Source organism: Phocoena sinus, chromosome 18 (genome assembly GCF_008692025.1).
Source record: "Phocoena sinus isolate mPhoSin1 chromosome 18, mPhoSin1.pri, whole genome shotgun sequence".
Taxonomy (NCBI): domain Eukaryota; kingdom Metazoa; phylum Chordata; class Mammalia; order Artiodactyla; family Phocoenidae; genus Phocoena; species Phocoena sinus.
In genome coordinates, this window is record NC_045780.1 from 76,924,298 (window position 1) to 76,996,386 (window position 72,089).

The 72,089-nt window shown below is 48.1% G+C and overlaps 1 protein-coding gene across 1 annotated transcript; it reads right to left on the reverse strand.

Annotated features, from left to right (window-relative positions):
- Positions 1-19,517: 19,517 nt before the first annotated feature.
- Positions 19,518-47,499, reverse strand: IRS2 (insulin receptor substrate 2). The gene is made up of 2 exons (XM_032611112.1): positions 43,316-47,499; positions 19,518-20,231 (listed from the first exon to the last, which is right to left on the reverse strand). The coding sequence occupies exons 1-2, from the start codon at positions 47,352-47,354 to the stop codon at positions 20,227-20,229; spliced, it is 4,044 nt and encodes a 1,347-aa protein (XP_032467003.1). The 5' UTR covers positions 47,355-47,499; the 3' UTR covers positions 19,518-20,226.
- Between the last annotated feature and the right edge of the window lie 24,590 nt (positions 47,500-72,089).

Consider the following 72,089-nt stretch of genomic DNA (forward strand, 5'->3'; position numbering starts at 1 on the left):
GGCCTCCCAAACAAGGGAGCACCCTAATTGCCCCAATATAAGCCTCACAGAGATGCTCTCCGTGTGGAAGCTCAGAGGAGAGACCTGCAAGAAAGAGGTACAGAGCTGACATTATCAGCTCCAAGAGGAGGGAAAATTCAACCTCACAGCCTTCTTGCAGACCTGTGAATATCTGAAGTCTTTGAGAAAACTTCAACAAGGAAGAAATAGCAAAGCCACAACAAATGAACTTTAGCAGCAGGAAGGAGCCCTTTTGGGCCCCAGCATCTCTGACCAAATGGGAGCAGACCTTGACGGGTGCTAATCAGTTGAGTGCTTCTGAAACATATGCCTCATTTTCCAGTGGAGACCCTCAGCCCTCACATGAATGGATGGAGGGCTGCAGTCACTGGTCAAGGAGCAAGAGATGGGTGGGGATGAATGATGGGGGAGGTTATCCTCAACGGGGCTGCACCCTGTCAGTCCCCAGGCATCTAAGGAATCACCTTTACTGGGAGAGGTAGGGGTCCAGGACAAAGCAATCGTCCCTTAGTAACTAACTATCTTTTATTCTACATATTTTATGTGGCAGGCAGTGCGGTGGCTATTTGAAGCAGGTGATATTTCTAATCCCCTCAATGGTCCTGGAATGTAATATTATTGAAGCAGTTAGCTGGATAAGTGAAATGAGGCTCTGTGAGACTGAGTACCTTGCCCAGCTCAATACACATCGATACATATAACATTCTGTCCACCCTAACGTCCTTCCTTTCACTAGGATTCTGAACGCGGGTGGGCAGGAGAGCTGTCACATAGGGTGGACGCTGACCCAGGCTGCGGAATCAGGCTACCCCACAGGGTCCCCCGGTGACTGGTCTAGGAGTGAGCATGTGACCCATACAGAACCAGAACCATCTGGAGGAAACTTTGTATGATGTTGGGAAAATCTCTTTTTGAAATTGCTAACTCTGAGGGGAATGTAGGCCTGGGGCTGCCGGGAGCTTACTGTGTCAGGACTTCAACCCATAGGGATACAACACGGAGAGGTGAGGAGAGAAACAGACTCCTAGGAATTTCGTCCCTGAGATCCAGCAGTGACGGGATCTCCGGGACAACGGTTCTCAGAGTGGGATACCCAGGGAAGCAGCAGCAACATCCCTTTGGACCTTGTTGGAAGTGCAAATTTCAGCCACCCCAGACTCAGTGAATTGGAAACTCTGAAGGTGGGGTCCTCCAGGTGAGGCTGATGCAAGTTCCCCTAGAAAACCACGGCTCTAGGTCAACCACGGAGTCTTTACTTTCATGAGCTAATAAATGCCCTTTCTTTGCCTAGACTTTGATTAAAATAAAAGAAACAAAACCAAGATAGTTTTGAATTATTTTCATGAAAAAGTTAAAGTCTTTCCGTACATCCCAAGCAAACAATTATTTTCTAATGAGAAGCTTTTCACTACAGAGGTGCCTTGGGGGGTGTTTTCGTTTTGTTTTGTGTTCGTTAGTATCTGCCTGATGCTTACAAGAAAGAGGAAATTTGAAGCTCCACAGACAGAAGTTGTATTTGACGCCACGAGTGCTGAACAGTGGAAAGCACTGCTGGGGATATGGAATCTGAGTGGCTGTCATTTACACAGGAAGCAGTTAGCAATAGGAGTCCAGGCCACAGAGAAAGGAGGGGGCTGGAAGCGTAGATGTGGCCACTGGAGAACACCGCAATTCAAACAACACAAAACTCTAGTAAAGAGGAGAAAAATGACAGACGATGAAATCTTTGAAGAGAAATTTGAAGACTTGGAAATGACATGCGTCCTTACCTTTGCTAAATGCATGGAGAAAGAATGGCCGAAAAAGATATCACAGGAGATCAGAGCAAAGGAGAGCAGTGAATGCGGGGACAGTTCTCACGGGCAGTGGTCCACTGCATGCGGTGCTCCTAGAAAAGCAGGATGTGGCCAGTGGCTTAAAACTCCTCCCAGAGGTCCAGGGCTGTGGGCTTAGGGGCATCCTTTGGATCTGCCCATGGAGAAGACTGGTGAGCTGTTTCAGCAGGGGATGGAGACGGGAGGGAAACTAAGCTGGAAAAGGAATGAGTAGATTCTACAGGCAGTTGTCCTGGGGGTGGGGTACAGGTTGTGGATGGCAGGTGGCTGACGTGGAGCCTGGAGGAGGGCGTGTCCTAGGAGGATGGATGGCCGCACGCTTATAAACTGAGTGGAGGGGTGAGTAGGAAGCAATGGAAAAGAGAGGAGGTGTGAGGTATCCCATGAGGCAACCCTCTTGTAAAAGTGGGGAGGCTCATGGCTGCAGAGGTGTGAGAGAGAGAGAGAGACAGAGGCATCACAGGGCTCTCGGGCAGAGCTGGGCTGGAACCCCTACCTTCTGGCTCCTGGGCTCCGTGCTTTCCACCCATAGGTCTGCCCTCTGTCCCTCCAGAGTCACCCATCTATTCATCCAACAAATGTTCAACGAGCACCTTCTACGCCAGGCGATGTGACCGTGCACAGAGATATAGCAACTCCCAAGGCGAGAGTCGTGTGACCAAGGCTGTCGCCCCGGAATCATACCCCTGCCCCTCCCTTGAATAGAAAACAATTACTGTTATCCAAGTTTCAGGAGGAAGCTACAAAGAGAAAAAAAACAAGAACTGGTTCAAACCACTGTGACCCAAGATGGCAGAAGATTCGACTTCCGGTGGACCTGGAGCCTCATTACAGGCTCACTGTGATGCATTAGCTAAATGACACACCAACCAGCGGCACACAGTTGCCGGTTGCCATGACAACAACCGGGAAAAGCCAAAACAAGGACTGAAAAGGCCGGTTGCATCAATTCTGGGCCCAAGCCACAACCCTGTTTCCAGGTAACTCACGTATTCCTCTCACTCTTTTCCAAATCCCTCCCTTTTACCTCGACCTTCCTATATACTTGGTGTCTCCACCCGAACTGTGCTGAGAAGTTGATTCGCAGACTAGGTTCCCACTTCCCCATCCTTTGGCCACTGAATAAACCTGGTGCTGTTCCAGTCTCAGCGTCAGTTTTGCTATTGGCTGCGTGAATCTGATCGGAAAAAGAGCCTCCCCAACCGAGACAGGTCGTCTCCACCCGGGCTACGACCCCAGCATGGGTCTGGTCAACAAATCTGGTAACAGTTGCAGGGTAGGGTTTGGGGCCTTAGCTCCTGCCCTGTGTAATCTCCAAGCCCTCAAGCCCCCTCAAATAGATGCTGGATAGAAGTTAGAAAATAGCATTTGCCATGAAACTCAGCTTCCAAACAAGTGCCCTCCTCAGATCACCACCTCCCCACAGGTCCTCCCTGTAGAAATCCGGGGCTGCCCCTGCCCTGGGAGGTTTAGAGATGAGGACACCAACGACAGAAACTGTGACTGCAGAAACCCAAGGTCAAGGGAAGGAGGTAGTGACGATGCTGAACTGCGGAGAGCACAGAGGTCGACCCCGGGTGCTCCTGGGAGGCTCACGAGTCCATCAGAGCATGGAATTCCCGGAGGAAGCGAGAAGGGCCTGCGCCTTAGACCAATAGGAGCTACCCAGTTGGAGGAGGCGACTCACAAAGAGGCGACAGGATGTGGCAGGAGGAGAAGCAGGAGGGCAGAATGACCAAGTGCAGGAAAACCCGGGCCGTTTGGCATCCCCAGAGCAAGGGAGGAACTCCTGGGACCGTGAGTCCAAGCTGGTGATTGGGCTTCATCGTGAAGGCCATCGGGAAGCCCCGGGCACACGGCAAGACACCTGCCAGCACCGCGGATGGAAAAGAAACCAGTGCCAAGGCTGGAGGGTGAGAGTCACAATCCAGGCGAGAGGCAGGTGGTGGGTGGAGTTGCCAAAGGCAGCAGTAACAGTGGAAATGGGACAGCGGGGCAGAATGTGCAGGAGACAGCGTAACTGGGTTAGAAGGGGGCCTGTGAAAAGCTGTGACAACGGGGGCAGATTCTGCATACGTGTGCAAGTCTGCCTTTCTTCCTGGGGACAGTTTTCATTCTTAAAGATGTCCGCGACCCAAGAAGACGTCCTTATCTAATTTTGGAGATGCATGCTGTCCATTGGGCGGGATTGGGTGTTTTACTGGTTAATGACGGGTAGGAATGGGGCATCACTCTTAAGGCTTGTGGCTTCTCTCCAGGGAGCCTAGGGGGAGGGTAGCCTGCAGACACGCCAGGGAGAGGGCAGAGTCAGAGGGCACACGCGTTCACAGGTCGGCAAGTCTTAGGTGCACATGTTCTTTTGTGTGTTTTTTGATGTATCTATTTATTTCTTTATTTTTAAACATCTGTATTGGAGTATAATTGCTTTACAATGCTGTAAACATTTAGTTTCTGCTATTCGTATACATATATCCCCATATCCCTTCCCTCCCACGTCTCCCTCTCACCCTCCCTACCCCACCCCTCTAGATGCGGCTATATATACAATGGAACATTACTCAGCCATAAAAAGAAACAAAATTGAGTTATTTGTAGTGAGGTGGATGGACCTAGAGTCTGTCATGCAGAGTGAAGTAAGTCAGAAAGAGAAAAACAAATACCGTTATGCTAACGCGTATATATGGAATCTAAGAAACAAACCAAAAAATGGTCATGAAGAACCTAGGGGCAGGAAAGGAATAAAGACACAGACGTAGAGAATGGACTTGAGGACACGGGGAAGGGGAAGGGTGAGCTGGGACAAAGTGAGAGAATGGCATGGACACATATACACTACCAAATGTAAAATAGGCGGCTAGTGGGAAGCAGCCGCATAGCACACGGAGATCTGCTCCGTGCTTTGCACGTGTTCTTTAATTGGGTTAATCGGTCCAGCACGGAAGGAAGCTGTTTCGGTTCAACCCAGGGAAGACTCGTCAGCTCTGCTTCTCCAGGCACCTCACCTTGGAGGGACAACGTGCTACTCAGTACAGTGAGGTCGTGATACACTCTGCCCAGGTCGGGGTTGGAGACCTCAGCCCAGGAAAGAAGCTACAGTCTCACCCCAGGCAAGCAGGGTCTCCTGAGCCCAGAAAGACGACCTGCTTCACACGTTCCAAAGGTAGCCAGCAGCAGCGAAAAGGAAGCAGCGGGAAAGAGAAAGAAAGGCAGCCGCTCTCCCCCCCATCGACGCTGCTGTCAGGCCGGTCCCAAACAATCGCCCAGAGCCACTGGGAGGCCCTCTGACGGCCTCACCGAGGGGAGGGTGCATCGCAGATTAAAAACAACAGCCTGCCGGTCAGAGGCAACGCTGTTAAGCGTAAGAAGAGGAATGCCACGGCGGGGAGCAGATCAAAGGGCTCTGAGCACCACAGAAGCGGCTCACAGACTCACAAAAGCAGCTCTGTGCCTTTAACAGCAACCCCTGGAAGGGTCCCCGGGTTGCACAACCTGAATGCCGCCCAGAGTGATGTGGTTTGGAAATTAACCTGGCTTTTCTTCTCACCGCTGTTTTACATATTAATTAAAGTGTTTTCCCTGGATCTGGAATGCCTGCAGGCTGGCTGGGCTCTGCAAAGGCCCTTCACTCCTCCGGCTCTGCCCTGGCCCCAGGCTCCGTCGTGCAGGGTTCCCCGGGATTAAATCTCTCTGAGCCTGCAAGGGACCCTGTCCTCCCTGGCCGGTACCGTGCTAGAGAACACACACTCCAATAAGGCCTTTAAAAAGTCACCCGTCACTTCCCCCAAAGATGACTGCAATTTAAAGGAGCTGGGCTGTAGGAGAAATTGCTGGAAGGGCCTCCATCTCTCTCCTCCCCATCAGCCCATTCCTTTCTTTTCTTTTCACGAGCCTATTCCTTTCTTTTCCTTGTTTCCTATTCCAGCAGTGTTTGGAAAAACGTGCAAACAACTCACATTTTAAGAATAAGCTGACTTGTTTTAGATCATATATTTTGAGGGAATCACAGTGGCTCAACGTTTAAAACCACGGGAACCTGAACCCTCAACATGCAGAATTGTTCCGCAGGGCTCAGCTTCTACCCGCCTGCTCCAATCTCAGGCTCTGCGTCCCGACGTGCACCTTCGAATATCTTTTTTTTTTTTAAATTGAAGATTCACAGTGCTGCTTCAGATATACGGTAATGCCAGGATTTTCTAGTTAGATACATGTGGTTCATATATCTGTCACCAGGATAATAAAATTAAGTCATAGTACTGCCTTAGGTTTTAGCTAGCTCAGCCTAATACATCCTTTTCAGTTCTGAATTATAATTTGGACTGTATCCATGAACTTCTTGGCTTATGTTAAGCTTACGTATTTCTTTGTGATTTTAGAGAACTTTGTTCCCTATAAAATCAAGCGTCAGGTGATTTAAACTCAACAAAGCAAAATGTAGGACTAATTGGTCATCTGTCACAGAGGCAACTCTGTTTCTATGGCAAAGAGAAGATTATTCCAAAATGTATCTAACACGTGGAAGTAGATAGCAGTACACATAAGGAAATCCAGTTGATTTACTGAAAATAAAATAAAGCTACTCTCTCTATTTCCCTACTTAGCGTTCATTTATAAAATTCAAAAGGGATCAGAGAAGGTCAGGATTCATCGCAATGAGGGTTTAGGGGTGCCGCGGAAAGGTGGCCTCCACACCAAACGTGAGCTGCAGCAGCAGAAATTCCATCACCGTTGACGTATTCCTTGGAAGTTTGTCTACAGTATATACCACACGCTCGCCTCCACCCCGCCCCTGCGTAGTAAGAGGGCACCAGTTAGGGTGGCAGAAATCCTGTACCAAACTGGTTTAATTAATAAGGAAATGTAGCGGCTCCTCCGGACCACCAGTCCAGAGGCAGGGCCTGCTTCAGGGCTGGAGGGGCTGGGAGTCCTGTGTTGCCCCCTCCCCTGCCATCAGCCTAGGTCTCCATTCTTCTGCTTGTTCATCCCGCATTAGCTCCGTCCCGGGCTGGTACCTCTTGGAGTCCTGGGCTGATTGCCTGGGAACTTACCTACATTCACTGAGTGAGCTGCTTCCAGAAGGTTCTCAGCAGTGCTGGGGAAACCCTTCCATGAGCCCTAAGCCTCCCTCACATGCCATCTGGGGTCCCAAACCACCCAGCAACGAGAAGACAGCCCCCCTGGAGCTGCAGGGGGACCAGCCTCCTTCCGGCATAAGGTCCGTCGGGGCCTCAACGTTCTCTTAGAAATGTCTGTGGGATGAAGCAGGGGATCTCTAGCAGAGGAACAGCGGTGCGAAGTTGCAAGTCCCCATGCCAAGAATAACTCAAGGGGACGGAAGTGATGGATTACCAGTCGGGAAGTTCATCCCAGGGTTTCCGTACTGAGAGCTAGGACTCAAGCCCATCTGAGGCTTCTTCCAACTCCAAGAGCCTGTAACGTTACACCTGTTTGAAATGTCCCACTTTGTCAGGACAGAAGATTCACAAAGGATTTATCGAATGCCTACTGTGTGGAGGGGACTCTTCTTATAGGGTCTGGATAGCAGGAGTGAGCAAAGCAGACCTCACCGCCCAGGTCACTTACATTCTGGCAGGAAAGTCGGACAACACACAGGGTCAGCAAATGGAACGACAGAGGGACAAGCGTGAAAAAGCAACAGATGGGAAAGCAGATAGGAAGTATGGAGGCAACGCTGGAGTTTTCATTTTAAATAGTAGCCAGGGAAGTACTGACTGTGAAAATAACCAGCCCCCGCAAGGATTTGGGTTCAATTCCTTTATCTGGGAGGCAACTCCAGGAAGCCCAGCGGGGAAGTAGGAGGTGAGCAGGGAGCCTGGAGAGTGAGCTGTACTGGGGCAGCTGGGACTCAGGGCGGCTGAGGACCAGAGGTAACATGGGGAACACAGCTCAGGACGCCCCTCAGACAGAGGGCCAGGGGGGACAGAAGGTTCTGGAGCACAGGGGGCTGCCCGTTGTGGTGAGCACGGGGGCACTCGCTGGGCACCAGGCCCTGCCTGGTGACTTTGGGAGATGCCGTGTGGCATGGCCTGGGGAAGCAGAGCTGGGAACGGAGCCAGGAAGGTTTTCAGGACACAGACTTTTCCCCCGAGTCAAGTGGGGACACATCTGACCTATTTTCTTAACAGGGTCACAGTGCTTCCTAATGAGGAATGAACTGAAAGGCGGCGAGAGCGAAGCTGGGGGGGTCAGTCCGGAAGGAAACCAGGGCCCAGGTTGGGGAGTGGGCTCTTCTGAGGACCACGTGGAGAGCTGTCGGCCAGGCAAGAGTTGGGTCAGGGGGTCCCAGGCAGCATTAGGTCAAGTCTGCATGATTGGAATGTCTGCAGGAAGAGAGAGAGCTGGAAACTGGAGAGAGGGAGAGAGAGAGAGGAGAGAGAAAGATGGATGGAGAGACGGAGAGAGAGACGGAGAGAAAGATGGAGAGAGAGAGGAGAGAGATGGAGAGAAAGATGGAGAGAGAGATGGAGAGAAAGATGGAGGGAGAGAGACGGAGAGAAAGATGGAGAGAGAGAGAGTTGGGGCAAAAGTACAAGGAAGTTGGAGGCAGAGGGAGGAAGTGTGAATTAAAACAAATCTCCTTGTGTCGCCTTGTTTGTGTGTTTGCCTTTCTGACGCCAAGTCGGGATTTCAAACTTTAAATATAGCATAAAAGTGTGAAACATGCAGCTCACTGGAGTAAGGAAATCTTTGTATTTGCTGCTGATGGGGTAAGAAATGTGGGTCTGGGGGATGATGTCCTTTTCCATTAAGATACCTTGGCCTCAGGGAGGGAAAGCTGGACTCCGCTACCCGCCACCTCACACCCCCGCCACGACTCAAATTGTTATTTTATTCCTCGTCATGTCTCCACATCATAAAAAAATGACTGTGCAGGGCTTCCCTGGTGGCGCAGTGGTTGAGGGTCCGCCTGCTGATGCAGGGGACGCGGGTTCGTGCCCCGGTCTGGGAGGATCCCACGTGCCGCGGAGCGGCTGGGCCCGTGAGCCGTGGCCGCTGAGCCTGTGCGTCCGGAGCCTGTGCTCTGCGGCGGGAGAGGCCACAGCAGTGAGAGGCCCGCGTACTGAAAAAAAAAAAAAAAAAAAAAAAAAGACTGTGCATATTATGGGGTTTAACATAATTTTCAATGAATGAAAGAATTTGGGGAGAGGGTTTCTCAAAATGCCAATACCAATTGGTTAGATCTTCTAAAGATACAGCTAGGATTCTTCTTTGAATAGATTTATTTAATCTGAGAGTCCAAATAAAAGAAGCGATACACATTTATGATATGTTTGTCCGAGTTACACATAATCCTATCATTCAGGAACAGACCTGTCAAAATATAGAGAGCAGAGTGTAGCTGGCTAAGCTGACCTGACCACAAAAGTCATTTATCAAAATCCAAAGGTAGCTCCCTACAGAACGGCCTTTTCACACCAACCCGCAAGTCCGCAAATGATTTTGAAGACCCAAACTTTGACATTCTTTGAGATCCAGTAGCACTGGGGCGAACACTTTGACCAGGGAGAGGCCAGCCCCTTGCTAGGGTTAATCCCCCATCAAGCCGTTCGCGCCTCAGCACCTGCGGAGCTTACCTCCCCCGTCCACTCTTCCGGAGTATGTTCATGCCTCTAAAAGGACTATCCCTGAGTTATAAAACCACAGTTACCACCATACTCTCATTTTGAGTCAGTGTTCTAAACATTTACATCCGTGAAAGTCCAGGTTCGGGGTAGGCTGGACATTCGTCCATCCCTAATCTTGGAGAACATACACTTTACTAGAGGGGTGACCAGGTACCTCAATTCAGGGGCAAGCATGAGCCGCCGCAGCCACCCCCGTGCTATGGGTCCGTCGTACGTTTGAGGGAATCAGGGAAGTCTTCCGGGAGGAGGTAACAGTGGCGAAAGGCCTCCGAGCATGGCTTTTACCAGGCCAACTTAGGGGACAGAAGGACAAAGACAGGGGGGCGTAAATGTGTAGGGAGGGCTCCTGATTCCTTCCCGCCGCCCCTGGACCACACGGCACCGGGGATGCCCAGATGAGTCGCTGGAGATGGGGCTGAGTCGTAAGGGCCCGGAACCCTGAAGACCAGAGTTTAGACCTTGCTGGGTAACAGGAGAGAGATCTGTCGAGGTTCTGTGCGCTGAGCAGTGATGTGACCTTAGCTGAGCGTCAGAACGCTGAATCTGTGACGCCACAGAGGCGGGCTGGACGGGAGTCCAGAGGAGCTGGCGCAAGAAGCAGCGTCCTATCAGCGGGGACGTTGAAGCAGGGGCGGAGCTGAGTGAGGCCCCGAAGACAGAAACTGGCTGGATGTGGGGAGGGCCCAGGGGGCTGTCGGAAGTAAGTTTCAGCCTCACTGACTCAGAGAACGCGGTCAGGAAGTGGAACTGGTTTTCAGGGAAGACAATGATCCGTTTTTGGACCTGCTGGATTGACGATGCCATCAGGAAAACCAGGTGAAGGCATCCTGCAGGCCACTGTCAATGCGAGACCGTGGCTTCTGGGACTGAGAGGTGGGAGCAGACACCAAGAAGGAGGTCGCGGAGGAAGGAAACGCCGAGCCGGGAGGTTATGGAAGCAAAGCGGGGCTCGATGAGGGTCAGAGGGCAGAGGACGCAGGAAGGGCTGGAGGAGAAGGACAGCTGGGCGACCAGAGACCCGGGGCAGGGTGGGCGCCGTGCGGAGGCGTGAAGCCAGACAGACTGGGCGTGAGCCCTTGGCCCCCCCACTGAGGCCACAGTACGCGAGGCTCCCCCTGCCAGCATCCCCTCGTGTTCCAGGGGGAGGTGCTCTGAGGATGAAATGAGACCACAGGGTCTGGCCCACGACCGCCCCGCGGAGGCCTCTCGGAGGAGCCGTGACGTACGGCTCTGGTGGCCGGGAGGTTGTCAGCACCCGTGGCACCTGCTGGCAGGGGGCGCCGGAGCCACTGCGGGTCGTCCCTTCTCTACCTGGAAAACATGGAGACTGTCTGTCTCCCTGCCTTCCTTCGAAGCTATAACTGACAGTTTCTCCCTCGAACGCTTTCCTCAACTCTTCAAAGCAGAACTGGGATCTCAGCGACTGGCGTCTGCTGGTCTTTGTTCTTCATATGAGGCCCAAGGGGGGGCCGCTGAGTTTCTCACCGGCTGGTTTGGCACCAGCCCGCCCACATGGATTAGACAGACAGAGACTCAAGCAGGAATGATGCCCACGTCCTAGAGCAGGATGGGATCAAGTGCTGGTTGTACAGTTGGCTGAGAATGAGGCAGAAGGAGGGGAGGGAGGGGGCTTTGCGTGGTAGACACTCTGTCGCCCCCCCCCCCCCCCCATGCAGAACCAGGATCCCTGGGGTTGGCTGGACGGGGGAAAGGGAGGGAGAAACCCAGGCAGCCAGCATCCTGGAGAGCGGGAGGGGTGGGGAGCTGTCAGTTACAGACCCGAGCCGGGATTAGAAAGTGCAGATTTGACGTGGGGTGTCCTCGTGGCCCGAGGTCGGGAAGGCCCTGACCACAGGGTCCTCTGGGCCAGGAAGGTGAAAACTGTCGGGCCTTTCTGGACTGATCTCCTGACTCTATTTATGCTTGCCCACCTGCTTCAGGATAAATGTGTACCTGAGACCACAGGGTGGCAGGGAGGATGGGCTGGGGACGTAGAGAAAAGCGAGGGGCAGTGTCGTAACCATGGACAGCACGGGGGGAAGGGGGGCACATTCAAGAGGAGATCTTCCTGTCATCAAACAAGCAGGGAAGCCCAGTGGCAGACAGACCTTCCCCTTCGCTCCGAAGGGGGGGCTGGGAATCTTTGAGTCAGCTGGGTGACTTCTCCTCTAGCCTGGGCTCTCAGAAGGCTTTGGGACAACCGGCCTGACGGGTATCTGCTGTGTGTGGTCCCCCGTCAGCCAACAGACCAGCCTGGGCTTGCTCCACGGCGAGCCCCAGGCTCCAGGGGGGCAAGCGGAAGCTGCCAACCTTGGGGACGACCAGGTTCGGTCCCTGTCACTTGTGCCAGCATCCTCCTGGACACAGCAGGTCACGGCCGGCCTGACTCAGGAGCCGAGAAACAGACTCCTTTTCCTGATGAGACGGGGGTCACATCTCAGGGGCGAGATGCAGGGCGGGACCGGAGAGGGACATACGTGGGAGCGTTTTTGCAGTAAATTTATGCCTGAAGCTTGGGGAAGAGGAAGGAGACAAAGAAAAACGGCGCTACGGTGGCGTCTGTCGTCAGCCAGGGAACTTCGGAGCGTGAAGTCTTGGCAATGGGTCATTTTCAACTCCTGATAAGGCCGAATGAGTTGCCACTTGATACGATGGTCTGTCGTGTAGAATGTCGTTTAGGGAATGGGGGGAAGGATCTTCAGAGTTTCTTATATGATTTATTTTCGTGCTTGTCACTTATTATAAAATTAATGAACTTTTATGAAGGACCTGTGCCTGACAGGTAGGTGATTAGTAGAGGTATTTGCTGAATGAACCTAATTCAGTCCCCGTTGAGATAATTCACGTGTAAGGAAAACGAGGCCCAGAGAGGCAGAAGAGTTTGCTCAGTGTCACACAGGAGAATCTCTTTCCCCGAATCCTAGTTAATCCCGCCTCCTTTTCATTCTCTGTTAATTGTGGGTTTTTTTATACGTGATAAGAAAAGAGAAAATGATTGGAGACACTGTAACATTAAGTCACGTAATATGTTTTATCATTTTTAATTCATTTAACCTAGCTTTGCTCAAAAGTTTTGTGGCTACGGTGGTATATTACACGATATGAAATAGATTATCTTGTAATATAAGGAACCAGTTTCTCTGCCGACTACCTAACACCACGCCTTGGGACATCAAACCCAAGAATGGTGTTCAATTATTTTATCAAACGGTACTTATTTTAGCCTCAGATTTTTCCAGGACAGCTGATTCCATATTCACTCCGGATCCTCTCTTTAGGTCTGGAGAAGTCGTTTCTTGAATAACTCAGCAAAGACTTCAGTACAAGAGGATCCTCTGCTTTTTATACTCAATCTGCTGGTCAGTGTTTCCCTTTGTCAAAAGCAAGTGGGGATTCCATCCTCAAACTGCAGGAGGGCCCTTGGCTAAGAGCAGCCCTGGACCGCAGAGCAATGATACTACGGAAGAAAGCCCAGGGGAAGTAGTCACAGACGAGGTTCCAGAAGAAGCACGTGCCACGGGCAGTAACTGGGGGGCACGTGGTCTGGCTGGGAAACATCTGTAGCAGCAAAAAAGACGTGATCAGCAAAGGATAGCTGTGTGTCCTGGGAGTGGATTTATGGGCGTCACGTTATGAAGGAAATCATGGGATCCTGTTTTTCCTATAAAGGATTCTATCCTTATCCGCTGATTATATAAATCAAAACAAAGTGGGATTAGTTAAAATAGGTAACCAACAAGGACCTATTGTATAACACAGGGAACTCTGCTCAATCCTCTGTAATAACCTAAATGGGAAAAGAATTTGAAAAAGGATAGATACATGTATATGTATAACTGAATCACTTTGCTGTACGCCTGAAACTAACACAGCATTGTTAAACAAGTATACTCCAGTATAAAAGAAAAATTAAAAAAATACAAAACCAAAGCAAAGCAGGGCAGGTGGCTGGTGTCACAGGAGTGGCCCATGTGGCTTTAACACTTCCTGACCCGAGGCTTCACTCACTCTCTGGAGAGCCTTCATGCTTGTTCACCGTGTTGAGGGCACAGCAGGGCTGGGAGGTCTCCCCTCTACCCGTGGCTGCCGAAGGGCTCCAAGCCATTCGTCCAATGCCGAGCGAGACTCGGACCCAGGCTTTGGTCTACTATCCTGGGCCCCGAGACAGCTCCCTGCGATGTCCAAGTGCCAGAGACTGAGAAAAGCAAGTGCATCATTCTTTGCCGTCTCCTGGCTTTGACTTTGAATTGTATAGCATCCTTTTAGCCATTTTCACATCCTAGGTGGGTGGGTACTTTGCAAAAGTCTCAGTCCGTTTGGGCTACTGTAACAAAAGTACCGTAAACTGAGCCGCTTAAACACAGGAGAAACCTATTTTGCATAGTTTTGGAAGCTGGAATTCCGAGGTCCACGTGCCAGCCTGGGCAGGGTCTGGTGAGGGCCTCTTCCCTAAGGGCCCTAATCCCACCCATGACCCCTCACCTCCCAAAGGCCCCGCTTCCCAACACCATCACCCAGGGACGTAGGTTTCAACAAAGGAATCTGGAAGAGACACACACATCCCGTCTATAGCAGCAAACAAAGATGAGAAGTTATTTTCTAGAAAATGACACAGAAACCATTTCAACCTATGTTTTCAACTTCCTTACATGTTCATTTTGGTGCCTTTCAATCACTACAAGTCTCACCTTTCTAGCAGGTCTTGAATGCAAAGGAATGTAATGAAAAGTCTTATTTTCTTCCCCAAGATACGAGCTTAGCGAGCAGGGTAATGAACCCGTGAAGTCCAGAAAGAATGAGGACGTGTGAAACCCTCTTTCCAGAGAACTTAGGGAATCAGCACCCCGGCATCCTTTGCAACAAGCCAGCCACCTGGCCCCTGCATCCCTCCTGAGTCACCAGGTAAATAGCTCAGGTTACTGTGAGCATCGGTGCCCTGCCCAGCTGTCTTGCACAGCTGTTCACTGCCCTCAGGTGTAGATATTTACTCCGGGATTGAGCATATTTTCAGCCACACCTGGATGCCTCCAGGTAGTCAGGAGAAAACGTTTAGTGGAAGGGAAACAACATCCCTTTGGCTGATGGGAGTCTGTGCAGAGGAAGGCTAAGCGGAGGGAGGGGTTTACTCACTATCCTTGCAGTGGAACAGCTTCGCTTCCTCCTGGAAAAGTATGTGATGAAAAGCTTCCTGCCGTGTTCAGTTACCCTTTGGAGGAGGCCAGAAAGGGGCCGTTAGCAGCACGACTCCAGAATTTAGGCAGGCACTGGAGGACCACCCCGGGGGCTGCCATCTGGCAAAAATCAAGGTGGCTGAGGGCATGGCTGAGCCGGAGACAGATGTATTATCAACTTTACATCCCGTGGCCCAAGTTGGATACACCCCCCTTCACGTGAGTCTTCAAAGGTCAGCTTGGTAAGTAACTCGGAGGGGAGTGAGAAGAAGAGGATTCCCCTCTGTGTTTCTGCAGGACCAGTGGTCCTGACCTTGGAGGGCTGCTCTGGCCACTGGCCGGACGTCCTTGGTTCAGGCCCAGCAGATGAAAGCAGGAAGCGATGTCTGTGAGCCAAGAGCTGAGTGTTTTCAAAAAATAGACCGGACGGGAGGAAGCAGCACGGGGTTTGCTTTGAGAGCAGTAAACAAAACTTTGGCTGCCTGCCAGGGAGGAGCTGACATCTCCAGCAGATCCTGGAAAGCTTGGCGGCTGCTGGGGCCTCCTTAGGGCTGGGAATGGGCAGCAGGAGGGCTGCTGGGCAGGGGCGGTGGTGGGGGGGGCGGGCGGCGAGGTGGGGGGCGGGGGTCGTCCCTTCTCCTCCCTCCCTTCCCAGGGAGGGCCATGGTCCAGAGGAAGAGGAAGAGCCCGGGCTGGCTTTGGTGTTTGGGATAAACGCCACCAGGGCTCAGCTCCCTGATGGGAAAAGAGGATGGAGGGAAACAGCCAGGTGGCATCTCCCGAACTCTGCCAGCAGGTGCTTCTTGCGGGACAGGAGCTCGTTCACGAGAGGGTCCTGTTACCACGGGGTCCTGCAGGGAGGGCCCGTGTGGGTCTTAGCCCAGGGCTTCCTTTCCTCCCTCACAAGGAGTCTGAGAGGGGCATGACCACATCCACAAGGATTAAAGAACTTCGCAAAGACAGACCCTTCCCTGGGGTTTGTCGTCCGGTGCCCTCGCAAATTAACTGGCCTCCCTCGCTTTTTTAGGGGAAAACCTGTTTCTGCACACCCCGCAGGACACAGTTATGAACCGAATCTCTAATCTTGCAAAGTCGCCGTGGGCATGACCACTTCTGGGCATCCTCTGGCCTCGCTGGGTGGTGAAGGTAGATGGCCTGTGAAGAACACTGCCAGAGAGACGGCAACTTCATTAAAACCTCACCTTCGATTATTGTAACAGGAGGTGCCCATCTCCCTTCCTCAGCACACCCGGAAGCGTTCATTCCGTGTGAGGACAAAAGGACCGTGACTCTTGTGTGTTTCGCTTTTTTTGGACACAGCGTGGCCGTGCATAGCAGACATCACTGATGGTCATACTAACCAAGATCACAGTAACGTGCTAACAGCAGTTATATCAGCGGATGAAGAAAATACACGGCCCGGCAATTCTGAATCACCCTGACTCGTCACATGCGCTATCTTAAATGTAGGGCAGCGGAAACAGTGTCATCAAGATCTAAAGAAGCAACGACCCCCTTTGTCTTTCAACTGGCGGCACTGAAGAGCGGAAATGACAAAGAAGTCGAACACTGGTGTATAGCTCAGGGTTTGGACACAAAGAGGAATGAACCGCCTGCCCAAGTAGCCTGCAAACTTGCCAAGTGATCTTTAACCTGGGAGTCAGGGGCTTCAAGACGGACTAGCTATGATCCTGCCGGACCCTTGAAGATGGTAACAGCATCACTAGATCACCAGGAGTCAATGTGCATCTTCCAAGCTGACCACTAATGGGTCAGAGTCAAACTCTCCCAAAACAGTGCAGGGGGGCCCTTGAGCCTTCAGTGCGGGATGCCCTGGAACCTAGCATTCTCCTCCAAGTTTATAAGTTGGTTTCTGGTGAATAGTTCCAGCATCTACGAGGAGTTGTTTGAAACAACTCCTCGCTTCTTTATTTACAATCAACTTTTCTGGGTAAATACACTCGCCAATTCCTGCCTTGTACGACTCCCTTAGAATGACAGCCCTCTCGTCACTAAAATAGCAGATTTCAGGGATTTGAAACCCTGCAGAGCATGCCTTATTCCCGGTGCCGAACAGGAGCCCCCAGGAACAATCAGTCAGGGCACCAACGGGCCCGCACGTCACCGACAAGTTCCCAGATGCCACACAATGCACGCCAGTCTGTGACTTAAACTCCATCATTTAAAAATCACCTTCCCGGGGCTTCCCTGGTGGCGCAGTGGTTGAGAGTCCGCCTGCCGATGCAGGGGACACGGGTTCGTGCCCCCGTCCGGGAAGATCCCACATGCCGCGGAGCGGCTGGGCCCGTGGGCCATGGCCGCTGAGCCTGCGCGTCCGGAGCCTGTGCTCCGCAACGGGAGAGGCCACAGCAGTGAGAGGCCCGCGTACCGCAAAAAAAAAAAAAATCACCTTCCCCATCGCTCTGATTTTATTTGTTCAAAAGAAACGACACCCATGTTATTACATTACTATAACGCCCAGGTAAAGCGGAGGTACAGAAAAACGACTTCTAACAAGGAGGTGAAACCGTCCTTGATGAAAACCAACAGACACCATTTTCGTATCTTCCACCTCCCGAACTGCACCTCTTGGCTCTGCTGACCTGACTGCCACATGCCCTGGATGTCATCTGTCCCGTGCCTGTGTCTCGGAAGCAGGATGGCAGCAAGCACACGGGCACAGGTTCCGGGGCTGTGCTTCTGCGTCTGAGTCCTGGTTCCGCTGCTAGTGAACCCTGTGCCCTCGGACGAGTCCTTTAACCATTGTGTGCCTCAGTCTCCTCATCTACAAAATGGGATGGCGAATGCCACCACCGAAGGGTGTGAGGGACGATGAAGGAGTGAGTATCTGTACAGGGCTGAGAACAGCATCCAGCACACAGGCAATGATTCTACGTTTGCTGAAGTGAGTAAAATATTCTTTTTTTAATGAACACATCGACTTTTCATAAACGTTGTGATGTGTGGGGTATTTTCTGGTTTCCAGAATACAAATATTAAGTGAAGAGGTCACACAGTCACAAAGTGTTTTTAAAGAACCAAATATTTACTTAACGACCCCAAACACCAGAAGAGTGGCTTGATGTCAAATTCATTATCCACACAGGAAAAAGCATTCTCCAGGCTTTCTTCATTTCATAAATAATGTATTTTATTGTATTGCATATGGCTATTAAGGAGAGCATCCATGATCATTACAGACTAAATACAATGCACTAGTCTAGTTCCATTGAGTCTGGTTTCCAGCAGTGCCATATAGGCCCTTATATACAGCAAGGACAGTGGAAGACAGCAAGAGAAGGTCAGTCTTTTGTCATATCACAATAGCAAGAAATATATTTAACATCTTGATCTCCAGAAACAATACGTACCCCAAAAGAAAACACTGTTTAATAACTGTTAAAGTTTATATAGCAAAAAATATTTTAAATTTAAGGTAAGTCAGGCAAAATGTACAAAGACCCAATATACATTGTGAAGTTTTAACAAACATAACATTTATACATTTTGGTTCCATTCTGTAAACTAAATTAAAAATGTAAATATTGCATATGCCTTTTTTTTGAAATGTACAGAAGAAAATTTAGTATATTATCAACTTTTTACTTCGCTTGTTTAAAGTTGCAGGAGGAACATGAACCATGGGAAGGGTGGCAGGACCACGTGAAGAATGGGGAGAGCTACTTAAATACGAGTCAGACACTGCGATCGGCAGCGCCCACGTTCAGTCCTATCTACGGGGGTGTGTGTGTGTGTGGGGGGGGTGGTTTCCATAGCAACTCCATCCATCCCGAGTCCCAAAACTAAACCAAAACTTTAGGACATTTTATACATTTTAATAAAGTCTCTCTATATTACACACTGAAAATGACCATCAAACTAACGTGGTATAGTTTACGCACTGTCGTGCTGTGTGATTCTCTAGAAAAGTGAAACTTGGAAAATGCTCAGGGCAATCACTTTACATTCAACTTTGTCTTGGGTACAATCCTCTGTTCTAAAAGGTCAGCATGGCAGGAGAAAGACTTTTGCATTGCGATTAAATACATGTTTAAGACATTGAATTTTTTGGTCTTCCTCTAGAAAAGCCTCATTTTATGAATGCATTATTCTATAGTGATATCTATCTATATATTTATATATATTTTTCTCCCACCCCCCCCAAAAAAAAAACCCCAACTCGTATCTCCAATGAATTCGTGTAACCTCTACAGGACTCTCAGAGAAGAGGCACTGGGGACCCAGACACGGGAGGGGGGCTCTAGATCTCCCCCGACGTGTCAAGGCAGCAGAGAGATGCCGTGACATCCTGCAGGTCAAGGGCAGCGGTTCTCCCCCACACCTGCGGTAACTACCACCACACCGATACTTTCAGCACACTGAAAACATGTGCAATAGGGGTAGCCTTGTCGGGAACTTTTTTCACAAGTGACATGTACTGTAAGATTGTTTTTCTTCTTCCTGGTCTATTAATAACATAGGGGCCAGAATGCCTCTTTTATCAGTTCCTGTGTGTGTGTGTGTGTGTGTGGCTGTTGTTGAGGGCAGCCTCGTTGCCAGACACAATAGCATCATAGTAAAGATAATACATTTTAAAAGAAATCTGCCAAACCCTTGACCAGCCTTGAACCGCTAGCATGCCTACGTGAATTTTTGGTTAGAGAAATGCAAGCTCAGGATTAAGGATAGCAGAGACGTTTGAGCTTGTAAATAGGATCAAAGGTGTTTGCAATTTGAAGTACCTACATAAACATCTACAGAGAGAAGATTAAACAAGTCTGTCAAAGGTAAAAAGAGATACTCACCCCCTTCCCAGAACCCGCCCCTCCCACCCCCCCATCCCCCAGTACAGCTGATGGTTTTCCAAAGTAGGTTGCTTCAGTTACATATAATAATTATCATTTATCCATCCACCTTCAAAGTCCAATCTCAAATTTCATCTCCGTTGGGAAACGTCAGTCCCACGCTGGGCTCTGTCTGTGAGTAAACACGCAGGTACCTGGGTTGGAGTCTGACAAGCAGCTGTGTACCGGGCCTGTTCCATGAGGCAGATGACCGCGCTGGGACTCTAGGTACCCAGACGTCCTGCCGGCCCCTGACCACGCCGATCTGGCTTCACCTGGAACTGAGGTAGGACGGTGGTAGTTTTGAGAGGATGCCAGTAAATACCAGATTTTACCACTTTAATGCGAATTGGTAGAATCTCCTAGCATGCTGAGGGATATATCTGCTTTGCCAAAATGAAAATTAAGGAGAAATTAAGACACTGGCCACAACGGAAAAGGCTGATGAAAACGTCCAATTTTCTCGTGAATCACTCCTTCCGCTAATTTTGTCGAAAAACAAAACACAACACGACCAGCACAAGGATGAATGCCCCCTGTGGGAACGAGGGATAGAGATGGTTCCACGTCTAATCCAGAGGCGTCCACACGCGGTAATCACTCAGATTCAAAAGGAAACTGAGCAGCTTCAGATTTTAAAAAAATGCTGAGCATCTTCTGTTCACGTTTTTCTCTGATGTGTGTCGTCACGGGGATAAAGCCAGGCAGATCTTCACTCTGAAAGAGGAAGAAAAGAAGTCAGCGGCACCGCTGTGCACACAGAGCCATCCTACTGCGGGAGACGAGGTCCCTCTCAACCCTCCTTTACCATCTGTGTCACTTTCAGGAAATGATCCACTTTGGGAAACAAACTTTTCCTCATTCCGTTTTCCAGAGACAAGTTCAATGGGTAAACTCCCCTTCGGTTTCCCCAGGAGCAGGGCGACTGGGTTTACAGTGAGTTGTGAGATCCATAAAGTGAGGTTCACATTTTCAATGCAAGAAAACCATTCATGATTCTACCCTTGGGAGAGGGGCTGAGCGACCTGGCAACGGCCCCTTAAATGCCCAGGTCTCAGTTCTCCGTGTGGACAGAGGGGGAGAAACCACTGCTTTCCTCACAGGGCTGCGGAGAGGATGAAAACCACGCCACGTGTCACCGCGTGTTCTCAGCTACACGGATAATGCCAATGTGGGTCGTGGTAAGAAAGTGGGAGAAGTAATATGTTCACACTTCTGCCCTCGGAAAACCCTTCCCACTGGGTACTCTATCCTGTTGCTAAAACGACCCAAGATTCAAAAATAAGCCCCCGTTACACACCCGCTTCCTCTGCCCTTGGGCGGAGCCAGCAGGACCCTCACCAGCTTCAAGTGCTCCCCTCTTTCTGGGCTGAAAGATCCAACTTCCTTAACTTTTTCCCAGTCCCCAATGTTTTCAGCATATTTTTACTGGATGTGTTTGTCCCTTTAGAGGACACACCAACTGGAGAGACTGACTGACATTTCACAGCATACTGCCTTTTTTTTCTTTTTAAGCCTCTTGGCTTTTAAACAAAAATGCCAAGTGGTTCATCACTCCCCATGCTGGTAACTACTTGGTCACATGCGTGCCCGGTGGGTCACGCCCCACCGTAAACAGAGCAGTGTCTTCCTTTGCTTAACCGGCACCTCTGAATATTCCTCTAAAATCACTCAGAATTCTGCGCTCGGCGCTCACCACACTCCTGGATTTGCTTTTTTTGTGTGTCTACTTCTTTTCTGTCCATCTTGAGTTCAGAGGACTAATCCCAGCAAGAGAGAAACTTCCAGTATCCCACAGCCAAGAGGAAGCACCTGCTCTGTAGCCCAGCAGAACCCAAACAAGAGCCTGTGTAGACACGTGCTGTCTACACGCAACATAAATACTGTATCTTTTCATGACGTTTTCAGGAGTTGCCTACAATGTGACATTTTGAGGCAGTGCCACTTCAATATTTTTAAAAAAGCTTACGTCCTTTCAGAAACGTAACAAGTAAACTGTTCAGCACGTGAAACTTAATGGAGAACAGGGTCCCAAAGTTCCTCCGAAGGGAAGATGTGTCTCCAGCTATTTTATTCATTATTGTGTTTTCTACGGCCCTAAGAGACTCTGGTGAGAACCTGCAGGTTAGCGTCCCTTAATAAATACAGCATTTGCTAAAATCCACCCGGACTTGAGTCTCACCCTAAATGAGTTTGCACTTTGTCACTCAGGCCCTGACTGTGAAAAGAACCTGACGGCCACCCTAGAGGTAGTACTACCCTGTGGGTCCACTTTCAGGTTTCTATTCAGAGTTTATTTTATTTTTAGCTAAATGTACCTAATGGTCTCCTGTTAACGCTAAAACCCCATTACCTTGAAAACAGCTAAGCAAGTAAATTCTTTAATCCCTCAAACTCAAACACACAGAGTTAATTATTGCTGAAAAACTTACGTTCCTTTACTGCAAACTCATAGGGCCACGGACATTTTTGCTCTGTGTTTAAGGATGCTTTATTGCTAGACCGTCATGAGCTCTAATCAAGTTGAATGTGTAACTCCATTTCTTTGAAGCACAAACAACACAACTGTCAAAACCTTAATTTCTAAGCACTAGCATTATGAAAGAAAAGAAGCAAGGAAATAATTCATGCATTTATTCACACAATGACCTTTCAACGTTACTTCCAATTCTGCTCCGGTGCAGGGCCTCTGGGAGGCACATGGGAGAACGATGAGGTAGAGAATGGGAGTCACGTGACAGCTGTTTTCTGGGCAGGGAAGGAAGCAACTCTTTCAAAGGTGTGCTGCCCTCTGCAAACACCTGCATTCTGAAGGATGCTCGGCTGCAGTTACCAGCAAAGGGAGAAGAAAGCTCTTCCAAGGGCACAAGAGAGATTCGGGCTGTCGGCCACCCAGTGAGTCAACTCGATGTGGGGACAGTAAGGAACATGGTCCCCTAAGATGCTGAGCCGTGGGCCAAGCAGCCCCAGGCTTCCACAGAAGGGAAGGGCCAGGGATGTGGTCCCACACATGGCCAGGGAGAGCCACGGATGACTGGGGAGGGAGGCTGAGCGTGCACGCACACACAGGTACCATCACAGGGAGGGGGATTCGTTCACGGCACGTGGGAAGGACGTGAGCAGCCTCAGGCCAAGGAGACCAGAAAGAGGACGGCCACCAGCTCAGAGACAGATGTCTGGGCGAGAGCTGTGCCGTGCTTCACATTATCTAAGCGTATAGATGTGCCCTGGAGCCAACACATCGACCCAACGTGGATGCAATCTGTCTCCTACTGGGTCAGATAACAGTGGCCTTGGACGGACACCGCGAGGCAGAGAGCCTCCGAACTTCAGTCCATGCCACCCAAGTCACCTGGCACTGAAACCTCTTGGGTTCACCCCCAACTCATGGGGAGATCCTCCTGCACGCACCCCAGCAAGAATCCCGACCTAGGATCACAGGGAGGGGGCCACTCGGGGAAGATGCCTGGGATTCGGGGCTCAAGTGCGTCAAGCAAGCAGACTCTCTGCGGCCAGGCGAGCAGCCAGCCAGCAAAGCCAGACCCGCCTGCCACGAGCCGCCTCTCACTACTGTCGCTCCATCCCGCATCCCAGGAAGAAGGGGACGGAGGCAGGAGCGGGGACCTGGGAATGTGAGCCCACTTTTGCCTTTTATTTAGTTACTTCTAAAGTAAGTTAAATTACCCCTCCCACTGAAAATTAGTCTGCTTCAGCCAACTAGAAAAAAAAATCTTCCAACACTGCTAGCCCATCACACTCAACTGTTAAATATGTGTGCTTCGTAACGATGAGATTCCAGCAAAATTTTATTTATTTTATGACCTATGTTAATTCTACTAGAGGCAAAGAACCAGAGATTAATTTCACAATTCCTCCACGGTGAATATCATTAAGATGGGAGACGTTCTCTGAACTGTGAGGGTACAGGGGCGACACAAAGAAGAAATAAAGGCCAGAACCATGTGTTGCTGGTGAAAATTACAGAGTAACATGCACCAGTTCTGAATCTGCTCCTAGATGTAATGCTTCTAAAATAATTTAAATTTATTGATACACATTGCATTTGTGGTATAATTACACACCGTACTGTTCTGTAGCCTAGACATTGCTTCATAAAGAAACTCATTCATGGAACGCATCAATCTAGAGTTATTTGATTGAAAAAAAAAAAAAAACTTTCAGCACAAAGATTGACGTTGTTCCATATGCCGTGTCACGCAGCCCAGCTATCCTCTTCCTTTTCACTCTTGTGACATATGACAAATGACGTTCATATGAGGGATACAGTCCCTTATGCAGTTACCCTAACTCCCTAGGGACCAGCGCTAATTCTGCCCTTTCTCTTCCATTTAAAAGACCAATCAGAATGCAAATGAGCACGGGTGTTGCCAACAAAGGCCCCACCTCCAATTTGCTCTATTTTACAAAAAAAAAAAAAAAGGAAAGAAAAAGAAAACAATCACTGGAAAAACTCTGTCCTTGAGCCCAGTGGGGAAGCTCCCTAGCCACGGAAGGCTCGGATGTCAGAACACGGCCACATCACACCACCGCCGAGCTGGCCTCCAAGAACGCAAACGCTTCAGTGGAAAATGCAGTGAGTGTCGGGTCGAGAAGGTTTTAGAAATAAATCGGGTAAATGTGCTCTGGCAAATAAACTCAAGCAGCATTCTGGGAGCATGTTCTGGCTCACGGCTCTTTTTTTTAATGATTTCTTATGATTACTTGGGTTTGGATGCAGACGGAGTCCCACGTGGGGCTCCATGACACAGCAGGAGGGAACGAGGCCTGGTCTCATGGGCCTTGGGTGAGCAGCAGTGGACAAAACAGACAGCAAACCCATGTAGCAGGTACCAGTGACTTACTACTTTCAGGCAGATCTGAACGAGGACCAGTGCAGACACTTACGTGCGTGACAAAAACGAAACATTATACTTCTTAAGATTAAAATTTATATTTCTAGTAGCAACTATGATTGGAAAAAAAAAACCAACCCTATGGTGAGCCCAAACATGTCCTTCAGGTCCATTGAGACTTTTTATGTTAAACACAGAATGACGGGAGAAAATAAACTTTTCTGTCACATGAGAAATTCCTAGAAAAGTCAACCTGATAATTCAGTATCTCCTCACTTTACTAGAAGCAAAAACACTCTTAGAATATACCAAAAAAAAAGTAAGGTCGGGTGTGATAACAAGCCAGGGATTCTAAGGAAAACGGTTACTTGAACTTCGCAAGTGGAAAAAAAAAATAACTTGAAAGGAAAATATGGAAGCACAGGTTTCCCAGGACAAGCAGGCTCAGTAACTGACTTCACCAACCCGACTCGTGAAAGATTCAGAAGCTTCTTGGAGTTGAGCTCATCATTTCCACTGACAATTAAAATCATTTCATCCGGAATGCTTGTTATTGAAGACATTTCCCAGCATCAAGTTGCAACTTGACGCTAATGACACAACGTGAAACAGGATGAGACAACCAAGTTCTCACGTGAGGCTGGGGTTAATGAAAGGCATCTTTCTTCAGCTCTTGTTTAATCCTTCACATAAGACCCTGTCTTAATCACCAAAGACTAGAGCAATCAGGTGTCCTAGACTGTTATCGCACTTCAAATTTCCCCCCATTGTCCAAGTTTCACCCACAGCAACCAGCATAAACTTTATAGTGAATAGCCTACACCAACTTTATGTTGTAATACTTAAGTATCCATTCCTTTTCTGTTTGTTATTGAAAAGCCTGGTGTGTGGATCCTGGAAGCTACCCTTTTAAGAGTTTTCTAGCATCGTCGGAGAACTATTATCATGCCCTAACGCAAACACCAGAGAGGCAAAAATGTCCTTAAATTGCTGATGGACCCTTCTCTTAAATTATGAAACGTTAGACCTTTTCTAGGTAAAAACCGGATGAGGGAGCCTTGGTGACTTGCCCGCTGCCTTGGAGCTGGTCAGCAGGAAAGGACGATCCTTAACTTCTCCCAGAACTTTCCTCACTGCTGCCCTGGGGGCCGACAATGCAGCCCCCATTTTTGCAAATAAAAGACAGGAGGACTCGGGAAGGAGTGAGAGGAGGTCTGGAACTTCCGTTTGGGTCCTGAGTTTAAACCTTTACACGGTACCATCAGCTGTTTATCAACTCCCCAAAGACACCGAACCCTGCAAACTGTGCGTTTCTGCTTCGTGCACCTATCTCTCCTGCTGGTCAAGGGCCTGGACCACCTCGGTCCCCAGCATACAGCACATGCCTGTTAGGTCCTTCACGAAGCTCTGACGAGCTAAAGAGAAAGAAAAACCCATGTGGTTCATGCCATGTCTCATAGGCAGAAAAGCAGAATAAAATCTTCTAAAGGAGCACAGAACTTTAGGACTGTCTGAGGCCCAAGAAAAAAGAAAACCTTTGTCGTCTCACACGAGAGTGGCCTTCTAAGAGAGAGGTCAGCAGAGTACGGCCAAATCGGGTCCTTGCCTGTTTCTGGAAATAAAGTTTTATTGGAACACAGCCACGTTCATTCACTCACTTGGACACGGCTGTTTCTCACTTTAACAGTGGAGGTGAGTGATGGTGACAGAGACATTGTGTCCCAGGACACGAGGAAGACAAGGAGGAGAAATAAGGGTAAATTTGTGAAAGTTACAACACACATTTCCATCTGCGGGTTACACCTGGAGACTAATTGATACCCCCTCTGAAAATTATCGGCAGGCTTACGTGCTTCAGAGATGCAATCCCATTGACTTAAAAGCCTGCTATCCTGTTACAGACCCTACGGAGGAGGAAGCAAGTCATAAAATCATTTATGAAGCTAGCACACACTTTAGGAATTAGTTTCCCTTACTCTTCCACTTGATATTCCATGCATAATACCATAGTACCGAATAAATCTCATTATTACTAAATATATCCTACAGTACTACTCTTTCAACTTGAACATAATAAGTAAATTTATATATGATAGATCCGCAACTCAGAAAGGGCCCAAATCTCTTCTCTTGTTTGAGTCATTTGAGAATGTGACCATAAGCATTATGTTCCTACCCCTTGGAACAACATTTGGGCCAAGTGATGGAACTTGCGTTAGAATTGCAAATATCCTATGAACGGTATAATTCTCCCTCAGGGGTATATTTTTGTACACTATAAAAATGTCTATATTGTGTCTGTCTGAGGTTCTCAAACCTAAATATTAAAGTTTTGCTATAAATTTAAGGGAACAGTTTGTTCAAAATATATCCAACCCCAGATATCCTGTTAGGTATCGTTTCAAATGAACCGTTCTTTCCTTCGAATATTTAAATATTTAAGAGTTGCTACTGGGTTTTCTTCGTTTTATAATTTGATACCTTTTTTGTTTTTATCATTGAGACTGAAATAAGCATTTTCTGGAAGCCTGAAATTACGCCAAATGTAACTCAAATTACCTCTATAACGTCACTAATAGGAAACGTACTTGTGAGGACAGTTAAAAAGGCACACCTTCAGGAATCTGAAATTTACTCTGATTTATACATAATGATAATGCAATAATTTGGAAATGTTCTGAAAACGGGATTTGTGAAGTGCTTGTCTGTCATCACAGAAAAAGAAGAAAAAAGCAAGGATTAGAAAAAATGGGGGGAAACATATTGTGACCCACCACCAGCCCAGCCAGTGCCCCGAGCTGTCTTGCTGGGCACAGACCCACAGGGCCTGAGCAGCCCCCACCTCCAGACTGCGAGTACATTCCCTCCCATGGATGACACCTCACTGATACGGACGCCAGCGTCCTGGCTCGGGGGAAAGAACACACCTCGTGCAGACGTACACCTGGCCTTTACATTGAGATGCAGGATCTCCCAGCAATGAGGAGGCTGAGGGCCGTGTCCTTTGCCCTGGCACAGGTGGACACCCATTCCTACCACCGGTCACCTCAGGAGCCTTGCTGGGAGCTCAGGAGGGACTCAGGGCAACCGTCCCCACGGCTCAAGGACATGCGAGTGTGGAGAGCCACTGGCCTCACCAGAGTCGGGGTCCCCAGGCCCAGCAGGCAGCACCCACCAGGCTGTTCCCTGTTAGGAAAATGGGGACATTATTCTTCTGCCCTAGGTTTCTCACTGGGCATGGGGAAACTACCAAAAGAGGTTTTATGCATACAGTATAGGACTAAGTAGTACAAAGAGGAAAAGCATATATACACACACAAATATTGTTTTTTCCACACACGGTAAGCAGGTGCTGCTGGCAGGATGTGCACCTTGGGGCCGGGTCCTTCTGCCTTCTTCCCGCCCCTTTCAACGATGTACACGGGTAACCACACACTGCACTGTGAATGACAAAGCCCCAGGCCTGGCAGCCCCGTGCACTGGGAATCTCTGAGTACATCCATCTGCCGTCACGGCGTCTCCTCCATTCAAAACTACACCCGTGAATGACGTCACCAGCAACTGCAACTTCAAGCAGTAAGTAAACAAGCCACGGATGCACAAACACCAGGGCGAAGAGCTCTCGGGGGGGAAAAAGTGAATAAACTTGTTTTCATTGGCTAGAAGCGGAACAGAAGCAGAATTGTGTTTTTTTGGGGGGGGGTAACTCAGGGCCATTTAAAGCTAACAGTTCTCAGACCCTGCCCAGAGCACCCTGCCTGGATGCTTTCTGCATGCCTCGTGCACAGGCAGCACGTGTCTCTGCATCACCGGTGAACGCACACATCCCTCTCCGCATCGCAGGGCCCGCGAGCAAGATGCCAGCGGCCGGCGGGGCCCCAGCTAGGCGGGGCCACGGAGCACAGGACCTCTATTCCTATTCTCTCGGGGGGGGGGGGGGGGGGGGTCACACACAGCGGTGTCCCATAATGCAGACAGACATTTAAATTCCTCTGTAAATTCCTCTGTGCCCGAAGAGAGCGATTTACATCCAAATGGAGTACCCGATTGAAATTTCAGGAATGAAGAGTGGAACGTGCGAAGTTACAGACCATCTTTATGAAGTGCATTTGCTAAAAAGTAAAGTAAGACAGCAGCCGCCGACAGCCACGCCTTCCCAGGAAAGCGGGGCCAGGGGGTCCCAGGCCCCGGTGCCCCAGGCTGCAGACCACCCCCCCAGCTTCCCCGGCAGGCAGTGCCCGGACCAGCCAGGTGAAGCCGCCCTGCACGCTCGTTCCGCCCAAATGCTGAAATGTTTTTAATGTCCTTCACAACTTGAGCCTCAGCTGGGTACACCTGCTGAAGAGAACTTGTGCAGACTTGTCAGAGCCCAACCTAGACATTCTACTTGCTCGTTTGCTGGGAGGGACCCTGCACACCAGGGGCCTCAGACCCGGGACTTTCATCGTGGCATCGGGAGATCCGCAGAAACCTGTGGTTGGAAACTTTGGCCCCCAGCCCCCTCCTGGAGTGCCCAGGGCCACCAGCTGTCAGACACGGAGCAGGGAGGTGCCTGCCGCTGCCCCCAGGTGGGAGGCCTTCATGCCCAGGGCTGGAGGGCACCCAGTCCTGTCCACACGGTGACACACAGGGGGACGCTGCTGGGACACCCCTGATCACAAACCCGTCTCATCCTTCCCTCTTTTCCAGGGAGAAGGCAGAGGGCAGGACCAAAATACCCAGCGACATAAAGTCAGCTTCCCGAACTGCTGAAGGCTTGGAAAGGTGGGAAACGATCCATCCATCCGGTGTAAAGACGGCATTTCTTACTGATTGACACGAAAACCTTCCCGGGCTCCAAAAGCTGGGCAGGGTTTGTCTATGGCTTTTTTTTTTCTTTTTTTGCGGCACACGGGCCTCTCACTGTTGTGGCCTCTCCCGTTGCGGAGCACAGGCTCCGGACGCGCAGGCTCAGCGGCCATGGCTCACGGGCCCAGCTGCTCTGCGGCATGTGGGATCCTCCCGGAACAGGGCACGAACCCGTGTCCCCTGCATCGGCAGGCGGACTCTCAACCACTGCGCCACCAGGGAAGCCCTCTCTATGACTTTTAAGAATGGATTTAAAGAAGACATGCCTTCCCAACCACCTCTTTAGGAATCAAAAACACAAACTCCAGACTGAGCAGACGACCACTTGATAGACCACAGTGACGCCCAATACATCACACACAGAGGCCCCTCCCCTCCAGAGAAGCATCACGCAGACAGGGATGTCCTGTCCGGAGAGATCACTTCCGCCTTTTCACATTTAGCAGCGCTATGATTCTGTGACACTCGGCCTCTATGAATTAACATAAAATAACTTATTTTCTCCATTCTCCTTAGAGGGCAGCTGGCCATTCTGCAAAATCTACTCGTTGTATCGAACTGAACACGAATGGGGCGTAGGCTTCAAAGTGACCGAAACAGAAGAAGCAGAATAAACTTGCCCATTCATTGTAACTTTTACTATATTTACAAATTGGTTGTTTCAATAGGCTCACATAAAGAAATATTAATATTTAGCCATTGTCATTCTTTGGAGATAAGCTTGAATTGGAGCCTTATTTGACTTGCCCGTACTTCACACATTTTGCACAGATCTGACAAGACTACACGTGAATCAAGTTATTTACAAGTCTATGCTAGCAATCTGCTTGTAGGGCGAGAGTGGCAGACACAAAGGGGGAAGCACAGCCCCCCCGGCCGTGTGTCCCCGCTGAGACTCTGGGTGTTGGTCACAGACCTCCCCCCAACGTGAACACGCAGCCTCCCGCCATCCACCCCTTCCTGCTCTGACTCCTTACACATCAAATTCTGAAGAATGACTTTAAGAGACCCACGAGCATAAGCGTGTTTCCTAAAATACACACTGGACAGAGAAAATGCAAATTTCACACTTCCGGTCTGGACAAAGTAATAGCAACCCCTACAAGGAGGAACGACTACTAATACAGTAGAAATAAATAATTAGGATGGGATCGTCATTTTTCTCGTTTGAATGGATGAGCTTCTTTAAGACACTTCATGCAGGCCATCCCTTTTTTACGTATCTCAGAAAAATTAAGTAAAACGGAGCTTATGTTCTGAAGGTAGACCTAAACCCATGTCAAGTCCTTAAAGTGACATAAGCTACAAATAGCCACAAAGTCCACGTACTAAGGGTGCGGTTTCTCCACAGAAAGGCTAGAAGAAGGGGAGGGTCTTTATCCACACGCGGTACTAGCTTTTCTGGACGTCTTACCCCCCTTAACTCCAAGCTCACCCCCATCGGTGCTTCCACGTTGAGGCCCAATCTCCATGAAATACATGGAATAATGACTTTTCTATCATTTTAGTTTCCCAATCAGCTGATGAAGAAAATCAATTTGTTGCAGAGCCTGAATTTCACGCTCCTTACCGGAAAGCACACTGTGTGGATGGGTGCCCTGGGGAGGGGGAGTTGGGAGTAACTGACCCAGTTTTTCAAAGGAAGCCACTGGGGGTTCTGAGAAGACACAGAACCAGGAAGCAGCGAGCGGACCAGAGCATCGTTCCCTACAGCCCGGCAGAAGCTCCCCTGAGGTCCACTGCTGGACCCCCTTCACCCTCGGGTGGTTCCTTTAAAAAATAAGGGTAAGGGCACGAACGTTCCCTCCTTGGAGGTTCTGAGGATGAAACACCATCTAAACATGTTATAAGGTGCTTTACAAATAACGTCTGTGGAACCGAGCATGTAATTCCACGACCAGACACTTGTGCTTTGATGGCACTGTTTATCTTGTGACAATTTCCCTCTGCCTTCCCCAGTGCAATAACATCTCAGCATATTCCTTCCCCCAGAAACTTTCAGGTCTTTTCACCTTTTACATCATGTTTTTGAGAAAGAAAGTCAGGAGTTGACATATACCACACTAAGTGGAAAAAGATGCTATGGCGAAATGATATGAAAAGTTTTTAAACACTTCACATACTGTTCCAAAGAAACTATATTTTCCATCTTCACTGTTGAACAAAGTCTTTACACTGGTTGACCAGGCTCTACACGTCACGGTTCATTGTTAGTTCCTTCTCATCACCTGCTACTCTCTCCCTGCTCCCTCTTGGTCAGCTACACGGGTCTCCTTCTGATCCTGGGACACACCAGAAACTTTCTGCCCCAGGGCCTTTGCACAGTTAGTCACTCCCTTTGCTCATATGACTCTCCCCCTAAATATCTATAGGACTTGCTTCCTCTCCACCTTCTCCCCCTCTCTTCCCTGCTTTGTTTTCTGGAGCACTTGTTACTACCTACACTACTTCATGCTCCGAACACATGTCAACATTACATTTATTTCCTTGGTTTCAAAGGTAGGCTTGAAGATTCGGTACTTTTGGTTTTGGGTTGTTTTTTCTTTGTTTGTTTTAGCTTGGAAGCCAAACCTCTTTCTTTCTAGCCTGCACTGTAATTTTTTTCAAATGGGTGAAATAGTTTTAAAGTATGCAACATGTCACAATTAGCATCTCTGTAATGAAAAAATAAGAAAACGTAACCATTTGGTTAAATCTGAAAGCTGAAGGAAGATGCTAACCTTTCCCGCCTCTGTCTCTCCTGCCCCACAGGCCACCTTTCTATCCTCCCAAGGAGCCCTTAAGGGAAGTTCCTGTCATTTCTTTGTTGGCTTTTTTTGGGGAAAAACAGATAAAACACACACTTTTTAATCAGAGCTGCCTGCACGTGGTTTCAGGTGTGTCTTAAGAAAACAGAACTCTACTTGGAAATTAATAGGACGTCTGAAAATTAAGCAATTTTGAAGCCTACACTCTAAATAGAACTGTGATCACATGAAATGTCTGTGGATCATTTATGAGGAAAAAAACGAACTAAAATCGAAATGTTGGCTTCTCACGGACAGGCAGCAGCACTGAGCACATCTTACGTGTGAGTTTTCTCAGCTTTGCAGCTACGCATGCTTCCCATCACAAAGACTACAGGTGAGCGTCCTTCGTCAAGAGCTGAGGGTGAGCAGGGAAGCCTCAGAAGGAACGCGAGAGGGAGTCCACTAACCTCGTAAAGTTTCTGGAATCCAAAGGCTAACAGCAAAGACAGAGCACACAGAGAAATACTGGGAGTTCTGAGGCGAGGCTACCCAAAGCTCAGAGAGGCTGACAGCTCGTAGCCGGGGCCCAGCAAGATCAAACCTGTGGTTTCTCGGAGGAGAAAACTGATGTGGAAATTCCACCTCACTGGATGGACCCCAAGCGTGTGTGTGGCACTGGGGCACTACACGTTTGAGTGGTTCCACCAGACTTTTCCAGCAAGGACACCTGCAGTCCCAGCAGGGACAGCCCATCCTGTGTCTTTGGCCAAGAACGGCTCAAGAATAAATTCAGAGATGAATTCTGAACATTCCAGCTGAACGGCACGGACTCCAGACTCGTGAAGATGCATGCTTAACCCAGAGTTATTCTAGGAACTGAGTTGAACGCTCCACACGTTTAACTTGGGTTAAACTTGGGTATTTTACTGCGGTGCCTATTTCATTGAGAACTAAATCTCCTCATAAACCAGCACTACCCACAAGCTAAACCACAAATAACAGTAAGAGGTAAAACGGAATTAAGATCTGTCCGTGCTACTGCGCCTTTACAATTTTGATTATGACCCTCAGCACCAAAATGTCAGAATCTATCAGTATTTGGAAGCTACTGCAAACTTTCAACTTGAAAAGAAAATGTTCATTTCAAAAACTTGTCAAAATAAATAAAATCGAAAAACTGTTTCAAAATTCATGAATGTTTGTATTTATAGAAGTGGATCAATATTTCATATCGAATATTTCCACACAGTTCATTATTAAAAGTTTAAATTTTTGTTTATTCAACCAGTTAAAGTGAGTTTTCTGAAACTGACTGAGATAAACGTCCGCTCTGGTTTTATAATATTCTAAAGAAAGAAGAAATACAGATTTTGCAGTTTCGCAACTAAGATATTTTGCGAAAACGCACCTAAATATTTTCAGCTGAACTGTACATTTCTTATAAGTCTAATTGGTGAAGTAAGTTTCACCAAACTTATTTGATATAAATATTTGATAAAGTATTTGTTTAAAAAATTTGATATAACTGGAAGAGCTTATGAGTAGCTCATGGATTTGTTTTGTTTCATTTGCATAATACCAAAAGTATTAGTTTAGGTCCCTTTCATGCTGGAAAACATTTTTTAAATTACCTGTATCATACAAGAATAAAACAGAAGCATAACACCACCACAAATCACAGTAGCAAATTATCTTTTAAAAAAATGCATCCAGGCTGTGGTATAAGAAACTGACCACTTTCCTTTTCTAGGAGTTCTTGTTGCCTTAGTACTTCAGGAGCTCTGGCTGTACGTCCATCTCTGATTTTCAAACAAAATCAATGTGCACAGCACCCTCTAGTCCATGCCCTGTTTAATCTTGCTTACTGCCTGGAGTTTCTAAAATACTATATGCACAGTTTTTAAATTTAGTAAGAACGTCCTGGCCTGTTTCCAAAACTTCTCCCCCAGCTAACAATTCCCTCCATCCATCCGTCCATCCGTCTATCCATCCATCCATTCATCCACCCACGTTGGGCTCCGGAAGCCCTCCAGGAAGAAAGAAGCAGGGGACCACAGGGGGCCTGAGCTGGGCCTGGCAGGGCAGAAAACGGCTGCGTCACTCACATGACAGGTTGGGGAGGCTTCTACGACCTGGGGATCCACGGGCACCAGACGGTCACTGAGCTCAGCCTCTATTTTCAGTTGCTTTCCATCACTAGCACGGGGCCAGGAAGAGCTCCGTCCCAGGTCCTCCGAGGAAGACAAGTTTTCACAGAAGGGATCCAGACCTCATCCGGGGAAAGACTACCGGGTTTACTTACAAACACTCCCCACATAGCACATCAGCATCTTTATTCCCGTCCGCTTTCCACCTAACTGGGAAAGTGCTCCACAGAGCCAATGCCCCCTGACAGGGTCCTCTGAGCTTTGCTTTCTTCTTCTCCTGAGAAGCAGTTTCATCACTCCATTCATTCCTGACAGGGGGACAAGCATTCCCGTTTTGTTACCCTGCGCCGCTGGCCGCCAGCGATGCTGGGTGGATTACTGGCGCGCGTGGCTTCTAATGGCAGGCGTGTGGCCGTCTGCTAGGAAGGAAGTGCTCTCTCTGCGGATGCTGGAGAGACTGGCAGCTCGTGTAAACACAGCCCTGAACCACTCCCCAGAGCACAAGGCTATAGATTCCCGACCACGCTTTTTCAAACATGGATAGCTGTTGTGTGAGCTGTTACGTTTATGTCTTCTTTTATGCCTTTCAAAGGGGGGTTAGAATCACATCTTAGGAAGGCAGTGCCTTCTGAAAAACCATTTCTCATCCCATAACAATGAAGTAAGTTTTTTCTCGGAAAAAAATAGAAGATCTTAAAAACAAGAAGGGCACCGGTGAGATAATCCACTCCCCAGAAGATCACCACCTAGCAACCCCTGATTATTCATGGGTCCTTAGGCAAATTCTAAAATGGTTCGTTTTCAAATAGACTCATCATCAAATAGAGTGATGACTCGTCATGAAACAGCTTCTTAGGAGACTGCTAATGGCCTTATTCATAATGACGAGTATAGGGTATTTCACTTAGAGAAGAAATGCATCTTAAGGACCCCTCAAGGAATGAATGAGAACACAGCCCCATTAGATGTCAGATCAGGGCCCCAGGATGACCCACTGATAAAGAAAAAGGACTTACATTTTCCCAGATCACAGAGGCCTTTCGATTTGAATTATCCCAAGAATTTTCTTTCTTCCTCTTTTCTTTTTTTTTTTTTTTTTTTAAACACAAGTAAGCACATGATCTTAAATGTCTGCCAGGCCTTCACCCTTCTGCCACATCAGAAAACACTGCCCACGTGGGCATCAGTAGCCTATTTCTCTAACTTACAGCATTCTTCCTTATTCAAGTGTCTGCTTTCCTCTAGTTCTGTCCACCAGCATACCTTGTAGCATATGCATGAAGCCATTTCCTGCAAGGCTCCCAAATCAAAAAACAAATAGCACTTCTACAAACAATAAATCATTCTAGAGGGAACAGGCCATATCCTAGGAGAAAGGTATTCATCTCCACACAAAGGCCCACAGAGACAGAGCAAACCGTATTCTTTCCTGATAATATTTACAAACATCTCTACCCGCTAATTAAATCAGTGACCTTGGAAAAGATGCACGACCTCCCTCGGCCTCTGTCTTCACAACCTTAAAATGAGTTACATTAGACGGATGGTTCTCAACTCCTCTCCCTCAAAATGACCTTGTATTTTTTTTTCCTGTCCCCACTCTGTGTGGAGAGAGTTTTCAAGCATTTAGTGTTGTGGGGGGTGGGGGGGTATCTTATCATGTACGATATACAGTTTGCTTTACTGAAACAAAGACAGCTGGAGGAATATAAGTTTTCCAACTCTGCAGACCACTGGAAGTCCAGGAAGAGAGCCTGAGAGGCCCCAGAAGAGACGACCAACCAATATTTTGATTCAGCTCTAAAATTCACCAACATCACAAGAGCTTTGAAAACAATGTCGAATCCTGAGCTCTTCCAACTGGCAGGTGTGGAAAACAGTTTTAAAAATGAGGGGGACTTCCCTGGTGGTCCAGTGGTTAAGATTTTGCCTTCCAATGCAGGGGGTGCGGGTACGATTCCTGGTCAGGGAGCTAAGATCCCACATGCCTCGCGGCCAAAAAACCCAAACATAAAACAGAAGCAATATTGCAACAAAGTCAATAAAGACTTTAAAAGTGGTCCACATCAAATAAACACCAAAAACAAAAAAAAGAGGGAGCTTTCTGAAACTAACATGACCTTGTAAATCAACTGTACAATAAAAATTAGAAAATAAATACATTTTAAAAAAATGACAGAGCTTTCCTTTATTGTCCAGTCTTCCTGCTTTTAGCTGTCCCCATCTTACTCTGAATGAATAACGTGTGGAAGAAAAGAGAGAAATTAAGTTACTGCCACCAAGTGAAATAAAAACCCAGCTGCTAACTTGAAAGCTGCCTAAGGCCGATCGACAGTAAAATCCCAAGGTCACTATTGTATATGAGCTTCCAAAGTAGACAGTGTGTAGGACTTGGATAAGATGGGATATAAAATAAAGAGTACTGGTACAACAGCATCTTCGTGTGGTTCAACCCATCACTACCCTTTTCTGTCTCAGGGATTCCCAGGCAAGTCACTGGGACTCTCTAAGCTGCAGGTTCCTCGTTCCAAAAATGGAGATCCAGGCGGCCCTCCTATGACACACGGCTTTTGGAGTATTACGTGAGATTTTATGTATGAAAATGTCTTAACCCTATAAAGTGGAAAAAAAAAAAACTTTTTGGATTTTAAACACTTCTTTTGATTGAAAGGGGAGAGGGGCATGCAATTATCTTTCAATATTGATCAGAACAACGGTTACGTTTTCATCCATCTCATCGACTTTAGTAGCATTCTTTCAAAATCATTCACTGTCCACCAAGTTTTGGGGATTGTTAGTTACACTTATAATTTGGAGGCAAAAGATGGGTGGATTTAAGTAGGTACTTTTGAATTTGCATAGAGAAAGCCCTGTGTTGCATTCATAAATATTAAAGATTATGCACTGATTCTATGCAAAAGTGTTAAGTCATTCTTGAGCTATACATATGGATTTTAAGGTAATCATTAAAATCACTAATCTAATGAACTCTATCATAATACCTATTTTTTTCACATTGGAAAGATTGAAATTTAGTACTATACCATAGTAACTCACTCAAGCAGTTGTACTAACAATACCGTATGGATCGATTAAAGTAACAGTAAAACTATAGTTATACTTAAGGTTATAACGTTTTAACGCGATTAGAGAACACATTCTTATTCAGTATTGGAGCTTCAATTATGAAAATAATACCCACATCCAGCCTCTTGGAGCACAACTGGATGAGATATTATGAAGCTACACACATGTATACACACACACACACACCACCCCAAAATAGTAATTATTTATTTCCCCCGAATTTGGTACTCTTTAAAACTGATACTAAAAAGCCCAGTATTTACAAAATGCCGTACACGTAATCATTCATCTTTAAGGTGTATCATGGATCACAATATTTGACCAAATATTCCAAATTTCAGTAAAACCACCATAAGCAAATCGCATCTCTGGGCATAAATATCACGTATGGCGTAAGAAAACTGGGCCAAGTCTGAAGACACGTTCGCCTGATCAACTTTTACGAAGTCTCTGGACAGGTAAAAGCGACCTGATACAAAGTTAACATTTCCTAGTCCAATAGAAAAGACATTCAGAGCCGCTAACTTAACCGCTGTATCATTTGTAAACGTGCAGCCTGTAAGTCTCAACCCAACTCCATTTCAGCAGAATGCAATGAATTCCATTCTGACGCAACGAATTCAATTAAAGGAGACGGCCAAGCACAGAAGCACCTTGTGTTATTCGCACCCAGAGTGAAATGCTAGTGTCCAACAGACCCCAGCTCTATTCACGCTTTCTTCTGTGCCCGTTATTTCAGCGCACAGTTCATGTAAGTCTCTGCAGCCACATCTAGAAAGAAATTTCAGGAGCAATGAGCAGCCTCAGCATTTCCTCCATCTTGAGTGATGACTTCACCAGTTCTCTTCAGAAAAAATCTACCGCTGAACTCTGTCTACAATAATCGACCTGGAGTGATTCAGAATAATCACTGCCACCTTGAAGAATACGTTCAAATTAATGAAACGAATACAGAAAGAATCTTCCCATTGAAATGTGGCTATTCTCATAAAACCTACCACCTGATCGATAACATGTTTATATCCGCTGATCTTGGAGGTTCAGAAAATTCCGTTTGGTGGATAAGAATGCCAGCATTCAAAGGCCTTGCCCAACTTGTACGGAAACATGCATTCTGCTCATGTCTGCAGTAGATAAAGTCTGAAGAAAATTCACCTATCACAGGAGCCCCAGTGAAGACCGGGCTGTGGGGACGGGCACGCTGGGCCCCTTCCCTCCGAGCTTCCCCAACTTGGTGTACTTGGCAAAGCAGATAAAGGAGTCAAGGTACATTTTCCCTTAAGTTTCTGAGGTGAAATGGGAACACCTGATTCTGCGCTACCCAAAAAAACAAAACAAAAAACCCTCTCCACTTGCCAAATCTGATACCAAAAGTTAACCGGCTCTTGGGACTCTGCTTCTACAGAAAACGCATTAGTGGGAATTTTAACAGAAAACCCATTATCCCTGTGCTGGTCCTGAAACTTTCGCAAGTTCTTTTCAGAAAGAGATTCATTTTAATACTAAGAGTTCTAAAGAAAATAAAGCATTAATTACCTATGAAAATTCCTCTTCTGGGGGTTAGTGGGCCTGTGGAAGAACAAAAGAAACGCTGGAGGTTTTCCTACCCAGTTTGACAACCAGTCAAATCAAAACAGGGCAGGAGTGATCACCCTCATTAAATCAACCCTGAAGACTGAAGCCCCAGGCCAAACAATGGCCGATTCAGCAACTAACAGTCTAAGGGTTCTGCTTTTCTCATAAGGCGCCCCATATTAGGAGCAATACTGTCAATTTTAAAAAATCTATATTCCAGTTACACGTTTTTCATCTTGACACTATCTCTTACAACCACGTCGCAAAAGGTCATCAGAAAGTACGGTCCTGATGTAGTTTCAGGATGGGAATGCTCTTTTCCTTAATTGTTATTTTACTCTGTAATTTAAAACACTACTTCGTGACAATTGATAATTATCTAGGAAAAGAAAAGTCTCAAGTGAAACAAAGAGGGGGAAAAAACAATGGTTCTCGGAGACTGGAGTAAAACCAGCCACCAAAACAGAGAAGGCCTGAATTTCTTAGGAAGGTACCGGCTCCACGTTCAGACAACTTTGAGCATCCTGGTTTTTAATTTAAGAACACCCGTTTACAAAAGTGTCTTTCCTGTACGTAAGTATCAGTAGCATCGCTGGATTTATTAACACGTTTCTTTAGAGGAGCTGAACCGCTCCGGATGTTGACAACCTCCTGGGCCTCCCAGGGGCCCTGAGCACACAGGAGGAGAGGGTTATAAGGACCCCATTCTACAGACAGAGAAAGTGAGAAAGAGGGATTAAATGGCTTTCCTCTCTCACACGTGACTCACACAGCACAGCAACTAGACACCTGGCTTCCTGATTCCTGGGCTAGTGTTCCACACACCCTGCTTCCTGCTCCGAAGTACTATTTTGGTAAAGGTTTCTCTTTCAATAAAGGAACTAGAACAAGTCATGTGACTTCCATTCAGGAAAGCCTGTGTGTGTTTTCATTAGCACCTTAGTTGTCTGTTCCTGGGAACGGGGTGGGAACAGGGCACGGATTACCTTATTATGACAAGAGCTAGCCAACCAAAGCAGAAAAGCTTGCACGACAGGAAAAATAAAGCGTGTGTGGTTTGTCAAGTCATCTCCTTGGAGTTCTAAAAATATTCAAGCCCCTTGCTTTAAGACTTCAACAGACAATACTTTTAAACGTGCCTTGTGACTCTGTTGCCCCTTCAGAAACAATTGTGTTGCTCTCTCATCCCTTGATTCTTTCACTGTGGGAGGTGAATAAACAGTCCTTTTATGGAACAAATTTAAATACAGATGCTTTCGGGGTAATTCTTATCTAATCTGCCTTGTACCTGCACGTAAACCAATTCTAGAACAAAAACCCCACTAAAGAGGAATAGCAAAATAGCAGTTTATGGTACACACCGATCTATAACCCTAACGACCAAATATATAAAGTTCATTTTAAAAAGTGTTTTTAAAGCACAGTGACTCCAGTAGCATAGTTTCAGTTCCCAAATAACAATACTCTAAAGATTGGTTGTATTTTTTCCCATACACACCCACAAAACACAGGGTAGGTAACCTTCTCCCTGCTCCCAAATAAGATGCATAGTTTCGAGTTAAATTTGTACCTGCTTGCAGGACCTACAAATACATACACACCCATCTGTGTCAATTTAAGGCGTGCTAACTTTTTAACTGGCTCCACCACTGAAATCCCACCGCCATCCCCAATTCTATTGGAAACAACCATCAAACACTGCTGGGACCTTACCTCTTTGTCACCACCTCTCCAAATACCAAACGCTACCCCCCAAGGGACCCTGAATGGTTCCACTTCAGTGTAACTCGTTAAGTTTTTCCACGCGGAACCCAAGGAGCTGGATGTGGAAACACGGCCACTTCCGAGAGTCAGGGCAGCACACCCAATGACTCAGGAAGTTCATTTTCCATTTTATCTTCAAAGAAATGCTTTGCAAGTCTTCCTTCCATAAATCGTGCTCTCAGACAACACTTATCTCCCGTGAACTTTTTATTTAGGAGCATCACAGACAAATGTCTACGCGTAAATGTGAGTTCAGTAAAAGTGGATCTTCATTCTGGGTTTATCTACAGTCCCTTTCTGGCTCCACAAAATGCAACTTAGTTTCCCCGTTAATTAAGATGAGATGCTCGTCTTCCCTCCCCTACTGTTCTCTGTGCTCAAATTAGTTTACTAGAAATCCATTTAGCATGTAGTCCTTTTTTTCAAAAAAAAAAAAAAAAAAAAAAAGTGGTTTGGGCACAATGGACCAATTGTAGTTATCCATTTTGCTTAAAAATAGTCTTTTTTCCTTCTTAAGAGAGTGTTTACGTTAACGCCCACAGAGACTCTGGACAACCAGCAATCCAAAGCAATCTCTCATCTTTGTTCAGCCACCACCGAACATACAAACTGCTGTTCTGATTTCAGAATCCTGAATCCTATAGGTTGTAAGGAATTTTATACTGGTGGGAAATCTGAAACAAAACAGGCCAAATCAGGCCTCTCATAAACTTATCTCTTGCGGTTTAACATTTTCCCGCATCTGAAAAGGGCATTATATTAGACGTGAATCACGTTTCTGAAAGTATCTACTTTATCGGAAAGGCCTTGAATCCTTTCAGGCCTGGAGGTGCACGCTCCAGCTCGTTCGCCCTGTGACTGCAAGAAACACCTCCCAGGGCCCTCCTCAATCCAGTCCAGGTTTTTCCCGCCTACTCCACCAGAAGCAGTAAGAGGTGTTGTGTTCTCAGGCTGTTTTTCTGATTAGAATCAGATTTCAGCAAAATGTACTTTCCTGCTCATGATGGCCTGTACCCATTCCTGTGTGTACAGATCTCTCCTCCACTCAAGTCTAGTTACGCTGGTGTGTTTATCTGGTCTGCATCTTGGACAGCAGCTAATCATCCTTCAAGTCCCAGACACACGCGCAATTTTTCAGATGCACCTGCAGGGCTTAAGTTAAATCCAAGCAAAGCGACCTTCCGCTGAGCGTCGTTTATGGGACACATCCTGACAACTTCCAGGGGCTTCGTTAGATGCTGAAGCACCGTGCTCTGATAGCTCTCTGTGACTCTTTTCATCTTGTGTTCCACAATTTTAATAAAAAAGCAGGTAGCGTTTCCTCTGTTATATTGGATTTCCAGAGTATCCACTCTACAGCTATAACTTTAAATCCCATGGATACTAGAAAACACATGCTGGATTTAGATGGCATTAGAGGGCTCTGTTCACTTTTAGAAAAAAAGGTGTACGGATCCCCAAGCTACCTCAATCGTCACCCTGTAACCCTTGCAGACTGCTGACCTCCGGCTAGCATCTAAGCCGTGTTCACTGCTCTGTGTTCTGCGGTTCCCACAAAGCCTCTATCTTCCTGACAACGCTGCACAGAAGCGGCTACAAAATTAAAGAAGAAACTCTCTTGAACCCACCCGCCCCCCCCCCACCTCTCCTCCACCGCATCATTCAAAGTTTGAGACAGTCAGGACCTCTGAGACAGTCAGGACGCACCTGCAGGTGCAAGGAAAGCACACCTCTCTCCTTTTGGATCTGTGATGAGACTGCAAAGAACAATACTGGACACCATCCCATCCAATGGTTCCTGAGAAGACCAGCATGGTCGTCTTTCACTGTCTCCTCTGAAGCCCAGATTCACATCACCTGGGCAGCCGAAAAATGCTGGGGGCCTGGGCCCCGCCCACTGGCCGCTTCACATGACTGAGCCTGGGCTGCCCCCATAGGCCATTTCTCAAGCCTACTGAGGCGGTCTAACTGGGTCAGGTGCTCCCAGCCACAGTCCCCAAACTGGCAGCACCAGTACAACCTGGGGGCTTCTTAGAAAAAGCAAACTGGGAGCTGCATCCCAGACCCACTGCACTGGAAACACGGGGATTCACCTAGCCCGGCCGTCCGGGGCTCAGCAAACTCTCCAGGTGACTCCCAGGTGGGCTCGAGTTGGAGAACCACTGCTTTTGAGCTGTGTTTGAGCAGCGTTACCATTTCAGCCTGTTGGGAGCAAAGGGACGTCTCTGGTGGAAAAGCTCCCACAGGCTACGTGTAAACTTGAAATGGTTCGCTGTTCCCTGCAGCAGTCACCGAAATGGATGTTCGTTTCCTAAACAACTTTTGGGCCTGTGTTCTATAAACTCTGAGGCTCGGCAAGAGTCAGCCGAGCCTGGCTCCAGAAAAACAGAGAGAAAGGTGAAGGCTGCGGCCTGGGAGCTGCTGGAACTTCAAGTCCCCTCCCGACACAAGTTTCCCACCTCTCAGATGGAGAAGACCCCCTCTGCCGCCTGCCTCCCCCCGGAGGGCTGACCTGGGGGCACCCTCCAGGTGTGTTCATGGGAAGACGGAAAGTCTGGGCCCAAGAAAACAAATCAAAAGTCTCCCGAGTCCAAAGATTCACACTCAACTCAAAGATGACCTGAGTGCTCCCAGCAAGGTCTCTGGGGTTCGAGAGCTGACATCGGCCCAACAGTGAAACAGAACAGGAAACCTGCACCCACACTCTGGCATGGTCGAGGTACCAAAGAAAGGAAGAGGCTCTAGCCACGGATGCCCTCGCGTGCCCACCCTCCTTCCACCAGCCGCAGGGGTCTCACCTTTCACGACCGTGGCCTCTTTCAGGTGATGCGTCAAGAAGTCGAGGCTGGCGTAGGTGCTGGCGGAGGGCAGGGCGCCAGGGCCGGGCCCTACACACACCCCGCCGGTGCTGCCGGCCCCTACCGCGCCGATGAGACCCCCGAGGCTCCGGGTCCGGCCCCAGGCGCTCTTGTCTCCCGTCTGAGGATGCTGCTGAGGGGACGGCGACAGCCCGGGCTCGTCCCTCACGTCGATGGCGATGTAGTTGAGGCCGTTCTGGAAGCCAGCAGAAGTCTCCCGGCGCATCGGCGAGCCACTGCCCCCGGGGCAGCCAACCAAGCCCCCGGGCTGGCTCGGCGTCCAGGGCCGCGCCTGCGGGTGGAGCGGCGGCGGCAACTGGCGGGGGGACGTAGGGGGCTCGTCACCGCCACCCAGGACGCTGCCGCCGCCCCCTTCACCACTTTTCCTGAGAGACACGTTCTCCACTGAGGCCGAGTTGTGGCGCTTGGGGTTGTGGGCGAAGGACGGGGACACGGGGGTCACAGTGGTGGTCGAGGAGAAGGTCTCCGAGCTGTGGCGGCGGCGGCCCCCTTGCGGGTCCGCGCGGATGACCTTGGCCCCGCGGTGCGGGTCTGGGGGCTGGCTGGCTTGCAGGAAGGCCTCGACCCCCGACACCTGGTCCATGAGGCTTAGCCTCTTCAGACCGGACATGGGGCTGCTCACGCGGGCCCCGTCGGGCTTCGGGGGCGCGGCGATCGGTTGCGGCGGCGTGGCAGCCACGCCGAAGGCCATCTCAGTGTAGTCGCCGCTGTCGCCCGCCCCGGAGGATGAAGAGGAGGCCGCGCCAAGGCCCTGGCAGGGTGGTGCCGGGGGCAGGCGGTACAGCTCTCCGGGCGGGGGCGGCGGGGGCGCCAGCTGCAGGGCCGAGGAGGGGGCGGCGGGGCGCGGGGGCAGCGGCGGGTACGCGGAGGCCTCGGGGGACAGGAGGGCGTCCAGGGAGCCCACAGGGTCCCCGGCCTGGCCGCCCGGCTGGGGTGACTTGGGCGAGCTGAAGTCGAGGTTCATGTAGTCGGAGAGCGGGGAGCGCTGCCGGCTGTCGCCGCTCGTGCCCGGGGTGCCCGAGCCCAGCGACGAGGCCGGGCTGCCGGCGGACAGCAGCGACGACGACGAGGCGGCCGAAGCCAGCAGCGGGGGCGCGGGCGGCGACAGCCGCGCGCCCGCCTCGCCGAAGTCTATGTTGATGTACTCGCCCGGGCTCTTGGGCTCGGGCGGCAGGGGATACTCGTGCATGCGGGGCAGGGTCTGCAGCCCCTCAAGGGACAGGCGCGTGGGCCGCGTGGCCCGGCAGCGCTGGCCCAGGAAGCCCTCCAGGCGGCCGCTGCCGTTGCCACCGGGCCTCCCGGGCGAAGGCACCACCGGGTGGGGTGGCTGCGGGTGGCCGCCGCCGCCCCCTGCCCCGGCCGCGAAGGCGCCGGCTGGCTGCGTGGACCCCGGGCCGGCCGTCGACTCCAGCCGCTCCTCCTCCAGAATGCGCCCCACGGGGGAGCTCATGAGCACGTACTGGTCGTTGTCCCCGTTGCAGGTGTAGGCGGCCTTGTAGGAGCGCGGCAGGGAGCTGTAGCAGTAACCAGGGACGCCCCGGAGCATCTCCCCGCCGCCGCCGGCGTGCAGGGCGGCCGAGAAGAAGTCGGGCGGGGTGCCCGAGGCTCCCGCGTCGCCGGGGGACATGTTGAGGTAGTCCCCGTTTGGAAGCAGCCTGCCGTCGGCGGCGCTCTCTACGGACAGCTTGGAACCTCCGCACCACATGCGCATGTACCCGCTGTCCTCCGGGGAGCTCTCGGCTGGGGAGCTGGTCTTGTAGCCTCCCCCGCTCCCCGGGAAGGCCCTGCTGGCGGTAGACGCGGGCGTGGGCCCCGCGGCTCCCGTGGGGGGCAAGGCCGCGACGGCGGCGCGCGGCTGCAGAATCTGCTTCGGGGCGGACACGCTGGTGGGGCTCATGGGCATGTAGTCGTCGCTCTTGCAACTCCCGCCGCCGCCCGCGAGGGCCACGCCGGGGGTCATGGGCATGTAGCCGTCGTCCGTGCCCAGATTACTGCTGTTGCTCCTGTGCGACCCGATCTCGATGTCGCCGTAATCCTCGGGGTAGGGGTGGTAGGCCACTTTGGGGGAGGACGCGGGGCACGACGGGCAGAGGCGGCCTGAGCTGCCGGAGAAGGTGGCCCGCATCAGGGTGTATTCATCCAGGGACGCGGAGGAGGGCTGGGGTACCGGCCGCTGCCGGGCAGGCGTGGTCAGGGAGTAGGTCCTCTTCCTCAGCCCCCTGTCCAAGTCCTGGGCCCCATCCCCGGAGACTCTGCGGTAGGGTCGGCCGCAGTGGCTCAGGGGACGGTCCATGGTCATGTACCCGTACAGGTCGCCCCCGCTGCCGTCCCTAGCCGGGGGCGTCTCGGCGATGGACTCGGGCGTGTTGCTCCTGAGACTGCAGAAGGCTCTCAGGTCCCCAGGGCTCGAGCCGTACTCGTCCAGGGACATGAAGCCAGGGTCGCTGGGGGAGCCCGAGGCCGAGGCGCTGCCGCTGGAGGGTCGCTGGGGGTGCAGGGGGTGCTGCATGTGCGGGTGCGGGCCCGGGGGCGGCGGGTAGGAGCCCGAGCCGTGCCCGCTGCTGGACGACAGGCTGCCGGGGCTGGTGGCGGCAGCCGGGGGCGAGTGCGCCACAGGCATGGACATGGAGCGGCTGTGCTGCAGGGCGCCCCCTGCCGGCGCCAACGTCACCTTACTCGCGCGGCCGCCGCAGCCGCCGCTCAGGGTGTGCGAGCGGCTCAGGGGCGCGCGCACCGGCCCCGGGCTCAGGGGGCTCCCCGCCACCGACACCGGCCTGCCGGCCGCCGCCCCGGCCCCCGCCGCCACGCCGCCGTCGCCCTCGCTGGCCGTGCGCACCCGGCAAGAGTTGCACTTGGCGGCCGGCGGTGTGGCGGCCAAGCTGTCCGTGCGCGAGCGGCGCACCAGGCCCGTCTGGCTGGGGGGCAGGTTGACCAGGTGGTGGTGGCGACGCGCGCCGGGGACGCTGATGGGGTGCGTGGCCGACGAGCCGGACGACTGGCTCTTACTGCGCGGCCGAAACTCGAAGAGCTCCTTGAGCGCCTTCATGGCCTCCAGGATGGTCTCGTGGATGTTCTGCGCCACCACCGAGTCGTCTGCCTGCATCCACAGCTCACCGGGGCCCGTGACGGCCGAGCGGCCCACCTCGATGAAGAAGAAGCTGTCCGAGTGGCCGCAGCGGCGGATGTTCATCAGCTGCAGCGTCACCGACGGCTGCTCGCAGTTGAGCTTCACGAAGCCGATGGTGCGCGCCGACAGGCACAGGCGGTACACGCCCGTCAGGTTCTTGCTCTGGCCCAGGCCTTTGGGCTTCAGGTTCACCTGCCACACCTCACGGTAGGCGGCCGTGGCGGGCGCCACCAGCCCGTAGCTGTCATCGGCCGCGGCGGCGACGGCGGCGCCGGCCGAGCCGCCCAGGGCGCCGGGCAGGGAGGCGCTGCAGGACGCGGAGGGGGCGGCGGCGGCGGCGGCGGCGGCGGGGGGCGCGTCGCCGGCGATCGCTCGGCCCTCGCTGATCAGGTCGGTGAGCGCGCGGTACCAGCCCTCCTGCTCCTGCTCGTTCTCGGCCGCCACTGCGAAGTACTCGTCCTTGGTGTAGAGGGCGATCAGGTACTTGTGCTTGGCGTCGGCGCGCTTGTTGATGTTCAGGCAGCAGTCGAGCGCGATGACCCGCTTCGGGGCGCCCGCTTTGCTCCGCCACTTCTTCTCGCTCTCGTAGTACTCGAGCCGCGGCGGCTGCGGCGCCGGCCCCCCGCCCGCTGTCGCCGCCGCCGCCGCCTCGTCGCCGCCCGCTCCGGGTCCGCGCAGCACGAAGAAACGCTTGTGGCCGTGCTTCTGCTTGCGCAGGTAGCCGCACTTGCGCACGCCGCTGTTGTTGTTGTTGTTGTTGTGGTTGAGGTTGAGGTTGGGGCCGTCGCCACCCGCCGGCCCGGGGCGCCCGTTCATCGGCGGGCTCGCCATCACCGGCGCTTCAGGCCGCGCCGCCCGGCCCGGCGTGGAGGGGCCGGGGGGAGCGGAGGGGGCGCGGGCGGCTCCCTCCCCCCCCTGCTCGCCCGCCGGAGCCCGCGTCCCTCGGGCCCAGGAGGTGGGGAAGGTTCGGGGAGGCCCGCCGGGTGGAGGGCGGGGGGCCGGCACCGCGCGGTGGCGCAGCGCCCTCCGCGCTCCGGGGCCCCAGAGGATGCCCGGCGCGGGCGGCGGCGGCGGCAGCGGCCGCTGCCTCCTGGGCTCTCGGGCGGCGCCTGGGGCTCGCGGGCTGGGCCGAGAGTCGGGGGTCCCCGAGGCTCGGGGCCGAGCCTAAGGCGCGCCCGGCCGCACGGGTCCCGCCGCCGCGCCGCGCTCCGGGGTGCCGGGATGTGCCCCGGTACTCGGGGTCCGCGCCGCCGCCGCCGCCGGGGCTGCTGCTGCTGGTGCTGCCAACGGCGACCCGGGCTCGTCGCGGTCCCCGCCGCACAGTGAGTAACACATCGCGCACCGAGTGACTGAACTAAGAAGAGCAAAACAACATGTGACTCGGCGTTACGCAGGCACACACGGCGCGGCCCGCCCCGCCCCGCCGCCCGCATTGGCGCCGCGCTCCGCGACGGACGGCTCGCACGGCCAATAGGCGCGGGGCGCGGGGGGGGCGGGGCGGGCCGCGCACCCCGCCCCGCCCCCCTTTCTCCCGGGGCCGCGTTTCCCGCCGTCCCCTCCCCCTCCCGCGGAGGCCAGGGCCCGGGTCGGGTGGGGGCCGGCTCGGGCCTCATTAATCAGAGGCTCGTTGTGGATGCCGGCGGAGGAGATGCCACCCAGGGCGGGAAAAGGGGCGCGCGGGAGGGGCGGGGGCCGGCGGCCGACGCGCGGCGGGCCCTGCCCTCCCGCCTTTGACTCAATTAATTGGGCTGGGAGCTTCCGCCAGGGAGGAGACTGGGGTGGGCGGGGGGCGGGGGGAGGAATTGGGACTGCAGGGGAAGGGGGCTGGCGGAGATCAAGGGCCGACACCGCCCGCCAGGGTTCGGTGCGTGGGAGGGGACGGTGGCACCGCACTCGGGACCCGCATCGCCTCGCCGCCGCCCCACTAGCGGGGGCCAAGATAGGGGCAGTGAACTTGGCCGCCCTCTCGGGATCCGCCTCCCCCCAGCACACACTTTGGCTTGCGGATCCGGCGCCCCGGCTTGGGGTAGACGCGCGCCCGCCCGGCTGGGCGGGTTTGCTCCTGGGTGGTTCCCGGGTGCCCGGCCCGCGGCTTGTTTACGAGCATCACGTTAGCACCAGTGAGCTCTGGAGCCATAGCAGTTTCGTGCCCCTTCCTGGAAGGAGAGCCGGGGTGCTCCCGGGGTCCCACCCGTTCAGGGGCGCCCTTCCCTCGCACCGGGTCATGGGCTCTTTCCGGGGCGTCATCAGCGCCATTCACTTGTCAGGGTCTCGGGAAGTTGAAATCGTCTGTTGGATGTAATAGGAGAAAGAGGAGGACGAGCAGGCGTAGAAAACTGCAGTTTCCTTAGTGCCGGGAAGGGGGCGCGTTCCAGCGAGCACACAGCCCTGTGAGCCGGGTCCCCGCGGCGGGTGCCCTCCTCCTGCTAGACCCTCCGCCCCACGCGCGAAGGCGCGGGAGTGGGCGGTTCCAGACCCGCGCGCCCTTAGCCGGCAGCGGCCGCCGCGTGGAAGGCGCCCATGGATGCTTCGAATTTTTACATCTGTGTGCCTTCTGTGACTTTCAAAGTCGATCACAAATAAGGACCCACCATACAATCGCGTCTCCTAAATGACAGTGATGGCTACTGGTGAGGGTGGGAGACCCCGAGTTCAGATCAGAGCAGGCTCCGGATCCTGCAGAAACCAAGAAGGCTAAAAACAAGCCTGTGTCTTTGTTTTTTCGTTTTTTGTTTTTTTCAATTGTGTGTCTTCACGAAATGATTTGGAACAATAATGTTGGTTGTTTTTTTATTAAGTCCTGAAAGTTTGCCTTTGAATGTCCTCTGTACTTTATAAAAGTCTTTATTTTAAATATAATAAAGTCTTAAATTTAAGAAAAGTAACAAGATTGTAATATTTGAAAGGGTGATATATATTTTAACCTGTTTGTAAAACTGTGACCTAAAAATTCTGCTAGTTAATTTTATGGGCCAAGAGATCCTTACTTACAGAAAGATCATAGTAGTTTTGTTTGTTGTGTATACACATTATGATTATCGATGAGTAACAAACATAAGAATAATCAATGTCACAAAAATCATCATAGAATTTGCCTCAAAGAGGTGTATGTAGGGTTTCTCTGGTGGCGCAGTGGTTGAGAGTCTGCCTGCCGATGCAGGGGACACGGGTTCGTGCCCCGGTCCGGGAAGATCCCACAAACCGCGGAGCGGCTGGGCTCGTGAGCCATGGCCGCTGAGCCTGCGCGTCCGGAGCCTGTACTCCGCAACGGGAGAGGCCACAACAGTGAGAGGCCCGCGTACCGCAAAAAAAAAAAAGAGGTGTATGTAAAGTTGATCCTTCATTTTAAACCATGCTTTAAAAAGTAATACCTCTGGGAGTGCCCTTTTAAGTGTGCATGTGTATTTCTATGTGTGGGCCTGGGTGTGTATATACATTTGTGTGTGTGTGTATGTGTTGGGGGCACCACCCTTATGGACATTGTGCTTCGGTTTTTTATTCTTTTTAGATCTTGCTGCCCCTTTTATGGTAACATGTTGCCTAGCAATCTGCTAAGTAGTTAATATCCATTCATGTTTTCTTCTTCCTTGACCCTTTGAAAAATAAAATTCTTAGGAACTCAAAAAAAAAGAAAGAGAGAGAGAGATGAAGGGGTTCTTATCTGGGAGCTTGAAGAGAATGTGGCCCAATTTTATTGGCTTTGTGATGAGTTACCGTAAAGCAGCGCTGCCTGTATGTTCAGTAACCCTAATGGGCATAGTGGGATCATGGGGCAACCTGTTTTCAGCATCACGCCATAATAATTTCTTCTGAGAAAGTACCTTTCCTTTTTGATTTTGACTTTTCATACAAAATTAAGGTTTCAAATATTCATTGAATACTTCTTTGCTGTGCCCTTCAGATGTTAACAAGTCCATCTTGGATTTGTTTGTTTTTTTCCCCTTAGAGGGATTACAACGTTCAATGCCAGTTTCAAGTAAACGTGTCAGAAGCTCTCCTTTGGCAGTTGACACTTTCCCCATGTAGTACTGCCTCAGTCACTGATTAGGGGCAGACAAGGCAGGGTGAAGAATGATCTCCTCTCTCAGTGGCGTTCTCATACTATAAGATCACAAAGCTACAGCAAAACTACTTGTCATTCTGAAGTCCTAGAACCTCTCACTACAAGTGTGGGAGCACAGTTTCCATTCTCATTAAGAAGTCAGTCCATGAAACCAGCAGAAAGGAGCTCTGTAATTAGAAGCATCCCAGTCTTCTTCCTCAGCGAAGGAACTGGTTGTCTTTCCCTTTCCATTGCCAAATAAGCTATTTATTTATTTAAAGCTTGTGTGACACCTTGTGATTTTCCAACTGCTCTCCCATACTTTTCCAGCAAAAGTCAGCTGAATAACATCTGCCTACCTGCTCTCTGCGCAGGGCTGGGTGCTGCTGTGTGGCCTGTTGCCAGCAAGAGCCCGGATGAAATTTTTTCTCATGGTCCGAAAGCTTTCATCAGAAATTCTCTTTCCTTTCATGGATAGCAAAATGGCCATATCTTTAAACAAGGAGGAATTTTTGTTTGTTTGGGTTTGTTGTTTTGTTTTGTTTTTTAACATAGAATCTTATACAAGGATTCTTTTACTAAAACCCAAAGTCCTTTCTGGAATAATTTAATTACCTTTCATAAAGTAGTCAATTTCACAAAAGTGTAGACATTAAATATGTACCATAAATCCATAACACAAATAACAGTAACAATAATAGTGACCATCATTAATTTTCTTCTCTGTTTCATATAAGGAAGCATCTGTAACAGGAGAAAAGTAGATAACATGAGAGGGTTTTTTTTGTGTATTTTTGGTTTTTTTAATTCTTAACCCTGTAGCTGTTTGACAGTATTTTTGGTCTGGATGAACTCTTATCTAACTGAGTAAGCAGATCACTAAGTGGAATATTATATGACCAGTTTTAAAATGTATTTTAGCCACATAGCACAGGGAGATCAGCTCGGTGCTTTGTGACCACCTAGAGGGGTGGGATAGGGAGGGTGGGAGGGAGCCGCAAGAGGGAAGAGATACGGGAACATATGTATATGTACAGCTGATTCACTTTGTTATAAAGCGGAAACTAACACACCATTGTAAAGCAATCATACTCCAATAAAGATGTTAAAAAAATAAAATTAAGATATACAGTGTAAAAATAAATAAAATGTATTTTAGGAATAGAAATTTTAACATCAGAGGTTTACATTGTAGTCTTTAAAAAGAGTGGCGACATTTCATCAATTTTGCTGTGTTAAATAATGTATGACAGTTGCTCATTTAATACATTTCCCTTTCTGTGATGAATGAACCCTGAGGACAGACTTTTCCTCATCTAGGATTCATATGGGGACTTCCTACACTTTCGCAGCTAGTTTTTTTCTCTCACGAATGTATTTGCTAATATGTTTCAACTGAAATTTCACAAGGATTTTGTAACATTCCAGTGCTGTACAACAGAATGATTTACATGAAGGAATGTAACTGCTGTTTGGACCATTCACTGTCAACGGGTGGCTTTGCAAATGTTTGAAAAAGCAGGATTTGTTCATAGATTGTATCGGTTTCTCGGAAGTTGTAAAGGCTTTCCACTTCACTATTTCTTTCGCTCATTAAAAATCCTGATATATTTTAAATAGTCCTTTCCTTAAATATTCACTTGGGGAAGAGGGATTTTCTAAAATAAATGATTTCTCATACACATATATGCTAGAGCAAACTAACACTTAAGAATTATTCTGAAAAGTGTATGAATTGAATTAATACTGTTTAGAAAAATGCTCATTTAAGTAGTAGGCACCAGGATAGGCTAATCCAATATTAAAAACATTTTTATTTTAAATAGAATTGTGTTGAAGAAATATTAACACATAAACAACCAATTACATAGTGACTGCTGTCAGTGACTTAAAATTCTTATTCATTAACCCCTGAATTTTGTTGTGTTTAAATTTCGAGACTATATTCCTAGATTAAAAACAAAACCAAACAGAACTTTTTTTTTCCCTAAAGACTTCCCATGATTGAAATAAAAATTTCACATTAATGGCTATATAAAGTTACTGAATCATTAAAAAAACAATCAAACAAAAAACCTGTTCCTTCTTAAAACATCCCTCTTCCTTGGAATTCTTGGCCCTGAAATACAATATACTAACATTTTGCTTGACTAAAGTGATGCTTTGCAATGTTCTGGCTGCAGAGTTAAAACGTTGTTTATCGTGTTTGTTTGTTTTTTCCTGTCAGAGCAGAACAAAAGTGTCTGCTTCTCAATGTGTAGTTCATGAGCAGATGACATTAAAAAAAAAGGAGGGGGGCTTTAAAATGACACAGCTATATTTTCTGGGAAGGGAGGGGGGATGAGCAGTGAGGCCCGCTGGGAGTGCCCTTGAACAGAGCGCAAATGTTAAGGAAGGGGAAAGATCAACCCGAGTTCATTGATCCCACTGTTAGTTCTGGGAACAAGCTTTCGCCCTGTTTTTGCAAACTGCTCAGGACACAAATAGGACACGGCTGCCCCGCTTTGCGCCAAATGCTCTGGTATTTTGGGCTGTAGTCAGAAACCTTCCACTTTTCTGCAGCCGTTCACGTGCTGTTTCTAGGCTTGCCTTTCAGTCTGTTTTCTAGAGTTGTTTTGAAATCCAACCTAAAGATAAGAGAGGAAATGTGACCCGCTCTTGTGAATGCTGCCACCAACTGGCAACGCTTCTTCCCAAGGCAGGACCAGCTCCCAAGCGAGTTGTCACAGCCAGAGTGGTGCCTGCTTTTGTAGAAAGCTGGTTGTAACCTCACCTACACTTGCTCTGCACAAATCTTTAAATAAATCAATAGAAACTATTTGAGATAAAACAAAGAAATATCAACAAGTGAACTAAGGGCAAAGTCAGATGACAAATGAGGGATGAGTATATTAGTAAGTTTAAGAATTGTTTTTTTTTTTTTTGGATTGGGTATCAAGCTAACATGGTCACATTTTCTAATATTCTTTAAATCTCAATTTGCATCTTTAGTTACCAAGAACGGCTACTGTATAAAAAGTGTATACCAATGTCCATTTAAGATTTTAGAAAACTACTTAGCCAACAATTTAAAAACAAGAATCTAAACAAGATTATTCTCGAGCATTTCCTGGAGCAAACCTAAGGGTTACAATAGGGATACAAACTTTTCGTTGTTTTCTCCACTGGACCGACCTATCAGTCTCAATTTTTTTTTTTTTTTAGAATAAGCCAAAGTCATCTTGAGAGATAGTGAAAAGCAAAATTTGAAAAAGTATGGAGGAAAGAAAATATATTTAAAAAACTATAACAACATTTTAAAAGCTATAAATGACAAATAGCAGTGAAGTGTCAACCGTGGCTATCTTTCTGATTAATTTGAACTTATGAACTCATGGCTTATTTATCAAAGCTAAATGTATAAATTATACCATCTTTCATAATTGCTCTAGTCTCAGTTTTTAGGCAATGCCAATGACAGAGATAGTCAAGTTAGCGATGGTATTTGAGCTAAGTTACCCAAATAAGGTGAAGGGATCAGAAGATGGGATTTATTTGCTACCAAATTTGTTCTTTTTTTTTTTTTTTTTTTTGGCTACGTTGGGTCTTCATTGCTGCACGCGGGCTTTCTCTAGTTGCAGCGAGCGAGGGCTACTCTTCATTGCAGCGCCCAGGTGTCTCATTGCGGTGGCTTCTCTTGTTGCGGAGCACGGGCTCTAGGCGCGCGGGCTTCAGTAGTTGTGGCACACAGGCTCAGTAGTTGTGGCACGCGGGCTCATTAGTTGTGGTGCATGGGCTTAGTTGCTCGGCGGCATGTGGGATATTCCTGGACCAGGGGTCGAACCCGTGTCCCCTGCAGTGGCAAGCAGATTCTTAACCACTGCGCCACCAGGGAAGTCCCCAAATCTGTTCTTCAGGTACCTTTATCCTGGATGAAAGAGGGAAAAAAAAACCCCAATAGCAATAATAATAATAATAACAACTAATTAGAGTGGTTTATCAGTGTATTTACATGTTACAGCATTTGATTCCCACCAATCTGTGAGTATCAAATCAAATAATGTAGTACACATTATTATATTATTAATTAATATATTATAATTATTATAGTTGTAACTATATTATAATAATTAATAACATATTGATATATTATTATAATAGGTATCAATGTAATATAATAAAATACATCATTCTCCCATAATGCCAATATTATAAACATATGGTTCTGACACAAGTGAGCATCCAGCTAGATCTTTAATTCCCGTTCTGGGTTATCTTTAGTAACTTGAACTATGAACCCACATACAATGTTTAAGAATGATGAGCTATTTATATGTGTATGCTACTTTTTGTCTTGTTTAACACACGTAGAACACAAATGATATTAACTAAACTGAAGTAACTTGAGGCAAGAGGGATTCCTGAGGTTCACAAGAAAATAGTTAGAGCAACAACTTGTGAAATTAAAGCAGATGCCACTATCGCCATTCCCCACTGACTGTTAAATGTTAAATGGAGATTTCAGTTCAGATAAACACATTCTAAGAATCCCTCCTGGGAGTGCACACATCAGCCTGCATTTTCACGTTTGTTAGTTCTTCATTAAAATGTCAGCCTGTCGTCTTGCTAGAAGAGAGAAGAAAAATTAGAATTACATATTGAAAATTTCTTGAAATGACATTTGATACTATAAGAATGTCTTTTTAGGTAGTTAGTAGTAAGGATTAAAAAGCCATATTTTTCTCTGCTGTTAAACAGCACACAGAAAATGAAATATATTTGGTATTTTGAGACTTTATTATTCTGTTTTTATTTTGGCAAGTGTGTCCCTGATTTTAAAACTTCTACACACTAAAAGTGGATTCCAGTTTCAAAATGGTAACTGTATCCCTCATGGTATCAGTTTAAAAGGAAATTAATATGCGGATTGTCAATGAGCAACATTGTTTAAAGTTACATTATTTTTCAGTTATAGAATGATAGAAAAGTAGGCTTATCCTTTACTATGCAGGTGAATTTTTATCTTTCTCAATTTAAAATATGAAAATCAGGAAATATCAAATTATTAAACATATGTTAAGTATTCGTTTAAGCATCAAACATTTTAGGAATTATCTAGAACACAGGCTTTTGCCCCTTTGGTTTTCTATCTAAATAATAAATGATTTACGTTTGAGAAATTTCTTTCGTTACAATATTGTCACATATAATTCGGAAACAAAAATTGTTATATGTTATTATAACCGTCATCTGGCATTTTTCTTAATTTTCTTAATGCTGTATTTTGGTTCTTAATGTTGCTATTTTAACCTCTTCTAATTAATAATATATGGTAGAGAAAGTGATTTTCATCTTTAAGCCCAGGAAGTTTCACAAAGTATCCCATATCACATTAGATAACATTTAGGAAAATTCCAGGAAAAGGTGATATGAAGATATAATAAGAAAACAAAAGCTGAACTTCATCTTGGTTACATGGAACTATCTTCTGGTTAAAATTCTGTTTGCAATTAGAAGAAAGAAAGAGGATACATGAGAACAAGTAAAAGGTAAATTGAGGCAACTTTAACATTAACCTTGTTTTAAATGGCTTTTTATTTTATTTTATTTTCTTGATGTGAGGTGTTGAGCAGTTAACATTTAAATCAATTTGCAGGTGATCCTGAGCCATCAAAGACCTTCCACGTGGTCTCACAGGAGCATATGCCTGGCTCATCTGTCCTCATTCCATGTTCAGTTAGAGTAACAACCCCATTTTTAATGCTATTGAAGTTCTGTCATTCATTTCAAAATGTTTCCTAACTGTAATTAAGCTGTTTGTGTTCCACTGGTTCTTTTTCTTTTTTTTTTTTTTTTTCTCCCTTTAAATTCTTAAGCAAGTTCACTTTACTCTCTTCTCAGAGCTGTTTGCAATCTCCAGCTGATTCCATAGGAGGGAAAACCCGTGTTGTCTTCCCAAATTTGCTTTCTGGATGCTGTTCCCAATCGTGATTGGACTACAATTTCAAACATAGCCATGCATAATTAAAACATTTTAGTGATAATAACAAAGTGCCCATTTTACAAACGAGGCACATCCATTTAAAAGAGATTAAGTGTGCTTAAACCCTGTGCTTGCTTCCCAAGCTGAAAACTCCGCAGGGAATGAAAATTGTTTAAAAAAAAAAAAAAAAGTCTCTAACTTTCATTTCATGGAAATTAGTTTTAACTAGTCAAACATTAGTAATTCTATTTAGACTCTTTTTAGGTTAAATTTTTTAAAGCTAATATTTTAGACAACCGATCCTGAAGGTCTACAGTAGGGAATACTAGTAGATGGTCCGCAGTTAATGTTATCTGGTGATAAACTCATACTAACCCAATAAAATATCTGATTCTATCAAATTGATCAATGTCTTAAGCATCTACTTTGAGCTAAAGTCTGTGTGGTCCTGTTGGCACCAAAATGCAAACCCACAGCAGCCCCCGAGCTGTGCCTGTAGGGAGGGACGGCCTCCCACAGGTGTCTCTGGTCCCCATACCTCTTGCTGGGTAAGTGAGATGTGCAGGTCCCTGGCTCCCCTTTACTCAAGCCATTTCCAGGGACTGCATTTGCAGCAGTCACCCTAAGAGATAAGGTGATGGATGGCTCCCTCCAGGATAAAGAGCAGGCTTGCTTATTTCCTGCTACAAAAGGGGTGGATTTCCCAAGCCCGGTGAACCACAGCTATGACAGCCTATCCCCTGCTGCAGGGACATCCATTGGGACTCCCCATATCACCCCCATGATGCTTGGGGGGGTGTGAGGGACAGAAGCAGGTCTTGCTCTTTTCTGTGGCACAAGTCTCTGACCCGAGAAGCACACGTCCTCTGCCAGTGAGCATGTCACAGTGACAGGCTAAGTGCTCAGCTCATAAGGAAAAAGCACAATGAAATCTCAGCCTGAGATACTGCCTTTCAGGAGGCTCCGTCTGAGGGGACAGAGAGCCTGTACGTACATAGCCAAAGCCAAGGGCCAGAGGCATTCAGTACAGAAATACAACCAGCTTCACAGGGGAAGTTGGTGTACTCTAAAGTTGGCATTTTATTTCGTTTCTGGAGAAGATAGACTCTTTGATAAATGATGTTGGCACAACCGGAAAATATATCTGAAAACACGTTACAGTTGCATCCTTGTCTCCTTCCACTAAAATGTCAGATGAATCAAAGTTCTGCATCTTAAAACATGAAACCATAAAACTTAGGAGAAAAGGAAAGAAATATTGATAAATTTAACTTTCTGAAACAGAATTCTGAGGAGAAAAATACAAAATCAAAGTACAGACAGCAAACTGGGAAGAAATCACAGCCAATATCACAGATGAAGTGCTAATTTTGTGTTTATTTCATACCTTCAAGTCTCCTGTAAGGCAATAATAAAGAGACCACAAACACAACATAAAAATGGATGAAAGATCTGAACACAAATTTCACAATGATGAAAATAAACACAAGAAAGTCTTAATCCAATTAAACCTTGCTTAACCTATCTCATAATAAGATACATGCCAGTTAAACCCACAGAGTGGTACAATCGTTCACCTATCAGATTGGCACCAATCGAGAAGTTTGATAACACAGTGTGTTTGCCAGAATGTCAGGAAAGGTTCCCATACAAGGATGCTGGTGGTATAGACTGAAGCAGCATCCATGCAGGGCAATTTGACTGAATCTATCAAAGTGACAAATGCCCACACTCCTTGACTGACAATTTAACTTCTGAGAATCACTTGTGCATTCTGGAAATGATTGCTTTACAAGAGTATTTATTGCATTATAGCTGAGAATGCACCTGATATACATGTGTGAAATAATATGTATTGGAAGACCTTCATTCCAGTCTTGTCTGGAATAGCAAAAATTTGGAAGCTAGTTGAGTGCCAACAATTTGGGACTGGTCAAATCATATATGGATGCAAGACTCTGCAACTGAGGCATAAATGAGGCAGCTTTACTCGTACGGACCGTAATATCTGAAGATGCGGTATAAGGAGAGAGAATATAACACAAGAATCAGTTAAATATTCAAAGGTGTAAAAGTAATGTATGTTAATGGTTAGTGGCTCGCTAGACCTTGCTGATGGTATGTCTGTGAGGGAGGAAGGGAAGAAGCAAGAACAGCTCCTGAGAGGAGGGACCCTCCTGCACTGCTGGCGAGAATGCAAACTGGTGCAGCCACTATGGAGAATAGCATGGAGGGTCCTCAAAAAGCTAACGGTAGAGCTACCATATAATCCGGCAATCCCACTCCTGGGCATATATTCAGAGAAAACTCTAATTCGAAAGGATACATGCGCCCCAATGTTCACTGCAGCACTATTTACAGTAGCCAGGACACGGCAGCAACCTAAGTGTCCATCGACAGAGGAGTGGATAAAGAAGATGCGGCACATATATACAATGGAATATTAACCAGTCATAAAAAAGAATGAAGTAGCGCCATTTGCAGCAACGTGGATGGACCTGGAGATGATCATACAAAGTGAAGTAAGACAGACAAAGACAGACAAATATCATATGATATCACCTATATGTAGAATCTAAAAAAAAAAAAAAAAAGATACAAATGAACTTACTTACAAAACAGAAACAGACTCACAGACTTCGAAAACAAACTTAATGTTTACCAAATGGGAAAGGTGCGGGGAGGGATATATCAGGGGTTTGGGATTAACAGATACACTCTACTGTATATAAAATAGATAATCAACAAGGACCTACCGTACAGCACAGAGAACTCTACTCAATATTCTGTAATAACCTATATGGGAAAAGAATCTGAAGAAGAATGGATATACGTACCTGTATAACTGAATCACTTTGCCGTACACCTGAAACCAACACAACTTTGTAAATCAACTGTACTGCAATATAAAATAAAAATCAAATTAAAACAACAACAAAGAATGGCTCCTGAAACGTCTTGCATGGAAACTGGGTGGTTGGCAGCAAACTTTCCTGAGGTGGGGAGACTGGCCATGGAGAGAGGGCTGGGGAGGGAGGTTGATTTGAGATGCCAGAGGGTTTGGACATACCGTCAGGATCCAAGGGAAGATGCTGGGTAGACTGTCACAGAAGTTTGGACCGGAGGTATCAGTCTGGGAGTCACAGGCATATAGTGGCATTTAAATCTGTGGGATGGGCTAAACTCGTAGTGAGAGAGATGAGAGCAGGGAGAGCACCCAGGACACTCTCACATTTCAAAGTCAGTGACAGGAAGAGGAGCCCTCAGAGCACAGTCGGAAGAAGCAGCCTTTGAAGCAGGAGAGACAGCAGGGCGAGGCATCAAAGAGCGAGTGGAGGAGAGCCCTGCAGGATAAGGATGCTGAGTGACCCAGGGAGGTGGATCTGGTGACACGGAAGCCGCTGTGGATCTGGACAGGAGCGGTTTCCTCATGGAGGGTGTTCGTGGAGACAAGGAGGTTGGAAGGAAGCCCAGAGAAGCCATGAAAGATGAGCAGGGTCCCTGAGGATGAAATTGAACAAGGGAAGTACTTCCATTATGGGTTGAAAGTACTGTCCTGGCAGGAGCGGTGGGGACCAAGCAGGACACAGAATTCCGAGGGAAGCTGAGGTGGAGAAATAGCAGTATCCTTGGGGAACACAGGACGGCGGGCGTCCCCAGGATGGAAGGAGGGTTCACATAAGACAGACTCAGGTTTAGAGTCAAACGCAAACTTGAAAGAAACTACGGAGGAGTTTGGGAGATGAGGGAGGAAAACTGCGCTGGTTGGAAGGTGGTTTGGCAATGTCTTACAAAACTAGACATAATCTTACCACGCAATCCAGAAATCATGCTTCCTGGTATTTTTTCAAAGCAGTTGAAAACTCATGTCCATATAAAATGTGAACACAAACGGCTACAGCAGCTTTGGTCCTAACTGCCAAACCTGCAAGCAACCAAGATTCACAGTCATAGGTAAATGGATAAACAAACTGTGGTGTACTCACCGGTTCTTTTAAAAACTGAGCTGTCGAGTCATGAAAGATATAAAAGCACATTAGATGCATGTTACCGAGTGGAGGAAGGCAATCTGAAAAAGCTACTCACTGTATGATTCCAACTCTATGACATCCTGGAAAAGGCAAAACTATGGAGACAGTAAAAATAAATAAATCAGTGGTTTCTGGGGGAAGGCGAGAGATGAGTGAAAATAAACACTCTGTATGATGTAATGATGGTTCTGTGTCATTACGTCTTTATCCAAGCCCATAGAATAGAGAGCACCCAGAGTTAACCTAAGGTAATCTATGGGCTTTGGGTGATTATGATCTGTCAATATATGTTCATTGGTGGTGAAAAATGCACCATTCTGGTGAATGATGTGATAATGAGGGAGGCTGTGAATGGGTGGAGGGGGGCAGGAGGACATCTCTAAACCTTCCTCTCAATTTTGTCGTAAACCTAAAACTGCTCTAAATGATAAAGTCTTAAATTTTGTTTCAAAAAACATCTCCCGTGAGAAAGTACTAAATGTCACTGAATTATGTATTTTAACATAGTTATTTTATGTTATGTGAATTTCACCTAAAAGAATCCGCCGTGATTAAAGAAAAGCATTTCACCTCTACGGAGAGGGTTCAAGTAATGCCATGGTTATCCTACTGCAACAGACAAAAAAACCAAAGCATAATCCTTCTTCCAAAAGATGTGCTTATTTCAAAAACAGGAAACAGAAGGAGAGCAGAAATGGATAGAGAAAATTAAGAAAAAAGGGAAGGCAAGGCTAAAACGCAAAATGCTGACATTCCCAAATTAAGGAGAAGAGAACCAGGTAGTGCCCTAATCCCACCAGATCAGAAGACAAAAATTTCTGATAAACTGACAAGCTTCTCTTAGGGGTTTGTGCTGGAGGTGCTGGGTCCTGACCTTGAATCACCTGGGATGCACTCGAAGAGAAGGCATTACGATCCGCGATCCTGCATTAACAGTGTCTGAGGGAATGCTCTAATTTGATGCCCACAGAGGCTTTGAACCTTCAGCCACATAATTATTGCATAACAAACATACATCCCTCTTCCCCGTTGATCTCCCACAGCACACGCACGGTTTCACGAGCCACCCATCCACCCTCAGTGTCGTAACATGGGTTTGAAGAGGTTGGCAACGATTTCAGTTGCCGTGTAAAAGGCTACATCTATATTCTGATCATTGAAGGAATAACTGCTTAGCGTAGACAAATTGTTGACTATAGAAAAGTGAATAGAGGAGAATTAAAATGAGCCATAAGTGTGCACCCGGAGACAGCCATTGTTACCGCTTTAAGGACATCCTGGCTATCTTTTCATGTGCACATACGTTGCTGTGCAGAATGGAAGCCACGCTGCTTTAAAATGTTTCGATGCCACCAATTTCTTAAAACATGATTTTTCTTATGGCTACGTACCATTCCATTTCCTCACTGCAATTACCCGGTCCCTTCAGCCACTTGCACTCATTGCCCACAGGCTGCCAAGCTCAGAGCGTTTGGAAGAGCCAGACACGGCCCGTGAGCATCGCCGCCACTGTCTGATGGTCACTGTTCCCGAGGGACTGCAGACGCAGCAGATGCTGACAGCAGACGTGGATGGCGGTCCGTTCAGTTCACTGAGCATTTGTTGTACTTCTGCATGCAGGAGCCCTGGCTACTGAGGACCCAAAGAGAAAGGACACAAAACGGAGTCACGGAAATAGAAGATATAGCGAGAATGGTCCTAAATACTGCAGGTGTCATTATTCCCATTTTATAGATGATGAAACTGAGGCACAGAGTGGTGCTTAAGCTCAAATCACATGGCTAGTGAGGAGCACAGCCGAGATTCAGGGCTGGCAGCCGAGCTCTGCGGGCCATGCCACCCCCCGCCCAAAGCTGTGTGGTGCCCGAGGCCACAGGTGGACTCAGCACCCACACAGCCAGCTGGTGAGGAGCGAGGAGGGTTACCAGTAACTTACTATCGCACATTCCCACCATTAGCTAAGCAAAAAGGTCAGTGGGGACCTGCTGTGCGCAGTGCACTGAGCTGTGTGTCAGGAGGGACGATGAAGCAGCCCCATGGGTCCTGCCCTCAGGATAGGAAACAGACGTAATAGTAACGGTACAGCGATTATGCGATTAAGCTTTGCTTGTGTACCACGAGTCCAGGTTAGGGTCCCGGGTTTCCCCCCCACCCCCCCACTCCTTCCTGGTGGAGACGCTTTGGGTAAGGAAGATCAGGAAGGAGACGGTAAGGAAAGGAACAGTGACCGGCCAGCCCGAGACGACCTCTAGCCCTCAGAATCTTTAAGGAACTGAGTTTGGTTTGAAGAATGCTCCGAGTTGCAGAGACTGACCTGTACACCCTTCAGCCAGCAGAGTGACATGCAGAAGCCCCAGGGAACCCCAGAACTTAGCCAGCCTCTCAGAACCTCCGATCCACAAGCCGTTTGCTGTTTGGATGCTTCCAAGCAGCCCCTGGCGAGAGGCGCACCAGGGAAGCCTGGCTGGTGTCGAGTCCAAACGCAAATCTGGACATAAACAATCCCACAATACATCCCTGAATATGCCCTGGCCCCGAGCCCTGGGCTCAGTGTGGTGTTTCCAGCGTGATGCTTGCTAAGAGGGTTCCTGGAAGTACCTGGCTGAAAATTTATGAAAACTTGGCCCAGGTATAAATGTTTGTAAGCTATTGTTCTTTGTCTGTAAATCTTTGGAACTGTTGTTATGTATTTTTCCTCTGACAATTTGGCAGAATTGGAAAAAGTTACCATGAGATCCAGGTAGAGCCCCAGAGGAGTTCTGGCCAAGAGGGGAGGAGGGCACTCAACCAGGCAGGACGTTGGGCTGAAGGAGAAAAGCAAGGACACCAACTCCTTTGCACTGAAGCCACATCAGCTAAAGCAAAGAAAGGGAGCCCAGCAGCACTGACACCTTGGCACTCCCGTGGGTGGTCCCTGCCTTTGCATGACTGTCCCAGCTGCCCTTCCCAAGCCCTCCGCGAGACATCTCTGCCGGCTGATGGGCTGCTCCTGCTTGCTGCCACCGTTCCCTCCCAGACTTCCTTCCAGAGTAGGTCCTGACATCTGCATCGGGATGTGCGTTCTCCCATTCTGCTTCCCTTCGTGGAGATCTCGGGGAAGCACAGGACCACCAGCTGAGCATGCTAAGAGCTTCCCCCTCTCCCCTGGAGCCCAACATGCATGACTCACGTAGTTCCAGCTGCTGGGACAAGATGGGTGATACATTCTGGATGCATGCTCCCAGGGAGTGGGCCTGTGCTCCTCAGCTTCTGCACTTCTGGAACCACTTCGGACCCAGAGGTAGAAGACGTGTGTTGACGATGGCAGAGCTGCCTTACCAATTCTGCACCACCTGCTTCAGGATTGATGCTGAGCCCAGGCCAGGCCCCTGTTTTGGGTGCGTCTGTGCAAAGCCTCCCATCCTTCCAGGCTCCTCTCTGATTCTGGCCACAGCGATGGCTGGCAGCTCAGTGAGGCTGCAGCTTGCCTCATGACGGCACCTCAACTCAAATGCATGCCACTCCTCTCTTGCTCTTTCCTCGGGCTTCTGTGATACTAAAGACACAAGGGAATGTCTTCTCAGCACTCAGGCTCACGCTACATGAAAGTCCCACGGCAACCCAATACCACGCAGCAACCCTCAGACAATGGAGGGTGAGAGCGATTGGACCTGTGTATCTCCCTTTGATAACACAGCCTAGGTGATGGTGGACTAGGTGGGCTAATCCAACAGGCCTCGTGTCCTTATAGAAGAGAAGAGATACAGAGGCAGACACATGCAGAGGGAGGATGGTGTGAAGACACACAGGGAGAAGCCACCTGATGACAGAGGCAGAGACTGGAGTGTCAGGTCTGCTACATGCCAAAGAGCAAGGATCGCCAGCAACAGAAACCAAGAGGAAGGTGTGGAACAGATTTCCCCTAGTGCAGTCATTAAGAGCACGTCCCTACTAATACCTCGATTTCAGACTTCTGGTCTCCAGAACTGGAAGAATACCTTTCTGTTGCTTTAAACAATCAGTTTATGGTACTTTGCTACGAAGCCCTAAGAAACTACTACAATTAGCCTAAAACACGTTGTAATTCCAGGTAATTACTAAGCGATAAAAGACTACTAGGCTTATTTCAAAAGAACTAGGGAGTCAGCTTGACAAATTTCCCCCTGGTCAAAAGGGCGCAATTTGAGTTTTAAAAAGGGTAGAAATGGCAAAGATTGACCTATATCCCGTTGGCTTAAATCCTTGTGATTATAATGATATTTTACAAAACCAAATTGGTCACTTCTTGAGAGGCATGAATAATGAGCCCATTATTTTGAAACCCCAGTAAATAAAAGGAAAGGATCAAGCACTTTTTATGCTTATCCTCCATCAACTATAGACATTTAACTAAAGATCAGATGAGGGGAAAGCTCAACTTATAAACTTATTCTAGCTAATAAATGAAAACAAAATGATAAAATTTGAATGCAACTATTTACCAATCTCCAGTGAATCTATGGATCGAGGTGTCGAAAAGGACAAAGAAACAGACATAAAGTACGTTCCGAGGATACATCCCAGTGTGGTCTTGCCAAAGGAATTGAACCCAGATCTGAACGAACCTCTGAATCCAACCACACACAGCGGGTACAGGATAACTGGCTCTAGGGAGTAGGGGACCTTTCTTTTGTCAAAAGGATGAAAGAGTCTTCTAAGCAAAGAGGCAAGCTCTAAGCTAAGGAAACATGGAAGTGTCCTTTGTCCCGAAATGCCTTAACACCTCAACACTGCACTTCTGTACTTTACAGGTAAGTATGGAAAACGCATATTCTGATTTTTAATGTTATCAATTACATCTTTGCAAAAGCTATTCCTGAAATAAATGCTTTTTTAACGTCTTTATTGGAGTGTAATTGCTTTACAATGGTGTGTTAGTTTCTGCTTTATAACAAAGTGAATCAGCTATACATATACATATATCCCCATATCTCCTCCCTCTTATGTATCATGATCTCCCAAAAGAATTTAATAGTTAATTGTAAAAGTAGGCAGCAAATCTGAATTGTGGCATCATTATGATTTTTAGAACAAAAATATACAAAGAATCATTTTTGGTGGCAAATATAATACTTTTGGATCAGTAAAACTTTATGTAATTATTGCTGTGTGGTTTGTTCATGATATATGGCAAGCAGCAAGATCTAGTCCTTGGGAAACACAACAGGACAAATGGCCCACCTTCTTCAACAGACGAACAGTAAGAAAAAGAATTGGTTGGTGGGAGATGATGTGTGGACTTAAAACTTAATCAAGTTTAAGTACAGCAATAAGGAAGTGTAAAGGAGCGATTAGTGTCAAAACCAGGAGAGGGCTGATTTTGGAAGGGGTGAGAGCCCATGATGGGGAGGGGGGCACAGCCAGGGCTTCTGGGGAGGCTGACATCGTTCAGCGTATGGACCTGGTTGCTGTAACAAATTCACTGGCTTTTAGCAGTTGACTAAGCCCCGCCTTCGTTTCGTGCATCGTGGTACCTGTGTTCCACGGGCTTGCCCGGGGGTGCGCCTGTTGCCTTCTCATTGTTTGCAAGCTGATGGCAACTCACTGCCCTTTCTTTGCGAGTCTTCGTTGTCTTTTATAGCATTTGGTAGGGTTTACCTCTCTAGGTTGGACATGTCTCTACAGAGACAGATGCACACCGTTCGGTGTAGGGGTGGAAAACGGTCTGACTACCGGCAGTAGCGAACACTGGTCATGAACTTTCACATGGAAAGTTACCAACCTGACACATCAGGATGATGGCAGCGCATCGATCTCTGTACTGACTTGTCCATTTATGCCTTCATCCAGCACTTGTTGCCAAGGAGTGGGAAAGAGAATATTTAGGACCTCTATATAAGCAGAGGGGATTTCCTAGGGGATGCCAACTGGATGACAGGGAATTGAAACAGCAGTAATAAACCTGACATGTATAGGGGCCTTCCAGGGGAGAAGCGAGTTTCTATAAACAGGAGAGCCCAAGGCCTCAGGAATGAATGAGAAATAGGAGGTGTGCAGGTCAGGACTCCTTTGCTTGCCATAAAGTCAACCTAAGTTGAAATCGCGGTCATGGGATACTGCCTTAAACTGTCCTCGTGCCTCAGAGCTTCAGGACAGTGGGACAAGATTGTCCTCATTATTAATGGAAAAGGCACAGCACCTGCAGAAGGTCCTTCTGAGATCCTTTGCCCATCACCCACCGCCAGCCAAGGTGAAAGAAGAGGAGAGAGTCAAGGAGACTGATGGCCAAGCTTGCTCTCCTTGCCGGGACTTGTTGGTCTAGTTTGGATTTTATGGCATTTGTGCTCCCGGGTCAACTGAGGGAAGTCCAGGGGAATCTTTGAGCAACAAGGATGTACTTTCAAGAAGAGGAGACACCCTCTAGAACCTCACAAGACCTGCAGTGGATCAAGAAGTGCACCTCCAGGAGCCCCCAGGGGGCTGACAGGCGCCCCTGGAATTGGTGGGCATATTTGAAGGAAGAGACTGTTGACCTAATCTTACTTGGAGAAGCAGGAAGGCTGAAGTAGCCCCCAGTGACAAGACAAAAAGACAGGCAGCAGGGGGAGAAACAAGCTCTTCCCGAATTGGGGAGGGGGGAGGGGCAAGGGTGCCAGGTTTTCCCAGGGACCAGCTGGGTACCAGGAAATGTCACCAGCTCAAAGACTTCTCCCAAGAAGGCGGCGGGGAAAAGGCAGGGTCAGGATGGGGTTCCTGCCTCCAGAATATAGAAACGCCCAATGTCTAGGCATTTGCAAACGAGGATTAAACACTCAGACCATGACGCTGTTCAAGCAGGACGCTCTCCCTTCCCTTGTGCAGAAGTCATCGTACCAAGGGGAAAGTCACGACACCAAAAATTGAAGGACAAATGCCAGCTTTCCTCTCTCATGGCTGGTCCCCACATTTCAGGGAATCCCTGAGCTGGGAAGAAGAGCTCTTTGACCAGGAAGAAAGAGTACGGTTTTGATTTGTATGGGAGTGGCATTTGTAATGTCTGAGGAAATGAGGGTGCCGATAACTGAGGGTGACAGAAAAGTCATGGGACCGGTTTGAGTGTTTTTAGGAGGCAGAAAGAGGAAAAGATGTAGAAGGTGTGTGAAGTTCCTGGTGCCCACTGGTTGCACTGACTTAATTAGAAAAGGCTTACTGACCTACAGCACGCAATCTGGATGGAATGCACATTTGGACCTGGAGCTTAAAGCGTAGATGGTATAATGTAACCTGACCTCTCTCTCTCTCTCTGTCTCTCCCTCCCCTCTCCCTTCTCGACTTATTTCTAATATTTAATTTTCCTTGTTGACTCCGTTGTCCCCGCCAGCAAGCAGACTCTCTCCCCACGGTTGGAAAGATGGCCATTTCTTTACAGCTAGTGCTCTGAAGGTAGAAAGAACCCCTCTCTCCCAGCATCTAGTATCAGTTGTCACAGAACGACTCAGACTTGTCCTACCTGGGGGTTCCCTATACGCCTTGAACCCATCACTGCGAAGGGCAAATGGGACGCCAGGGTCACCAGGCTCAGCCAGGTGCCCATTTCGTGGTTGGAGACGGGGGTCTCAGAGTTAACCCTCTAGCTGGCATCATGTGAAATGGGCGAGGGTACGTTCTCAGTGGTAAGAGAAGTGTTGGGGCCGATAGAATAAGGAACCAGAGAGTTTGGGAAAGCCCAGGAGCAATCGTGGGAGAACAGACCACAAAGGGCTCTTGACTCTCCTTCAGAAGTGATGGAAGGACTTCTACGTTTCAGCGTCCACTTGGCTGGCATCCTCAGTGGAACAGAAATGAGGTTCCACCTCCTCTCTAGTCTTTGTTCCTCGGTGTCTGTAGCTTTGAGATGCTGAGTGGAAGGAAAAGAAAGTACTGAGGTTGCATGAACATTTTCAAAACACATAAATTGCTGAGAAAGCAGTGGACTGGAGGCCAGTAACAGACACAGTCAGTCATGCTGGAAATTACACCCCACTCCATCCAAGGAGCTTTAGTGAAACACAAAAGCGTGCATGCGAGTGGTCAGTAGTGCAGATTTTCCCACTTATGACTAATATTTTCTTTCAACGTATGACAACCAAGGGAATACGAGGGAATGCATCGTCTGTAAATCCTCACCCAGCATCTAGCATACATTTTAATGCAAATTGCTACACAGACTACAGTTCCTTTTTCCGACACCCGTCGCCCTCTGAGTAATCGCCAGGTGACTGCATTTGCTTAGGTTGCTAAAAGACACAAAAATAATGGTAAGGGTTTTTTTTTTTTTTTAAATGGTGTAATTTAGTGGGAAAAGCAAGTAAGTTAAAATAGAACAGATATAATAATACAGTTACTTTTTATTCTAATCTTGTTTGATTCTCAAAATGTGTTCCGTAAAGCAAACTGTTCTAAATAACCATTAATAGACACATTGACAGACCCATTAAAAAAATGTATTTCAAAGTCGTTTCCAGCCTGCCAGGGTTGATGGACGTTTACGTCAAGTAAGTTGTAGTTGCGGTAGCAGCACTACACCAACCGACCACCTCAATTCTGCTCCTGCTTCTATGACTTAATAGCCATGAAATTACGGGCAGCGCGCTTACCCTAAGTATTTCCCATCTAAAAGCATGTGGGTGTCTGGTTAGATGCTTGCTGAGGCTCCTTTCTGTTCTAAAAAATTACGTTCCTCAACCATGTTTAAACCCAGAGCCCTGATTTTGTAAGCAATACAACCTTAGGGCTGTATTATTTCAGTTTGTCAATTCATTGGACAGGAATTATACAGGAATTAACGACTCCAGCAATTGGAAAATGAAAAACCACTTTAGTGGGAGCCAGAATTCAGTGCTTTCCCCACTTCTGCATGATTTCTCAGCCTGCCCTCAAGCCCTCGCTTCCCTCGATAGATACCCAACTTCAATTCCAAGGTCAACTTAGTTATGTCACTCCCTCGCAAATACCCTATATGCTGCCATGCCTCTCACCCGCTGTAACGAGCCCACCTGTACCTCATGCAATTCCTCACCATCGGGCTGTGAGAGAAAACGGAACCCGCTGACGGGTCTTCAGGGAAGCTCACAAACTCAAGCATCAAATGAACCCAGGACGCTGACCAGCCTCCTGCATCTCCAGATCCAGCACCTCCCCCTGCCCCGGGCCCTCCTTCCTCAGGCTCCGCCCCCTCGCGCCTCATCCTCATTCTCAGCTGATGTGTGAGTTTCCCGGAGCTGCTGTGACAACGTACTATGCACTGGGGGCCTTAAAACAACAGAAATGTATTCTCTCGCGCGCTTCGAAGGCTGGAAGTCTGAAATCAAGGTGTTGGCAGGGCCAAGCCCCCTCCGAAGGCTCAAGGGGAGGACCTACCTTGCCTCTTCCAGCTGCTGGGGGTGGCCTTTGACCCTGGGGTGATGATGCCGTGGTCCAAGCTCTGCCTCTGCTTCCCATGATCTTCTCCTGGCCGGTGTGTCTCTTCTCGCAAGGTCACTGATCACACCCTGATAACTTCATCTTCACCTGATCACACCTGCAAAGATTCTATTTCCAACTAAGGCCCCGTTCATAGGTACTGGGGGTTAGTTAGGTCTTTGACATCTCTTTGGGGAACGCAATTTAACCCACCATGTAAAGGCTGTGCCTGTCTGCTCCCTCTGCACAGAGGGGTTTCTCTCAGTTGATACTTGTCTCTCTGTTTCATTCTGGGAGGAAAAAGTCAAGTTCTTTCCAACGGAAGAGGCGAGGACCTCCAGCACGTGGTGCCTTGAGCTAGCCCTGGATGTCCTCCCATCCCCCGTCTCCTTCAAGACTTTGCCCACGTGTCACCTTAAGTGTCTCTCCCCTCTTCTACTTTATTTTTCATAACAAAGGTCCATTTGTAACATGCAAAGACTATGTTTAGCTATTATTTCTACTGATTGTACCGCATTTCCCACTATTAGAGTATAAAGTCCACATCTGGGGTGCTCACTGATGTGCTAATTGTCTGGAACCTGGTGAGTCTTCCTTAACTGTGTAATTTATCAGTGTGCACGACGATTCCTCCCAAACACTTTTTTAGAGTCTGTCAAATATTTTGGAGCATACACCCCCTTGGAAAAAAAAAAATGACTGGTTTCGATTTTTGTTCAAAATGATGTAATGATCCACAAATTAGGCATAGCAACTAAATATGCCAGTAAAAAAATTAATATAAAACAAATGTGGAGAGGCCAAGCTGGAATATATTATTTTGGTCAAAAGCAAAAGAGTTGATAGATTTTGTTAAGAAGATTTGTACGAAAACTGTGGGGCTATTGAAAAGCTTCCAAAGTACTCTTTTTGTAGGGAAAGGGGAGGGGCAAACAGGGGTAGGCGAGTAAGAGGTACAAACTATTATGTATAAAATAAGCCACAAGGACATGTTGTACAACTCACGGACTGTAGTCAATATTTTATAATAACTATAAGTGGAGTAGAACCTTTAAAAATTGTGGATCACTACATTATATACCTGTACCTTATATAATATTGTACAGCAACTATAAGTCAATAAAAAAATTTTTTTAAAGTACGCTTTTTTGTGACTAGAAACAACACATAAGGTGGAGGGTTTATTGTTGTAGTTGTCACTTCAGTTAGTGAAGTCAACACAGCGTGTCCTGTTGTTGGTACTTACTGAAAATGCATCAAATATTCCTGCATCTCAAAATACTTTCTTGAAGCATTTACTTATTTTTCAGTCTAAGTATCATTGGGACAATATTCCTATTTATTCAAAACATTGCTAAGAAAATTTCTGCAGCTCAGTTAATAATACAAATTAATATAAATACTTGTTGGTCAAACTTCAAATAGCGAATAGAATTTGGGAAAAGGAGAACAGTTGGCATCTGCAAAACGGTTTCACATGAAAATAGCTCCAGCATCAGTGGATTCCCGTTGGGAATGTTGTCTCTTGTGGACTATTTGAAGTAAAGATTCAAGTTAATAAATAAAGGATGTAGTTAAAAAATAATTAGGAATGACAATTTCTTTTAAATAACGTTCCGTATGCAAATAACTTTCATAACGAGATTTATATAAATACATTAAGATATTCTAATTTGGAACGACTTAGCATTATTCAACATGATGATGTGTGTGAATGTACATTTCAATCTAGAACACCCTATGAATACACCCTATGGAGTGCAGCCTTAGAAAGATGCTGCTTGATTAGAAAAAATGCCAACCCAACATAACAACGAAATCAAATATGTGTACTTGGTTCACTTGTGTGTGAAGTTGTGGGGATGCCCTCACCCTGCGCCCCAAGTGAGTCCTATGGTTAAAACAGTCTTCCCGAACCACACGTGGGATTAATGAAGCACAAAGCTACCTAAGGGGTTTGATTTGGATGGAAGGAACAGAGCTGGATCTATGACACAAACATTATCAGAGGTCAGTTGGTGTCCCTTTGGTATAAGTTCAAAATCAGGGTCTTATATCTGCCCAATGTTAACAGTGGAAAGTAAGGTTCTTCTAGCAGAGACATTCAAAATGATTTCAGAGGTGCTGAATTATGTAACAGTGAGTATCCTCAC

Excerpts from the sequence above, each read along its gene's own strand:
- IRS2 (XM_032611112.1), bottom strand. The coding sequence starts at position 47,354 with ATGGCGAGCCCGCCGATGAACGGGCGCCCCGGGCCGGCGGGTGGCGAC.